This window comes from Rhododendron vialii, chromosome 11a, assembly GCF_030253575.1.
Source record: "Rhododendron vialii isolate Sample 1 chromosome 11a, ASM3025357v1".
Classification (NCBI taxonomy): domain Eukaryota; kingdom Viridiplantae; phylum Streptophyta; class Magnoliopsida; order Ericales; family Ericaceae; genus Rhododendron; species Rhododendron vialii.
In genome coordinates, this window is record NC_080567.1 from 23,306,874 (window position 1) to 23,378,962 (window position 72,089).

The 72,089-nt window shown below is 37.9% G+C and overlaps 3 protein-coding genes and 1 pseudogene across 6 annotated transcripts; 1 reads left to right on the forward strand and 3 right to left on the reverse strand.

Moving 5' to 3' along the window:
- Nucleotides 1–6,781: 6,781 nt before the first annotated feature.
- On the reverse strand, nt 6,782–13,114 carry LOC131307325 (ethylene response sensor 1-like). Of its 2 annotated transcripts, XM_058333774.1 has the most exons (7): nt 13,008–13,114; nt 12,512–12,602; nt 9,343–10,272; nt 8,197–8,565; nt 7,822–8,088; nt 7,358–7,485; nt 6,782–7,195 (listed from the first exon to the last, which is right to left on the reverse strand). In XM_058333774.1, exons 3-7 carry the CDS (start codon nt 10,246–10,248, stop codon nt 6,976–6,978), a joined length of 1,890 nt encoding a protein of 629 aa, XP_058189757.1. In that variant the 5' UTR covers nt 10,249–10,272; nt 12,512–12,602; nt 13,008–13,114; the 3' UTR covers nt 6,782–6,975. The 2 variants fall into 2 exon arrangements, with proteins under 2 accessions (XP_058189757.1, XP_058189756.1); XM_058333773.1 differs by lacking the exons at nt 12,512–12,602; nt 13,008–13,114 and adding an exon at nt 11,976–12,118.
- A 5,415-nt stretch (nt 13,115–18,529) lies between these two features.
- LOC131309091 (small nucleolar RNA snoR100) lies at nt 18,530–18,625 on the reverse strand (annotated as a pseudogene).
- An 11,641-nt stretch (nt 18,626–30,266) lies between these two features.
- On the reverse strand, nt 30,267–34,822 carry LOC131307326 (BTB/POZ domain-containing protein At4g08455). Its single transcript, XM_058333775.1, has 2 exons — nt 34,372–34,822; nt 30,267–30,928 (listed from the first exon to the last, which is right to left on the reverse strand). Exons 1-2 carry the CDS (start codon nt 34,723–34,725, stop codon nt 30,461–30,463), a joined length of 822 nt encoding a protein of 273 aa, XP_058189758.1. The 5' UTR covers nt 34,726–34,822; the 3' UTR covers nt 30,267–30,460.
- A 10,287-nt stretch (nt 34,823–45,109) lies between these two features.
- On the forward strand, nt 45,110–53,671 carry LOC131307327 (PHD finger protein EHD3). Of its 3 annotated transcripts, none has more exons than XM_058333778.1 (6): nt 45,110–45,297; nt 45,421–46,397; nt 48,734–48,979; nt 49,103–49,432; nt 50,777–50,866; nt 52,310–53,671. In XM_058333778.1, the coding sequence occupies exons 2-6, from the start codon at nt 45,600–45,602 to the stop codon at nt 53,183–53,185; spliced, it is 2,340 nt and encodes a 779-aa protein (XP_058189761.1). In that variant the 5' UTR covers nt 45,110–45,297; nt 45,421–45,599; the 3' UTR covers nt 53,186–53,671. The 3 variants fall into 3 exon arrangements, with proteins under 3 accessions (XP_058189761.1, XP_058189759.1, XP_058189760.1); XM_058333776.1 differs by having other exon boundaries at nt 45,132–45,297; nt 45,356–46,397; nt 49,091–49,432; XM_058333777.1 differs by having other exon boundaries at nt 45,132–45,297; nt 49,091–49,432.
- Nucleotides 53,672–72,089: the final 18,418 nt, after the last annotated feature.

Here is a 72,089-nt window from a genome sequence, read left to right on the forward strand (position 1 = left end):
GGGAGATTTGTAATTATGGTGTTTTTAAAATAAATTGGAAACTCCTACTACATAAATGAAAATAAAAAAGAAAATCAATTTTCTCTAGCTAGGACACTATCGCCCCATTTCAGAACGATAAATAAGTACTTATTTTTTAAGAAGGCAATTTCAAGCTCAAAAATCATGTGCTTACGCAAATAATTTTTCTATCACTATGGATCTTGTTTGATAGATCTCATTGAGATCTTTAATACGGTGCAAAAAAAATTGAAAAATTATTTTTTATTTACGTTATTTTTGAGTTTGAAAATGTGAAATAAGTACTTATTTTTTAAGAAGGTGTTCTGGAACGGGGCCTATAGACGATTGCCTTGAAAAAATCTACAGTTCCTTTCTTGCCAAAACAGAAAAGCTACGTGCACAGCAGCTGTGCACAGACCCCGTTTTCTCCCGCCTCGGGTCTCGCAAAAATGATCGGAGCCGCTCATTTTGTTTAAAATATGTCGTTTAAGGTCTCTGTAAAAAATGAGCTTCGTTTGATATCGTTAGAGGCGTTAACAAAACACCCAAAATCACTTCAGAATTTAGGCCTAATTTCTGAAGTGATTTTGGGTGTTTTGTTAACGCCTCTAATGATATCGAACGAAGCTCATTTTTTACAGAGACCTTAAACGACATATTTTGAACAAAATGAGCGGCTCCAATCATCTTTGCGCGACCCGAGGCGGGAGAAAACGAGATCTGTGCACAGCTGCTGTGTAGCAGCTGCTGTGCACGTAGCACTGCTCTTGCCAACAATAGTAGACAGCAGCCTAATCAAAGTCTTTCAAATTCTACAGTTCATTTCAAGCTGACACATATAAGTTAGCTTTTTAGATTATTCGCTTAAAAAAATCAAAATAAGTTATAAAAGTGTTTGTTATAGCTTTTTATAATTTGAACAAAAAAGTATAACCCGTTTTCTTGAATAAGCTTTCAAATAGCTTTTTATAAATGAAATGTCAAGATTGTCCTTAAAAATTGAATAAGAATGTAGTATTCACTTTAGGATTCTTTTGTCCATTCATGTTAAAATAAGCAAAAAAAAAAAAAGCTTCAAATTTGAGCTTAAAAATATATAGTTTTTGGGGTCAAATAAGTTAGAAAGGCCAAATAAATTATTATTCATAATTGATAGTATCAAACACCCTTCATTAGCTTTTTTTTAAGCATATAAGTTAAATAAGTTGGATTATAAGTGCTAGCAAACAGAGCCAATGTGTGGCTTTGTGATAAATTTGAAATGCAATATATAGGGCATTTTACCATCCTTGAAAAAGTAGCATAAGGAATTGGGATTCGTTTGGCCAAAGGTATGCCATTCTCTTGATATTGTCACCTCACAACAATGCAGTAATCTTCAGTTAAAGAGAGGCATGCCAAATGAGATTAAATTCTTTCCGGATGAGGTGGAAACCTCATGGTTTCCGTCATCCATTGTGGGTCCTACTGAGCATTCACTGCAGTAATCTGAACCGTTCATCTTGTTGGGCCCGAAAAGTTATTTGTCTATGACATCAAGAACTACATCAAAATTGAAATTTTGGTTTATAAAATCGACGATCATGGAAAGTTTAACTTAAAATACTAGTGAAGGAATCAGGCCGTCTGTTTTATAAACCAAAATTCAGTTTTTGATATAGCTATTGATGTCTGATCAAACTGATTTTTTGCGTAGACATATTAATTTGCAGGCCTTACAAGATAAACGGTTCGGATTATTACAAGAAATGCTCGGTAGGGCCCACAATGGACCGTGATGGTTTCCACCTCATCCGGACATAAAACATTCTCATACCAAATTGATTTTCTAATTTCTAATAATCGTTGCATGTTTTCCATACAATTACCTAAAATCGAGTCTTGAGTTTTATTTTTTTGTGTTAAAAAAAACCGTAGACTTTTAGTTCAACCGTCTCGTGGTCTTTAAGTGAAAGTCATTCAGATAGTACTCATATGATCCAAATCATTTATTTGTTCAATTGCTAGTTTTTCATTGTTCGTGCAAAAAATCAAGTTGTTCTAGTCCCAATAAATTGACTTCTATTAATAAAAAATTTGTTCTTCTTCGGAACGGAGATGGCACGTCTACCCCCATATACCTCCGCCCCCGACTGTGAAAAACTAATCCAAATAAAAGATCACCTAAAACAAAATGAATTAGGGTTGCGTTTAGTCGGACCGGGTCCTGATTATACATGTAGGGGGAAAAGAGTTTTTGCGTTGGGACACTGTGGAAAAAGCGGTGGAAAAAGCGGGTCCTGATCACCTAAAACAAAACTCTTATAGGAAAATTGAAAACGGTGGAAAAAGCGGTAAAAATTGAGCGATGAGCATATATTTTCTGTTAGATTTTTCTAGGTGACTGGTGCAGAGTTGAGAGTTCCGCAACACACACGGTTTCTAACAATTGTATGGGCAAGGTTGCATTGACGGTTAAAAGTAGTCGAACCAGTTGGTGGCCATGCAAGCTCAAAAGGAATTTCGCTGTTTACTTTAGACTAATTTTAAAAGACTTCTGACTTTTAGACTTGAAGAACGAATAGGCCTATGAATCATGTTTAGGGGCACGGAACTTTGGAGTTTTCTCTCTCCATAGAGATCTCAAGTTTGACTCCTTTTGTCTTTCAGCTCTTAGAGTTTGCTCTCTCCATGAAGATTTCAGGTTCGACTCCTTTTGTCTTCAGCTCTTAAAGTTACTGTACATCCACGAATAAAGGTATGAAACGACTCTCAAGGGGTAGGTAGGGATTAGTGTAAAATACGCACTACTAATCCGAGGCATCATACATTACCAAAAACACAAAAGCAAATTAACGGGTGTGTTCCTTGAGTAGTATTGGTGTGGGGTCATCAATATGGTTCAGATTCACGTTCAACCTTGTCCTAAGGGCAGTGAATATCTTCTCTAGAGTTTGGACCTACCGACCCAGGGCACCTTGGTGGGCCCAACACCCTCCAGTACCATATATGATATATTCATGTGTTATGTAATGAGCCTGGCCAAATAGTACTAGTAAATTTTATTAGTTCTAAAAAATGTTATGCTATTGTTTACGCCTCAATTTGGCCATCCAATCAAAGAATGCCACATAGAATTATCAATCGGGTATGGGTTTGCTTAACGGGTTAATAACATGAATCTTTAAACGATGGCGTCTGAGAAAGGATAAGCGGTTATTGATAGTTAAGTGACACTGTTTGAAATAAGAAGCAGGTGAAGATTTGAAAACAGACGGGATAGAGAAATGTGGCAAGTTTCAAGTGTAAGAAATATTTTAGGGTCCACCTAGTCACATGTGTGATTATAGTTAGTTGCCCACTTACATTATATGTAGTGGTGGTTTCAAAAGCTTTTGGTTTTCTACTATCTCCATAAGTGTGTTTCCATGATGGAGGAAAACTTATACGACATACATATTCACTTGCTTTTTTACTTTCCAAATTTCACAAAGAAAATGAAATAATATAAGTATTTTATGTTACTACAATTTTCTCATCTATTTTATATTCCAAGCAAGGTTTGCGTCCGTAATTAGGTTTATCTCAAAATGGTTAAGTATCATATCATATCATTGCCTTGCTTGATTAATCTTACGTTGCTCCATTATTTATGTTCATTTCACCAGAAATTTAAGATTAGAAAATACGGTAGTATCTTGATTGCTTTTTTGGTTTTTTACGAAAAAAAGGTAAATTCTTCAAAGGAAGAATAAGAAAGAAGATTGTATACAGAATGAAAACTCGAATTTATGAGAATAAATAAAATAAATTTTCTAACCTCAAAAGGTTGATTTTGTAAATACTAGCTATCTTTAAATTTTTAATTTTTAGAAGTAATTCGATTTATACAATCTCAAATTTGATGATGGAAATTAGTTTTTCTCTATCTTTTGGAAGGTAATGTTATTTAAAATTTTATTATTTGAGGCATGCTCTTTATATATAAGTTTTATATAATTTAATCCGCTAAAAGACAAAAAAAAATAAAAAATTCATTAATGGGGTGAGAATCATTTCATAATTTTCATTTGGGAAAACCCACTTGGTCCAGTTAGGTAATACTCCTATATCCGCCAAATATCAAAACAATAAAACTATTGGGGTACACTATTTGCTGTACAACAAATGTACACCGTGTTCTGTGAGATCCATTTTTGAATTCCATACAAATGATCGGAATCACTCTATTTGTTTAAAATACTGTTTTTTAAGGATATTTGTAAAAAATCAGATTGATCAATTCTACGTCCAATTTGCTGATAGAAAATTGAGCAAAGATTCAATCAAGCTCTTACCAATATCAAATTGAGCTGATTTTTTTTACAGAGACACTTAAAATAATGTTTTGAAAAATTGACTGGCTCTAATCATTTGCGTGATACCGTGACGTCCTCACGAAATGCGTATGGTGTGTACATGTGTTAGGGGTGAGCAAAATACCCGATAACCCGCGGGTCCAACCCGACCTGAAGGGTTTCGGGCGGCTCCGAACAAATACTTCAGTCAAGTACGGGCGGCCCGCCGGCCTTTTACCCGACCCGACCCCGTCCAATGGGTGGGCTAGCCCAGCCCGTAGTTTTCAATGGGCGGGCATTTTTGCTTGACCCGCTCGCGAGACCTGCCCGAAATACCCGCCTGAAACCCTGCCCATTAGCCCGAAATCCCACAAAACCCCTTTTTTTTTTCTATCCGCTTGCCTTGTTTGGATCAAGATTTGAAAATTTTTTCTCAACTCAAAAAACATTCATTACCCCTACTTTCAATCAATACTCTTCACTCATTATCCATATTTCCAATCATTATTCTCATTTCACTCTCTATCTATCTCAACTCATTACCCCTACTTCCAATCATTACTCTCATAAAAAAATTCTCAAAAACTCATCCAAACACAGCAGGTTTCTGTCCGTTGTCAACTTGTAACGGCTCTTTTGTAGAGATCAAAGGCCCAAGTTTAACGGACACACAGATCAACTTAGGCTGCGGACACACAGGATCAAATCAATTCTCAAACCCTAGATATAAATACTGCTGAATAGTCTGTGTTCATCACTTTCTCTCCTCTTCCTCCCATTCTCTCACAGTCCGATCCAAAACCCTACGCGAACAACCGGATCCCAACCCTACCCCTATCGAGCTCTATGAGATGAGAGCGACGTCCTTTGGTCCTCCTCCTCCTCCTCGTCTGCCGCAAGCCCGCTCTGAACCGCACGATTCAAGTCTCTCAAGCACTCAACTCTCAAGCACCGAAATTTTCCATTGTTCTCTCCTGATCTGTAACTGATTTTCTTTCTTTCAATTTGTATTTGCATTTTCGTACTTATTAGTTGTTATTTAGTCTTTTTTATTTAGTATAGCTGATCATCAATTTCCTATAAACGTAGAGGAAGAAAATGAGATAAATGAACTTGAATCTATAGGATCACCAACATCTCCCAGTTTTTCTACTCTACCCGGTTCATCTTCTGCAAATCCTAAAGAATCTAAAGATAAATCTGTTGTGTGAAAATTTTTTAAACATGAAAAAGTTGTTGATGGAGTTACCTTTGACAAAGCCAAACAGTAGGTAGTTCAAACGATGGAACTAGTCATTTGAAAAGACACCATCAATCTTGTCTTAAAAGACGTGGAAATCAAGTAAACATTAGAACTCAAATGCAATTAGGTAAAGACACCGAAGGAACAAGGGCATGTTTTAATTTGACCAGTCAGTTGCTCGTCAGGAAATTACCGTTGGATTGTCAGATTGCCCGAATTTCTGAAAATTTGCCTGAGATGGTCTGTTAAATGAACTTGACAAAGATGCATCCAAAATCTTTCCTTTTCTGTTGCTGCTGTAGGGGCTTAGCGCATGTTTTCATAACATAAAATGATTACTTTCCGCTGATTGTTTAGTTTCTTTCTTCCCGGTGATGGTAAAGAGAGTTCGAAAATACATCTGCCTCCATTTATGTACATGGTGTACGATTCCATCCCAAGTGCATTGGATTCTTGTTTTTAATTTTTTTTTTTGCTACTTTCAACTTTCTGCAAGGCGTTTACTTCAATCTTCATTGATTGTCAAACGAAATGTAGGTATCTGACCATATATGCAGCTTTCGTTTTTCCTCGTCTTAAAGAAAAATGAGCATAGCACTTTTCGTGTGTTTGGTAGAAGAGTACTGCAGAACGATGAAAAATTAGAAGAGTACTGCACCCCGAATACATTCTTGTTTGTAGATGCACCCAATGATTTCTCATGCGCACTTTAGATCTTGCTATTGTATGTTAAAAGAATTGGTTTTATGCAGGCAAACCAGAGGATCCTCGATGCAGTTGCAACACACGACTAGAGGTCCCACCGGAACGAGTCATATCTAATTTGGCGAACTGCGGTAGCACAAGTGCTTCATCCATTCCATTCCATTGGCACTTGACGAAGCTGTACGAGGTGGGAAGGTAAAACCGGGCGACACCATTGCAACTGCAGGTTTCGGTGCTGGTCTTACTTGGGGATCCGCAATTGTTAGATGGGGATGGATGACACCTTTCCTTCTCTACTCACTACAGAAGACAAAATTAGAGTCGCTTACGTAAGCTTCAGTTATTTCCGAGGCTGTAAAACACCATCTTCTCCAGCTTTCTTTTGCTTGTTCAGGTTTTGTCACCTATAAACTTTTCGAACCATCAATTCTCCCAGCAGTACTTGATCATACTTCATGTTTTACATTTCTTTAGCAGATGATTACGTTTAAGTGAATACTGAAAGATATCAGAATGAAGTAGAGATGCAAGTGTAGCCCTTTAGGATAGTATACGGTGGGTTTGCCAGCCATATGTCCTACACCAATACATAAAATGTCACTGAAAACTTAGTTCTACCGATCTCGGGGAATGACTTCTTGGCTTCTGATCAGTTCCGCCTTGAAACACGCAAGACAAATGATGCTAGAAAGTCAACCTAGTTTGAGTCTAAAGACTCCTCTGATAACGAGGGAGTTCTTTAGCAAATAGGTTACGTCCAATGACATTTGCGCTCCCTTGATCTGTTCTACCGACAACTGCAACCTCCAGCATTGTTGATTCATTGGGATTGTTGCAGATTCCAAGTTTAGCAAGGAATGAAACTGTTGTACCCTTGTCCAACCCCTCGCTTTCAATCCAAATGTGACCCCCCATTAGATTTATAAACCTGATTCCATCGTTTCAAAAATGTCACGTAAACAGAGTCAGACAATCTAAATAAAGAAGTCACTCAATACTCCATGCTATTTTAAGACATCATGATGACTGCGATCAGTCATTCTGATACATATCATATGATGGAATTACTAATCTAGACTCGAGTAAATACCGTTTGCAAATGGCGAGCCCAAGACCAGCCCCATTATTATTTCGGTTTGATCCACTTTGAGACTGAGCAAATTTAGTAAAACAGAGAGCAATATCTTGTGGGAGAATTCCGCAACCAGAATCCTTAACCTGCAAAAGAAACTATCCAGTGAAGAGTTCTAATTCCCCACCAGTAACTGCTAAAAGATATGGAGTCGACAGAGTGGAGTCGACAGAGTAAAGCCCGCATAATGCAGGAAATATGAAATTCGGTTCTACTTTTGTAGTGTCTTTCTTTCTGTAGTCCATTGCCAAACTTCATACCACATTAAACAAGTTGAAAGGTCAGCCTTGCAATCTCCAAGCAAAATGCCTGAGTTTGCACTATAAATGGTTGCACTTCAAGGAAGACCAATTTATATTGCCATATCATCCCTTGAAAAGATACTTGAAATTTAGCCAGTGAAAGAGAAGAGAGAACTCAACCTGCACTCTTAAGAAGAAGTAGCCATCACTTGACACAGGATAAAACTCAGGAGCTCGCCAGTCTCTCAAAGACTCTGGTTTTGCAATCGAAGCCACAACTGAGACATAACCCTTCTTTGTGAACTTCACAGCATTACCCACAATATTTATGATTGTTTGTATCACTCGTTTCTCATCACCCATAGCATATACAGGTAAATCCGGGGCCAAAATAAGTGTCAAGGATAACTTCTTTACAGATGCAATAGGCTTTATCAAATTGATGGCCTATAAAAACAAAACAAAAGCCAACAATATTTAGCAGTGTCATAGGTATTCAGGTTAACCTGTCAGTTGCTAAATGAAACATAATTCCAAAGTAACTAGGGGAAGTACCTGTCTGAAAACTTCATGAAGATTGAACACCTCAGCATCTAATTTTAGGCTACCATCTTCAAGCCTAGAAAGATCTAACACATCGTTAATAAGGGTTGCAAGCAGGTTGCTACTCTTGAGTATAGTCTCTATCATAACCCTTTGATCTGGAGTTAGTTCTGTTTCCAAAAGAAGTGAAGATAAAGAGATAATTGCATGCATGGGTGTCCTCATTTCATGGTTCATGACAGCGAGGAAATCATTGCGAGCACGGATAGCCAGCTCTGCTTCTTGTCGAGCCAAATCTAGAGCAACATTCTGCTCCATGAGCTGATCACGGGCCCTCATAGACTCTTCTAAAATTGCAGCATGAGAAAGAGCAACGGCAACCTGTATATATGAAAACAGTACATTGAGCACAAGAAAAATCATGTAGTCATTGATGTTTCCGTGTCCATCCAAGGTAACCAAAGAAGTTTTATAACCCAACAGTGACTGGAAAAAATTACTGTCTACAGGAATAAAAACCTGATATATTGAAGGGAATAAATCTAATCCAACAACTGACTAACAAGACTTTGTGCTTGTATGACAAAAACTATTTCTAGTTCATCCACAGGGTGAATTCCAGTAACTTTCTCTAAGGTAGTAACAAATGCACAAGAACTGAGGGTGAGGTGAAACAGTAAGTAAATGCATAGACATACGTGTAATCTATGGTTTATGAAGGAATAGAGTAACTTCAACAAATAAAACTCAATATTGAGCAGGCAGAGAATAAAGGAAACGCAAAACAGGGTCTAAAAACTAAGAAAGCATGATGCACTGTTCATTTCCCACCTAATCATGCGTACAGTTTTAGGAAAGACCGAATGAATCTTTTAGCGGAGTGTCACGGGAAACTGAACAGCTGAAGTAAAAGCAAGTAACGAGGGCGAGAAACACGTGATTGAATTTGTCCAATATTGCACAGGCATTGAAAAGTGAACCACAGACAAGGGGAAAGCCAATTATGCTTTCATTTCAAGCAAAACACTATTACAGGCTTAAGGCTATAGTAGGTTGAGGTTGAATGCTAGCCGCTTAAAATACAGGATACAATAATAGTTTTCAAAATCAGAAGGCAATCAAAAGGCAACAAATGGCAAGGATAAAGGTAATAAGAACCTGGTCGGCAACAACTTCCACAAGTTCCAACTCATGGTCGCGCCATTTTCTGATTCCGTCCATAGGGAGAATCAAAACCATCACAGCATAGCTTTTTGCAGAGAGGTCAGGCCAATCATTAATTTGGAAATTCGAAAGATGCAAAAGAGGCACCCGAACGGCAACCACTTCCGGTGGTACAAATCTTCCCACAGGAGGTCTAATCCTTGCCAATGGACACGAATGTGGAATACGTATTGCTTGAGCACTATTAAAAACTTCATTGACTATGGGAATATTGATTGGTACAGAAGATCCAACAGGTATTATATTGCTTAGTGCATGAGATAGTTGAAGATTTAACCCTGTTCGTGATGGCATCCACAATGCACATTCTTCCAGGTCTAAAGTCCTACCCAACTCCACAAGAGTAGTTTTTAGTATAGTGTGTCTGTCGAGTGTGCTTCTAATTTCATGGGTAAGCATTCTCACATGCCTTCCAGTTTCTTCTTGAGACATAATAAGGCCCATCTCCCTGTCCAGCTCTTCAGCCTTGTTCTTCAAAAATAGTTCCCGTGTTTTCACACTCAGAAGATCAGGAATAATATGCACAAGCATTAGAGCTGTTGCACATGACACAACAGCTGTAGCAAGTTTTGCTATAGTCATCACAACAGCAACAGTTTTCGAGTGCATAGAGAATGTCCACAGATTTATGAAGTGGGTCGCTCCACAAAGAACAATAAAAGCACCAAACTGCATCAGGACCCATCTATATGGGAAGAACGCTGATTTTTGAACAAAATAAATGAGCTCCAAGGGAATTGAGAAGTACGCAACGGCAATAAAGAAGTCTGATATATACTGATATTTCACCAGAAGCTCATCAGCAGGCCATTGAGTCTCAATGCAATCACATGACTCCATTTCCAGTAGTAGGCCAGCAAAGATCTGAGAAACATGAGAATGATTAATTAGTTCCAGCATCCCAGCCTAATTCACAAATTAGATGTGAAAACCCTTGCTAAAAGAGGTGGCTTCATGGTTGAAAGAATTGCTACCAAAAGAGGTTTATTTAAACAAGATTGAACCCCACAAGACCCCCATTCCAGACCATGAGAATGTGGGTTGGAAGAACACAATTCGAAAATCAGGCAAAATTATCCAAGCCAAAAAAGCGGTGGACAACTTCTTTTATGTCAAGGGGGTAGATACACACACACACACACACACACACAAATAAAGGGCTGTTGATTGAGCTGAAATCATTGGCTTAGATGATATGGTCATGGTTTTGCAGAGAAGGCAACCACCATTGGAAAAATCCCTTCTCTCTCTACTTGTAAGTCTCAATCATTTGAATTCAATTTCTAATAAGTGCTTAAAACAGCACATTCAACAGAAAATCAAACCCACAGAAATGCTTAAAACAATACATGCAACCCAAAATCAATCCAAGATCGACAACACGAGTCCATAAACCACAAAGAAATAATCGAAACATCCAAACACCACACACGGCTGTAGAAAGCGAAAACAAGAGAATAACATGCAAGAAGAAGCAGGAACAGAACTGATACACAAAAGCATCCATGGAAGCACAAACTAAGAACACAAATCCAACCCAAAGACAGCATATAAAGAAACCAGGAAATGAAAACCCATGACAAGAATCACAAGATATAAACTGCAGACACCAAGAAAGACCAGCGAACAACCTTTTTGATTTGGTGTTCTGATGTGTCCAGGTGTTATAATTTTCTTTTTCAATTTTATTTCTTTTTCACTTCCAATGTGGGAGCTTGAAGTTCGGCATTATCATCCACGTTTAACAATAAATCCAAACCACCCCCACCATCGCCGAACATCCACCACCAAATAACCACCGCTACACCACCTCAACAGCCACAAACCACAATTCAAACCCCAAGAACCCTCCAATTTCGAATCTCAGAACCCTATGGAGCACGGGTACGGAAAACGGAAAAACCCCAAAAAAGTAGGGTACGGGTACGGCGGGGGTACGGCGAATATTTATATAATTTTCTTCTATTTGGTACCCCCTTCACCCCTTTTAATTAATTTAGTCACATGATCCCATAGGGGAGCATTCTCATCGTGATCAACAGGTTTACTAGTAGCACTACCAGTTGAACTTGAACCCATACAGCTCATTGAACTCATCTCCCTATGAATTATGAAATAATCAGTGTATCAAAAAAAATCAGTACAAAAAAAAAAAAAAAAAAAAATCAGTACCCCTTTTCCCATGATTTGTTTACCATTTGAGCCTTATTTTCCTATTATGTTGGATAATAGATTCAAGCAATTTAAAGGAAGGGATTCAGAATAACCAAAATATTTACTCATTGCTGTGAAAAAAAAGGTGAAATGTGACTGCAAACTCTGATTCAACATTTCAAATCCTAAAAAATCCTAAAATTGCAAAATTGTTCTCATTGAATAATACTGGCAAATCCAATCGTTTATATTTCTGATGATAACTCGGGATCTGGTCCAAACAGAGCCTTACACTTGAAAAGCAACAAAAGGAATTGAGCGAAAGAGAGAGGAGAGTCCGAGAGACAGATGAAGAGAGAGAAGAGACAGAGAGAAAGAGACGAAGAGAGAGACAGAGAGAGAAGAGAACTTACGGTTTTCCGATTTGAAGCCCTAGATCTCCTGATCTCCAAGATCGGTCATCGCTGCCTCTTCTTTTTTTTTTTTTTTGGGGATCGCTGAGTAAACGTGTATATAGTCAAAAGACACACAAATTACACAATAAACCCATATTTTATAATTATTTACAAACAATTCCTGAAATTTTGGAAAAAAATCATTTTGGGCTAAAAACGTACCCCTACATACCCAAAATTATCAAATGTATCTGATCCAATTTTGCCGTACCCGGTACGTTTTTGTCATACCCATACCCGATACGCGTACAACGACATTTCTGGAATACCCGTACTTCATAATCAAAACCCCAATATCAGAAATCCCTAAATTCGAAATTAAAGCCCTAACCTGAATCCCCTAATCCAAAGCAAGGGAATCTAAAACCATTACCTCTGTAACAGTCCATCATGCCATAAAAAAACTCTAAATGGTGAAGGGAGCTAAATTGTGGGTATAGGGGGGAAAAATCAAAACAGAAAGAAAATGAAAAACTTCGCAATATGAATCAAACCCACCATTAATCGAGTCCAGTACACTAGCGACGTATGGATATGGAGACCGCGACACACCCCCTTTGAACAGCAAATCAGAAACAGAGAACCCTGCAATTGTTTCAAAAAATATGTTTAATCGGAACGTAGATCTACATAAATACATTACAGAGTTCAGCAATCCATATGTACCAAATTAAAAAAAAACACAAATAAAAATTAGATTTTTACATGAATTAACTCGGCGTGTAACCAAAATTAAGGGTTTGGGTCAAAATTAGGGCTTCTTACTCGCACAATCAATTATTCTAAGAAAGACCCAGAAACATATGAGATCTGTTGCTACAAGTAGAGGCTCAAAGATCGATCTTCATTTTATTCGCAACTTCGAGATACAGAGCTCAACAATCCATATATATCAAATAAAAAATTAACACATAAAAATTAGATCTTTACATGAATTAACTCAATACGTAACTAGAAAAAGGGGTTTTGGTCAAAATTAAGGCTTCTTACTTGCACAATCAGGGATTCTGAGAAAGACCCAGAAACATATGAGATCTATTGCTACAAACAGAGGCTCAAAGATCGACCTTCATCTCTTTCGCAGCTTCGAGAGATCTACAGAGAGAGAGAGAGAGAGAGAGAGAGAGAGAGCAGAGAAGAGACGTGATCTGGTCTCGAATGGCCTTTCATGCGAAACGTCGTGGAAGAAAGATCGATGGACCGAGAGAGATATTAATGCTACACGACTGAAGAGTGAGAAGTGAGAATAGAACTTGGCATGCGAGAATAGAACCCAGCCAAATTGTAAATTGCCCGAAATCATGGGGCAAAATTGTCCAAAATCGAGAACTTGACATGCCCTGGGCAATTGGTACTAAAATTGGTGAAATTAAAGGGTAAATTGGTCCCAAATTAAAAAATGAACACCAAAATCCTCATTATTACTTCTCGGTTGGAAATTTCACAAAGAAAATAAAATAATATAGGTATTTTATGTTACTATAATTTTCTTGTATTGTATCATATCCTATCATTGCCTTGCTTGATTGATTTTACGTTGCTCCATTATTTATGTACATTTCACCAAAAATTTAAGATTAGATAATACGGTAAATTGCTTTTTGGATTTTTACAAAAAATAGGTAAATTCTTCAAAGGAAGAACAAAAAAGAAGATTGTATACACAAAGAAAACTCGAATTTATGAGAGAATAAATAAAATAAAATTTCTAACCTCAAAAGGTTGATTTTGTAAATACTAGCTATCTTTAAATTTCTAATTTTTAGAAGTAATTCGATTTATACAATCTCAATTTGATGATGGAACTTATTTTTTCTCTATCTTTTGGAAGATAATGTTATTTAAAATTTTATTATTTGAAGCATGCTCTTTATATAAAAGTTTTATATAATTTTATACACTAAAAGACAAAAAAAAATCATCAATGGGGTGTGAATCATTTCCGATAATTTTCATTTGGGAAAACCCACTTGTTCTAATTAGGTAATACTCCTATATCCGCCAAATACCCAAACAATAGAACTATTAGGGTACACTATTTGTTGTACAACAAATGTACACCGTGTTCTGTGAGATCCATTTTCGGATTCCATACAAATTATCGGAATCGCTCTATTTGTTTAAAATACTTTTTTTAAGGATCTTTGTAAAACAATCAGCTTGATCAATTCTACGTCGAATTTGCTCATAGAAAATTGAGCAAAGATTCGATCAAACTCTTACCAACATCAAATTGAGCTGATTTTTTTACAGAGACCCTTAAAATAATGTTTTGAAAAATTGACCGGCTCCAATCATTTGCGAGATACCGCGATGTGGATCTCACGAAATGCGTATGGTGTGTACGTGTAATAGGGGTGAGCAAAATACCCGATAACCCGCGGCTCCGACCCAACCCGAAGGGTTTCAGGCGGCTCCAAACAAGTACTTCGGTCGGGTATAGGTAAGGGTCATCATTTAGCCCGAAGGCCCGCAACCCGCCCGTCCCGCTGGCCTTTTACCCGACCCGAGCTCATAATTTTCAATAGGCGGGCTTGGGCCAAGATATTTTTGCTTGACGCGCCCGCGAGGCCCGATACCCGCCTGACATCCCGCCCATTACCCCGAAATCCCACAAACCCTTTTTTTTCCATTCGTTTGCCTTGTTTCGATCAAGATTTGGAAATTTTTTCTCAATTCAAAAAACACTTATTACCCCTACTTCCAATCATTACTCTCCACTCATTACCCCTATTTTGAATCATTATTGTCATTTCTCTCTCTATCTATCTCCACTCATTACCCATACTTCCAATTATTACTCTCATTAAAAAAATTTCAAAAATTCATCCAAACACAGCAGGTTTCTGCCCATTGTCAACTTATAACGGTTCTTTTGTAGAGATCAAAGGCTCATGTTTAATGGACTCATAGATCAACTTAAGCTGCAGACACGCAGAATCAAATCAATTCTCAAACCCTAGATATAAATACTGCTGAATAGTCTGTGTTCATCACTTTCTCTCCTTTTCCTCTCATTCTCTCACAATCAAATCCAAAACCCTACGCGAACAGCCCGATCTCAACCCCACCCCTTTCGAGCTCGACGAGACGAGAGCGACATCCTCTAGCCCTCCTCCTCTACCTCGTCCGCCGCAAGCCCGCTCTGAACTGCCTTATTCAAGTCTTTCAAGCACTCAACTCTCAAGCACCGAAATTTCCACTGTTCTCTCCGGATCTGTAACGGATTTTCTTTTTTTCAATTTGTATTTGTATTTTCGTACTTATTAGTTATTATTTAGTATGGCTGATCATCAATTTCCTATAAACGTAGAGGAAGAAAATGAGATAAATGAATTTGAATCTATAGGATCACCAACATCTCCCAATTTTTCTACTCTACCTGGTTCATCTTATGCAAATCCTAAAGAATCTAAAGATAAATCTGTTGTGTGGAAGTTTTTTAAACGTGAAAAAGTTGATAGTGTTACCTTTGACAAAACCAGACATTATTTATGTGGTGATTGCTTACTGGTAGTTCAAACGATGGAACTAGTCATTTGAAAAAACACCATCAATCTTGTCTTAGAAGACGTGGAAATCAAGTAGACATTAGAACACAAATGCAATTAGATAAAGACACTGAAGGAACGATGGCATGTTTTAATTTTGACCAGTCAGTTGCTCGTCGGGAAGTTGTAGATACATGGTTAGAGCGGAATTACCTTCTACTTTTGTTGAAAATAATAATTTTACCTGAATGGTACAAAGAGGTTTAAATCCCCAATATGCTAGCTTTTCTGCATCAACTGCTAAAAGAGATGTTATAAAATATTTTAATCAATATAGTGATAATTTGTTATCTTATTAAAAAACTGATGATGACCCTTAGGTACGGGTTGATTTTTTGCATCAACTGCATCAATTGCCCGATGATGACCCTTGGGTACGGCTAATTTTCATTAAAAAATTGATTTCGGTTCAAGTTATTCTGCATTCTGCACGTCGGGTCCGATCCGACTCGACCATTTTATATACATATATTATGCCCTAGGTATAAAAAAGGAAATACCATGCCCCATTCTCCAGATCTGGAGTACACCTATACTCCAGCCGCACAATCCCTCATGTCCAGTTCCACCTCCGGCCATTTGCCCTGAGCCTCCATTCCATTCCAAACGAAAGGCACACCATTGTGGCATCGCCTCCACCGTGAGCCTCCCTCTCCATCATCTCTCTCTCTCAATTTTTTCTGGGTTTTGCACTTTTTGCGATTTTTCATGTTGTGTTTGGTCGAGATTGAGTTTTGATTTGTTCTGAGTCTTTTGCTTCTGAATTCTGAGTTTCGTTTGGCCTAGCCTGACGGCCCTGACCCAACCCGACCAAAATACTCAGTTTTTCGAACGATTTTTACAAGACCTCGGTTCAGTGGCGAGTCCTCAAAAGCTCTACCCGATGTAGTCGGGTCGGTTGACGGGTTCGGTGCAAAACCGCCCCGCCCCGTGCCCACCCTTAGTAATGTGCATATAAATTGAATTGGGTCGCTACGCCTCCCTTCTTTGATGTCATTTGGCTTTGATTTGGGGGCACAGTTCTACAACAAAATAGATATAGGGGGCCACTGTTTTAGTGATATTTTGAGAGTAGCCATTTTGTGTATATTGCCAAAGGTTAGGTTTGTCTCCATTCCCTTCCCCGCCCTTACCCCAATGATGGAAGACTACAAGGGTCTTGTTATTGATGTTGTTATTGTTGTGAAAAAGGCTTCGGCCGGTAGGCAAGAGGAATAAAAAGGCAATGTAAGTCCATTGTTGTTAGATCACTTTTGAAACTGACACAATTAAGAAATGGAATCGATAATATTATAGGATGCATCATGCAATGGCTTTCCATCCCTAAGTAGAATATGGATAGGTCTTCCAAGATTGAAAACATACACGTTAGGTAGCATATCCATCACTATACAAATAATCCACGGATACCAAAGGGAAATGCGCCAAGGGCTAATGAAATGTGAAGAGGGAATAATATTAAAATGAGACGGATAAAATAGAAGTAAGCCAGCAACACTATAATACCCTATCCAATACATCATCAAACTTCAATTTCTTTCCAACTTGCGAAATATACTTTTAGAACATAAGTAACAGAGAATCCGATCATCGGCCTCAAATAACAAGATTTACTCACACATTTTGAGACTTGCTGTTAAAAAATGGGTATTTGGTGTACCCATAGCACAGAGAAATATCAAATTTGCAGGTATGGTCCACTTTCCTTCACCCGACAGACGGTGCATGCATCTTCCCTCCCTTCCTCTACTTTTCCCGCTCTCTCTCTCTCTCTTTCCTCTTTCTCTCTCCAAAACAATCCTCAAGGTCGTGGACAGTCAAAACAGCTCTCAAGAACGAACTCACACAGAATCCATAAATGCATAGACCAAGTTGTTCAGATCATCCTATTCCTCCCATCGCCTTTTTTTACTAATGGTACTACCTCAACTCTTTCAACTTTCTTACTTTACTTTTATTGTTTTCTTTTATCTATTTGTTTACTTTCCCCAACGACGACTTCAAAGTTAGGGGAAAGTAAACAAATAGATAAAAAAAAAAAAAACAATAAAAGGAAAGTAAGAAAGTTGGAAGAGTTGAGGTAGTATGCTTAGTAAGAAAAGACGATGGGAGGAATAGAATGATTTGAACAACTTGGTCTATGCATTTGTGGATTCTGTTAGAGTTCATTCTTGAGAGCTGTTTTGATTGTCCACGACCTTGAGAATTGTTTTGGAGAGAGAGAGAGAGAGAGAGCGCGGGAAAAGTAGAGGAAGAGAGGGAAGATGCATGCACCGTCTGTCGGGTGAAGGAAAATGGACCATACGTTCTAATTGGATATTTCTCTGTGCTATAGGTACACCAAATACCCATTTTTTAACTGTAAGCCTCAAAATGTGTGTGTAAATCTTGTTATTTGAAGCCGATGATCGGATTCTCTGTTACTTATGTCCTAAAAGTATTTCGTGTTCTAAAAGTATTTCGCAAGTTGGAAAGAAATGGAAGTTTGATGTATTGGATGGGGTATTATTGTATTGCTGGCTTACTTCTGTTTTATCCATCTCGTTCCGATATTATTCCTTATTCACATTTCATTAGCCCTTGGCGCATTTCCCTTTGGGATCCTTGGACTATTTGTATAGTGATGGATATGCTACCTAATGTGTATGTTTTTAATATTGGAAGACCTATCCATATTCTACTTAGGGATGGAAAGCCATTGCGAGACGCATCCTATAATATTATAGATTCCATTTTTTATTTGTGTAAGTTTCGAAAGTGATCCAACAACAATGGACTTACATTGCCTTTTTATTCCTTTCGCCTACCGGCCGGAGCCTTTTCACAACAATAACAGGACCCATGTAGTCCTCAATCATTGGGGGTATGGGCGGAGAAGGATTGGAGACAGACCTAGCCTTTGGCAATATGCACAAAGTGGCTGCTCTCAGAATACCACTGAAACAGTGGCCCCCTATATCTATTTTGTTATAGAACTGTGCCCCCAAATCAAAGCCAAATGGCATCAGAAAAGACAGGTCTAGAAACCCAATTCAATTTATGTGCATATTACTATGGGTGGGCACAGGGTGGGGCGGGTTTACACCAAACCCGTCAACCAACCTGACTACATCGGGTAGAGTTTTTGAGAACCCGCCACCAAACCGATGTCCTGTGAAAACCATCCGGAAAATCGAGTATTTTGGTCGGGTTGGGTCGAGGCCGTCGGGCTGGGCCAAACGAATCTCAGAAGACAGAAGACTAAGAACAAATTAAAACTCAATCTTGGCCAAACACAACAGAAAAAATCCCAAAAAGTGCAAAACCCAAAAAAAATTGAGAGAGAGATGATGGAAGGGGAGGCTCACGGTGGAGGCGATGCCACAACGGTGTGCCTTTCGTTTGGAACGGAATGGAGGCTCACCGTGGATGGCCGGAGTCGGAGGCTCAAATCTAAAGAGAGAGAGATAGGTCGTGGACGCGACGGTGGTGTGACTGAGGCTCACAGGGGAATTGGACGTGAGGGATTTTGCGGCTGAAGTATGGGTTTACTCCAGATCTGAAAAATGGTTGGGTTGGGTTGGACCTAACGGGTCAGAATGCAGAATAACCCGAACCGAAATCAATTTTTTAATGAAAATCAACCCGCACCTAAAGGTTATCATCAGGCAATTGATACAGTTGATGCAAAAAATCAACCCATACTTAAGGGTCATCATCAGTTTTTTAATAAGATAACAAATTATCACGATATTGAATAAAATGTTTTATAACATCTCTTTTAGCAATTGATGCAGAAAAGCCAGCATATGGGGGATTTAAACCTCTTTGTACCATTCCGGTAAAATCATGATTTTCAACAAAAGTAAAAGGAAATTCCGCTTTAACCATGTAATCTACAACTTCCCGATGAGCAACTGACTGATCAAAATTAAAACATGCCATCGTTCCTTCAGTATCTTTACCTAATTGCATTTGAGTTCTAATGTAATACCCGCTTCGGATATTTCAGTATTTCAATTACTTTTAATTGAACTATGTGTTTTAGGGGTTTAAATCGTAAACAATAGAACTTGCGAGGGTCCTGTGTGTGATTTGTGATTGGAGTATAATTTAGGACGTGGTTCCGCTTGCATGTGATAAATTTCCTTGTGCCCTTATATAGCAAAATATCCTGGGGATATTTATCTTTCTTCATACGTATCTTGTTTCTACGTAGAGAGAGAGAGAGAGAGGCGGCACAGAAGAGAGAGAGAGAGAGAGAGAGAGAGAGAGAGAGAGAGAGACGGTAGAAGAGAAGGAAGATGAGGCCAGAGACTCTGGTTTGTTCTTTACAAAATTATTCAAGGTACCTAGAAAGCTTTTAAAATTCTGGTATTTTTATTGAAGGTTCATTAGTGTGTCTATTGTATTATATTAAATTTTCAGAATTTTTTGAGAAGTGTAGAAAAAGATAAAAATCATAAATCTAACTATAGTTAGGATCCTATTTTTTAGTAGACAGCTTACAGAGTTGCGTCTTTTATCAATTTTTTTATAGTTAAGAGATCCTCCTGATTATGGATTTTTATGAGTCTGAAAAATTGATAAGTTGGTGATGTTTTGGCGTTGGAATTACTAAAAAGTATTAAGTATTCAATTTTTAATGAATTTTTGAACACAGACTATTCTGCTGGAAATTGTGTTTCGCTGCACAGAATTTCTGAGTTTGGAGGTGATTTTGACTAGGTTTCTTTATTGTGAAAAATTTGTGAAAAATCAGGGATGAATGTTGGTGTGTGGTAATGGTGTGTACTAAATTTAGGGTTTATTAGATGCATATTCTAAATTTGACGGATTTTACAAGTTGGTGTATCCCTGCTGAGTTTTGTATTTGCTACACTGACACATTTTGGGAAAATGATCATATCTTTTAGCTCGGGTATCGGATTAGTGCACGGGTTGTTGATTCTGAAACTAGACTCGTATGTCTTTTGAAATATGTGAAGGTTGTAGCTTAGTTTGTACTAGGTTAAATCAGTTTTTGATTTGAAGTTGATAGACGTGCAGAATCTGTGATTTTGGACAGATTTTTGTGTAACTTTGGACGAGCTTAACTTTGTCGTTTGGACTCCGTTTTTAACAAATTTTATATCAAAATTCATATATCGGAGGTGTATTTTCTAATGGTGGTGGTTTTATGATCTGATTTTAAACTTATAAGAAGTTATAGACAGAATACGACAGGCTGGTTGTAGATTTCAGACCAAATGTAGAGGTGATGTGGTGTTGGAGTGTTACGCTTGTTTAGGGACACTTATAAAACTTTAAGATGGACATGCTTGTATGCATTAAGCATCGTTAATCTATTGTTAGTGTTATAGATTATTTTAAGGAGTTGGTGGTAACGTTTAAGCGTTCAATAAACTGATATGGTTAGCTTGTGACTAGGTAACAAGCTAGTCAATTGGGGAGGTTCCGAAATCGTAAGTTTGGCGTACCTCGGTCGATACAAAGGTGAGTGTGTTTGATATGATTTTTCTCCATATAATACTATTGTGGTGGTGGATGTATATCTTGCTAATCGTTGTTAACTTTTAATATGGTTATCCTTATTGAGATATTGTTGTAGTAGTGAGTATATATTATGCCACTATTGTTTAGCTTTGATGTTGTGAATGTATGCGTATGAGGCATACCATGTCGTAAGCCATATCGTTCAATGGACGACGGTTGGGAGCATGGTGTGTGGGACACGATATTTGGTTGTGCTATGCATGTTTGATGAAAATACATGCTGATGGGTGTTGATTAAACCGTCGAAAGTTAACGTGTGGCATACCATGTAGTATGCCATGCCGGCTAATTGTCGGTGGATGGGAGCATGGTATGTGGGACTGATAAGCACCCAATAATGCATATTCTTGGTGCTTAAGTGCTCTAGTATGTTGTGTTTGTACATATATGTTGTCGTTTTTATGCGATATTGCACGTAAGGTAGGTTTTTGTGTATTTCAGGTAATTCGTATAAATAAGGCGCGTTTGAACACCATGGACATGCCTCGAGGGAGTCCGATCTTCCAAGACCAAGTGGCGAAGTGCCACCGTTCTCTAATGAGCAAGATACGAAGCATCGGGTAAAGTTCGGAAGCGTCGAGTGCCAAGTTTTGAAGCTAGAGGCCATTTCTGCAGTTAACAAGGTTGTATCCATACAATCGTTTTGGTTGTATCAATACAGTGGCCTTATCTTTTGGACAGCTTCCAGCGTATCCATACACCGTTTTGGTTGTATCCATACAGCTCCTCTACGGAGAATTCCCAACACAGGCTTAACATCTCAGTATCCATACAACCGTTTTGGTTGTATGGATACAGATTGCTTACTGACAAATTTTCACAGTTTTTCAACCTTCCATATTTGGAAACTTGCTATTTGTAGTAACCTTTTAAGATATTTTAAGAGAGGAAGTTAGTTTTTGTATAAATATCCCTCTCCTCTCTCCTAGGAAATGGTAGTTAGCTTAGGGTAGTCTTTTTTCATTGTTGTTGCTCAAGTTTTCAAACTTATTTTCCTTAGAACTCAAGTAAGTATTTGGTTTCGTTTAATTTGTCGTATATTAATGTTGTAGCTACGGACTAGATTCTTCTTCAAATTAAGTTTATTTTCGGTTCTATCGGTTAAACATGTTTTCCAATTCTAGCATGCTTTCTAGTCTTTTCCTTATGTGTGATTAGTCGATTAGGCTTGGCACCGGGGTGATTAATGCTTCATGACTTAAAAATTAATCTTGCTTTTCTCAATCTTAGAACTTGAGGTTTGGTTTGTAAATGTGTGTGGTTCACCTTTTATGTAACAAAACTAGTCGATATTAACCTCCGGTGATCATATGCTCGCTCATATGATTCCGTGAGCTATGTCTCGACTCGTGTTTGCTAGAAGAACCCAAGAACTTGCTCGCTTTCCAAATCTTGCTTCTAGTTCTTGACCTTGATATTTAGTTTGAATGCAAGTCTTGGCGTTGTTAATCTCCGGTGATCATGTGCTAGCTCACATGGTTCCGAGAGCGATGTCACGCCTTGTGTTAAGCTTGTTGTTCAAATTCTATATCAAGTCTAACCATTTTCATAGCTAAATCTTCCGGTTGATAGCCTATGCAGTGCGATTCAATCGTGTTTTCGTTGAGAATTGTTAGATGGCTTAAGTTACGGACGTTAGAAACTCCATTGCCTTGCCGCCTTTAATTCTTAGTCCGAACTCATTTTATAGTCTTTTTCATAAGGGTATTTCTCACATTTCAAAGGAAAACTAAAAGTTGGCCGTCTAAACGCCGCAAACCCTTACATCTAATCCAAACAAGCTATAATCGAACTCCCTGTGGATCGACTCGGACTTCCTCACTATACTATGCAAATCTTTAGTTGTAGTCCGGTTAATAAAAAATTGAATTTGACGGCCGTTTAGTAAACTTCAACGACTACCGAATTGGGTTTAATCAGGGACACCTTATCTTGGGTTCATGGGATATGGCAGACGTGCCACTGCATGTGATGTGATTACATTCATATTATTGTGCATTGATCATTATTGCTCAGTTGGGTGGATATGTTGGTTATAACTGTTATATACATTCAAGTATTTCAGTTACATTGGTGGTGTGTATTCATGTTGATATTCCTTCAGGTATTGTGGTATTATGTTGAGCATTTCTATATCTCACACACTTTGGCTTTCCTTTTTGGTTTGCCATGTAGTAGGTTGCTTAGAGTTGGTCCACTACCGGTCGTCGTGTTGACGCGTTTTGCTAGGGTCAGGTGGAATTTTGGTTACGTTGTTGTGGAGTGCCTTAGTTGGTACATAACTTAATTTGTAAGGAGTTGCAGCTAAGGATAGTTAAAGTTTGTAAATTGTATATGTCGTAATTAAGTTTGGTCGATGGCTAGTGTTCTATTTGAGGTTAGCCTTGGACGTTGTGTATAGTCGAGTTTGTTGTAGGTGGTTGATGAAGAAGTTGGTTTATTCAAGTTGTAAGTAAGTCGTCGGTGGATATGTTGAAGTATAGAATTTTTAAAGTACTATAATGCAGATGTTGTTTTTTGGTTGTGCGATATTATGATTGGTTGGTCAATACGTTGACTCATTTTTTTATGTTATGTTAAGGTGTTAAGTCTTCCGCTGGGTGTTTATTTCTGTCAGGTTATGAGGTATGGTTTGGTCTTTTGTGTGGAATGTCACGTGGTCGCGTCGACTCGGGCCCACTTTGGGTGCCGTTTGCGGGGCGGGATGTGACGTGACATCTAATGTCTACTTGATTTCCACGTCTTTTTAAACAAGATTAATGGTGTATTTTCAAATGACTAGTTCCATCGTTTGAACTACCAGCAAGCAAATCACTACATAAATAATGTATGGCTTTGTCAAAGGTAACACCATCAACAACTTTTTCACGTTCAAAAACTTTCACACAACAAATTTATTTTTAGATTCTTTAGGATTTGCAGAAGATGAACTGGGTAGAGTAGAAAAACTGGGAGATGTCGGTGATCCTATAGATTCAAGTTCATTTATCTCATTTTCTTCCTCTATGTTTATATGAAATTGATGATCAACCATACTAAATAAAAAAAACTAAATAACAATTAATAAGTACGAAAATGCAAATACAAATTAAAAAAAAGAAAATCCGTTACAAATCCGGAGAGAACAGTAGAAATTTCGATGCTTGAGAGTTGAGTGCTTGAGAGACTTGAATCTGGCGGTTCAGAGCGGGCTTGTGGTGGATGAGGAGGAGGAGAAGGACCAGAGGACATCGCTCTCGTCTCGTCGAGCTCGAAAAGGGTGGGGTTGGGATCGGGTTGTTCGCGTATGGTTTTGGATCGGACTGTGAGAAACTGGGAGGAAGAGGAGATGAAGTGATGAACACAGACTATTCAGCAATATTTATATCTAACGGCTGTGTGGATAGGGGAGAAGCTCCCGGATTTGTGAGGCCCCCTGATTACCAATTCTCCTCCTCGCCATATCCGGTGTTTGGAAGAGAAAATGGACACCTGATTTGAAAGGGGGATTTGTTACTGTTGGGATTACAAATTAGGAGGAAGATGGATTTGCCAAGAACTGGGTTTCCCCTATCGTTGCTATATCCGAGTTCCCATTTGATTGTTCTGCCCTCCCCTTTTCTCTTCCATCACCAACGGTTAAAGCCTCTCTCTCGCCAATCACATATTGATGTATGCGTATAATATATAGATACACCTACATGGCACACATACTTGCACGCAGAGAGAGGTTGAGAGAGATACAGAAGAGGATAGATAGTAGAGAGAGAGAGAGACATACCGAACTGATCGTAGCAAGAGGCTTTAATGGCTGGAAAGAGGCAGCAGCAGACAGAGAAGACGATCGAGGGCTGCACAGGCGGCGTGGGTGAATGGTGGGCGTGGGGAAAGTGGGGTTTTTGGAAAGAGGAAATGGGAATGGGAAGAGGTAGTGGTGGCCTAGTGGGTGGGGTTTTTTTTAACTTTTTCAAAAAATAATAATTTTTTTAATACAAAACATGTTTAGTATTTGCATTCTACTAAAATGAAAGTATTTTCCTAAAATTGATGATAAATATCAATTTTTTGTAACTAATATGAAATAATCGAATTTTGAGCATTAAAAAATCAAAGTGGGGGCAATTCAGTCATTCAATATGTAATCCCATCATATCCATCTTCCATAGCCTTCTTCTTAAAAAATCATCCAAACACCTTGTTACAAATCCTCCCTTCTTGTGAGGTGGTGTCACCATTCTTAACATATCATCCATCATTACATATCCACCCTTAAATTAACTCTCATTGCAAATCCACCAAAAATCAAATCCTTCATTCAAACGTGCCATTAGGGTTTGAGAATTGATTTGATCATGTGTGTCTGCAACCTAAGTTGATCTGTGTGTTCGTTAAACATGGGCCTTTGATCTCTACAAAAGAGTCGTTTTAAGTTGACAACAGGTAGAAACTTGCTGTGTTTGGATGAGTTTTTTAAGCAATTTTTTATGAGAGTATGATTGGAAGTAGGGGTAATGAGTGGAGATAGATAGAGAGAGAAATGAGAATAATGAGTGGAAATAGGGATAATGAGTGAAGAGTAATGATTGGAAGTAGGGATAATGAGTGTTTTTTGAGTTGAGAAAAAATTTTCAAATCTTGATTCAAACAAGGCAAACGAACAGAAAAAGAAGAAGAAGAAGAGGGTTTTGTGGGATTTCGAGCTAATGGACAGGCTGTCAGGCGGGTATTTTGGGTGGGCCTCGCGGGCGAGTCAAGCAAAAATATCTTGGCCCAAGCCCGCCTATTGAAAATTACGAGCTCGGGTCGGGTAAAAGGCCAGCGGGACGGGCGGGTCGCGAGCCTTCGGGCTAAATGATGACCCTTACTCGTACCCGACTGAAGTACTTGTTCAGAGCCGCCTGAAATCCTTCGGGTCGGGCAGACCCGTGGGTTTTCGGGTATTTTGCTCACTCCTAACACATGTACACACCATACACATTTCGTGAGATCCGCGTCACGGTATCACGCAAATGATTGTAGCCATTCAATTTTTCAAAACATTATTTTAAGGGTCTCCGTAAAAAAATCAGCTCAATTTGATATTGATAAGAGCTTGATCGAATCTTTACTCAATTTTCTATCAACAAATTGGACGTAGAATTGATCAAGCTAATTTTTTACAAAGATCATTAAGAAAGTATTTTAAACAAATAGAACGATTCCGATCATTTGTATGAAATCCAAAAATGCATCTCACAGAACATGATGTACATTTGCTGTACAACAAGTAGTGTACCCAATGGGAAAATTAAGTAGGAGGACATAATATAAGGGTTTATGCTATAATAAAGACATAAATATTTTTCCATGAAGTCTAAAGGACATTCTACACAGGATTTACATAAAACCACTCCTACGGTTGACCGGCGTTGACTAAGGTTTACCGGCTTTGAAAGTGCCTAAAACCTTAGGGTATCTTATATATGAAAGTGCCTAAAACCCTATGGTATCCTATGAAAGTGCCTAAACTGCTAAAATCCTTTAACAGAAAAGTGCACCCTAAAACCCTATGAAAATGCCTAAAACCCTAAGATATCCTATGAAAGTGCTTAAAATCCCAGGGTACCCTTGAAAGTGCAATAAGATCGAAAAACACGAAAAAGACATATTTTGTGTTAGTCAAACAATGTCATTGTCTCATTTAAGACAATTTAAATGAAAAAAGATATTTTTTGTGTTAGCCAAACAAAATCCTTGTCACAATAATGGCAATTTTGTCTTTTAACGGACGCTAGACTCTAAAATATTTTTATTAATAGACTCTACATAGCACAATAACTTAGGCTGGACTAAAGCTCCTATGATGTTGTTTCATTTGGACTTTAGACTAATATGCTAAAGTGAATTTTTTTTTTGTTTTAGGATTTGGCGGATATAAGAGTATTACCTAACTGGACCAAGTGGGTTTTCCCAATTGAAAATTATGAAATGATTCACACCCTATTGATGATTGTTTTTTTTTTTTTTTTGTCTTTTAGTGGGTGAAATTATATAAAACTTATATATAAAGAGTATGCCTCAAATAATAAAATTTTAAATAACATTACCTTCCAAAAGAAAGAGAAAAAATAAGTTCCATCATCAAATTGAGATTGTATATATCGAATTACTTCTAAAAATTAGAAATTTAAAGATGGCTAGTGTTTACAAAATCAACAATTTGAGGTTAGAAATTTTATTTTATTTATTCTCTCATAAATTCGAGTTTTCATTGTGTATACAATCTTCTTTCTTATTCTTCCTTTGAAGAATTTACTTTTTTTCTAAAAAGCAATCAAGATACTATTGTATTTTCTAATCTTCAATTTCTGGTGAAATGTACATAAATTATGGAGCAACGTAAGATCAATCAAGCAAGCAAGGCAATGATATAATATGATATGGTATGATACTTAACCATTTTGAGATAAACATAATTACGGTGGCAAACCTTGCTTCGAATATAAAATAGATGAGAAAATTGTAGTAACATAAAATACCTATATTATTTTATTTTCTTTGTGAAATTTAGAAAGTAAAAAAGCAAGTGAATATGTATGTCGTAGAGTTAGCCCTCCAAATAATATGCAGATAATTCCATTTCCTTTTCCTTCGGTTGTCCGGACACGAAATCTTATTTGTTCAATTAATTTTTACCTTTTCTACTTGTTCCTTTTTTTCTTTTTCCTTTCCTTCTTGAATGTTAACCATTTGCGTTTCTTGATCGAACAATAAATAATCAATCAAAACCAATTCTCTCATAAATTCAAGTTTTTATTCTGTATATATCCTACTTTTTATCCCCTAACTCTCAAGAATTACCTTCCAATGGTATACCAAACAGTAACTGAAAAATTAAAGCCATGCCTTAACCTTGAATTTTGTGAGGAAAAAACAAAAAAAGGAGAAACGAAGAGAATATTTTTGGCAAATATATTAGCATCTAAGTGCAACTGGTGTATATTGAGAGAGTTCTCAAAGGTGTTAACCAAAAAAAACACAAAAAAAGAGAGTTCTCAAAGGCCAGTGGACTTGTGATATGACCTACGTTTGGCCCATGAAGATTCCTTTGATCTTTCTATGGGCCTGGCCTGGAACTCGGGCTACTAGCAAGTCATCCTAGAATATCAGATTCTACCGATCTTTTTAGCCCATGAATCTTTGCTTGTTGCTTCGCAGAGCTTAACAACTTCGCACAATTTGGGATCGGGAATTTGATAGAGGGAGAGAGAGAGAGAACGGCAATGGCAACGGCAGTAGAAGAAAAAGAAGAAGAGAACGGCTACGACACACTCCCTCTCTCCGATCCCTGTTGAATGTCACCACCTAGTTAGTCCTCCCTCTCTCCGATCTATTGTTCTTTTTCTTCATGTTCTATTGTTCTTTTTCTTCCTGTTCTTGTTTCGCTGTTCATCGTCAAAAACCCAAGTAGGTTGGGGGTTGGGGGAGGGGGATAAGGAGGGGTAAAATCGTCCAATTTCCCGGGGATTGGGGGATAACTTAATAACACCTCAAAACCCATCCGAAAATAATCCCCCGGAAGCCCTCTTCGCCGGTCTAAGAGAAGGGGGGATAACTAAAACCCTTCCAAATTTTTGGTTCCCAAACCAAGGATAAAACCTGGCCCACGGTATTAGGGCATCCGCATTAGCCTCTCTACATTTTGGAACAAATAACCTTTTAAAAATCCACTTTATTACTTTAGCTACTCACTTTTAAAATATCTACTGCATCAGACCCTTTATATTAAAACTATCCTATTAAAAATATTGCTTCTTTATTATTACAAAAAAAGAAGAAGAGAGGCAGCGAACAAATAAAAGAACGGAAGGTAGGGACAACATCATAACAAAATAGTAAAATATATGTAACTTGTAAACAGTGGCTCGTGTAAAGCTGTGAGCAACTGTAGCAAAAATGAAAATTTGTAAAGTAACGATGATGTAAGCGAGTTTGATGTTGCTGAGTTTTCAGTATTTTTCTCATTAAAGTAGCGCACAGGGGTTTTTGCCTCCCCTGATGTGGATGCTCTTAGAGGGGGTGAAAAATGATAGTGATGGTCAGCTGGGTCACAAGTCTACACAAGGTTTCAAAAGGAAAATTAGTCGTTCGAACAGTGATGCCTCGTTTTGTATGTCTTAAAGGCTCAACAACAATTCCAGAAATATATTTCTGGAATTTTCTTTGATTTTTGGTCAAGAAGTTACAAAATAGACCATGATAAAAGAGAAGTCAACTAAAGTGAAATGATGATCAAATGACAGTCAAAATTTGTCGACCCCAAGTCCATGGTCATCCAATGTAAAACCGACGGTGTCATTTTGCCTAGTCATCCAAAGGATACTGGTTGAGTGAAGGGAACGAAGGTCATGCTGGAATTTCACACTTTCGCAATGAATGAGAAGCCAAATGCAGAATTTGTTCGGGACGCTTAACCATCTACCAAAAAATGTCTCGGGGGTTTTTCCCAGAAACGTCGAAGATAGTGCAAATAATGCCTTAGATTGTGAACAAGTGTTCAAGCAGAAGCCAAGAAGTGATGCTCAATCCATCATGCTACATGCAGTTCCAAAAACAAAAAATTCCAACATGCTACATGGGATAAATACTACTCCGTAATAGTATGGGCTGAAAGCGCATGCAAAGCAATTTATTCTGAAATAGTAAATCGATGGTTCGATATTCGACTCTGCATCTTTAAGTAGAGTCTGGCGTCTATTCCCCGAGTCTGGGACCTGTAAAGCAACACAACTCCAATTCCAGGCTACAACCCAGTCACCAAAACTGAGACAACAGATCTACAGTTCTCTATCAAAACTCATCTGCCAACTTGTGTGTGATGCGTTCCGAACAATGATGAAGATGTTTTGTCAACATATTATGTACCACATCTGGATCTACAATCCCTAGTTTAGAGAGTCAAAGGTCACCATAACATATTTTTGTGAAAGTTTACTTCTCTTCAATAAGAGACACCCTAAAATGAATCAAGAACGTGGTTTTATGATGTAAACGAAACCTCTTCATGGAAGTGTAGGACTACTTGAGTCCGAATGACAACCTGCCATTCATTCCCAATACTGAATAGAAAATCTTTACGAAAATTTGCAACGGCAAGGCCAAAATGCCTTGTGAGTTGTTGGGAAAAAAGAATGCATTGAACGCCTTTTCTAAATTTAAACTCCTTTATAAGAGGCCATCAAAACCTGAAAATTCATTTACATCCAATTTCAACCAGACTTTGAACACCAGACAGACGACAATCATTTCCAATGATAATCTAGAAACCCAAAGTAGATGATAATTGCTGTATCAGCTTTCAATGCCCAAAAAAAAAAAAAAACCACAATTGAGCTCTTGTCAAGGCTTCGACGACGAATCCTTGTGTGCAGCAGTATTTACCTGTTTGGAGAGATAAGCTTCAAAGATTTCAACAACAAGCCGAGGATCCTTGTCCACGAGCTCCGCGTATTCCTCTCGCTTACGTAGCTTATCCATGTTGTCCATGATTAACGACAAAGCTGAATCAGCCAAGTTTTTCGCATTGTGTTGGTGAGCAAAGGCAAAACTGAGTAGTGCATTTTCCCAATTCAACTTTGACACCATGAACTTCTCACAATAGGTCTTGAGGTGTTTCACTTGGTATTTTTCACCCAAGACTAAAAGATCACAGGCCATTTGCTCATCAAGGCACGCTTCGGCGGTGTACAAGAAGTTGACAAAGGCGCGAAGAGCATCGTATGATACATCACTTATCCTGACTGTACCGCTCCGGCTTTCCTCCATCTCATTTTCAAGCATGGCTCTGAAAACTGGGGAACGGCTTGCCTGAGGATAGAGAAACAAAGGAACAAAAAATAAAGGTTTGCATTCAAGTGTTCTAAATGGAAGAAGGGTGCCTAGCACCTAGAGGCCGACTAGCTCCCTAAGCAGCAGACTAGTCAGCGCCTACTGCCTAGGCCAATTTCTAGGCGTTAGACCCCAGCCTAAGCGCCGACTAGTCGGCCGCCCAGTGGCAACTCCAGGAATATATGAATGAGGGGTCATAAAAAGGAAACATTTATATTAAAAAAAACAATTTACAACTTATTTTCTAAGATAATCTAAAAAAGCAACGTTTATATTAATGGAACAATTTATTTTCCATTTTCAACAAACCACACATCGAAGGTCAATTAAACTTTTCAATTAATAGCTAAAAGATACTGAAAACATATACTAATACTAATCTACTTGTCAGTGTTCACAAAAAGAAAATACATAGCTTCCATGTACTATTGCATACGAAGAGATTTCATATAACAAAATCATTGCATAATAGCTTCATTGTCAATGAAATGAAAAACTTTCTTTTCAATATACATGGCTATGCAATCATCCCACTGCCGATCTCTCATTCGTTTACACAACTTGGTCTTTACATTTTATGGTCGAAAAAGCTATCTTTATTATGGCTGTCGCTACAGGCAAAAGTAATGCTAACTTCACTGGTTAGTAAACAAGCCGATAGATAGAAACATGCAATCACAGTCTTTCATCAATAACCTATATATACATCTACATATACATACATGGGGCCAGTTCTAGAGACAATACATTTGACAAAACATTTTTCGGACTCTTATGTTTGTTATATATTTGTTATACGGTAGTTGAACTCTTACAATATCATATCAAAGATAAAATACACCTAATATTTTGTACAAATTAAGCTTCAAAACATTCAAAACAAACCAATAAAGTTTGAAATACAAGTTTGGAGGAAATATTGGGATCAGACAGATAGGGAAACAAAGACGAGAGTTGAGTGGATAGACAGTCAGAAGATTCGACTGAGGGGAAATTTGCAAGATTTTAGCGGTGGATTTCAACTTTTATGGGGAAAATAATCTAGTGTGATGGTACCAAGGTGGGTTAAGACTACATTTTAATGGGTTCATTTGTTGACTTATGAAAAAAATCAGTATAATTACAGGTGATTTTTTCTTTCCCATGGGGTCGGGCGATCCCACTGTCTTCAGCGTAGCGTCGCCTCTGCGGCCGCCTAGACCGATTTTTAGAACAGAGTCGTATTCACAATCACAATACAACAGCAAGAAGGCCTGCTTGAGGTTCAAATAAGACAGGCCACAACTTCGAAGTTCCACCGATTTTCTATAACAAAATGTTGCACATCTCTACGGCCTACCCATTCTCTGGCTTCTAGTTTGTTATTTAGCATTTGAGGTGTGGCTTCAGAAAAAGCAAGATAAGTGTCTTTTCACTGAAATGCTATGATTTCCAGAAATACAGGAAGAGCTGAGATCATTGAATCAACAACAGAAAATGGAGTTGAAGAAGAGGGTGTCAGCGATGTCAACTCTTAACAAAATCAACTAGCCACCCTAAACTGTGCAAGGCTTTCAAGAGGATTAAGAACACGAAGAAACCAGTGTTTCAAATTATGCTATACACAAGCTTTACTCTGCAGTAAACACCCATCCATTTCAAAAGTACCAAAGGTCTACAATGCTATAATCGTCTAAGGCAGAATAACCTGATCGTACCATCTATATTCTAAAAGTGCAGACTGATGATTCTCTGGGGGAATACCCGTACTCACTCATCTGCGAATAAGTGTTTCATAGTTTTCTATGTTAACTGCATCTTATTGGAAAGTCAGAAAATCAAATTACAATAGTGTTCCTTGAATCCGAGACTTGCGCCAATGTTTGTGTGCATCGCCCAAAACCTCTTCTTTTTGGCTATTTTTTTTTTTTTTTTTTGGGTTGACAAGAAACCCCTCAAGAGTCAAGATACTGCCACTTTGGACTCATCCCTCAAGGATAAAAGGTAATTTAGGGTACTGCCAAGGAGAGTTGAACACAAAACCGGAGGCCACATTGAACTGGTGAGCTACCCTAGTAGGTTCAATATCTCCCAAAACCATCTCTGCCATTATATCATAAACGGAAGCATCGAACAACAAGATTTTGACACATGTTCCCCCACAATATTGAACATAATTCACCACCACAAAGATGCAAACACTTTGCAATCCACCAAATGCAGTTTGGAGTGACAAATGGGTAATCACTAGAATGACCTTATGTACCGGGGCCGGACTGGAACTGGGTTGGCCACCTAATCATTCATAACCAGATCAATCAAAAGTAAGCATTGTCTCTCAATTATGCTATCCCCATAAAACTAGCAATTTCGGGTTGACCGCATCATCTATGCATCTCAACTACAGTTAAATCAAGTTCTTGCTGTTAGCTAGGGACTCTTTAGCATAGTTGTCAGAATCGTACGATTCACGATTCGTATCGTACGATTCGATACGATTCGGTGGGTAATCGATACGAATAGGCTACCGAATCGGAAATAGCTGAGAATTGTAAGTGAATCGGTGATTTACGATTCGTATCGTACGATTCGATACGATTCGGTGGGTAATCGATACGAATAAGTTGCCGAATCGGAAATAGCTGAGAATCGTAAGTGAATCAGTGAATCATTCGATTCACTTAAAATTTTCGAAATTCATTTTTTACTCTTGTTTTGCTTCTTTTGTTGTTTAAAAAGGGTTCAAATATGTTTTTTAAGGTCTAGTATTGTTAAATGTCATTTATTGTCTATGTTATATGGATAGATAATAAGAAAAATATATTTATTATGAGAGTGAATCGAAAATGAGGAAGATAAATGGAATATAACAACCCTATAGACCTTTTAAAGGTTTGTTTTGTACTTATAACTCTTTCGTACAAAAAGAACCATAAGTAGGCTTTACGAATCATCATCTCTTGGTAGTTGCAATAGAAGCAACTTACCTAATATTCCACGTTATTATTAAATCATCATTTAGAAGAAAGTATTTATTGATTTAGGCCTAAATCTTTCATTTGTAGTATATATTGTTGATACTTTAATCAATAACCATAGGTTTCTATGCATTATAGAAGTCATGACCGAATCAGAGCGATTCACGATTCGATTCCATTCACGATTCGAAAAATGACCATTTCGATTCTCGATTCGATTCACGATTTGACAACTATGCTCTTTAGCCAGTTGTGAATGTAAATGCAGAAGTTAGATAATCATTATTTGCAAAACACATCGATCGATTAATTAATTTTGAAGCTTTTTTGAATCTGATTTTTAAAAATTGCCTTTTTTATTATTACAATTATACAAAATCCAAACTTCTCACAAACAAGTAGAAACCCATGAGTCCATATACCATTCCAACAAGAAAAGGGCAGTCTGGGGAAAATGGTACTCACGAGAACGGCCTTATGGGCCGGAACAGGAACTGGGTTGTCGTCGTCGGACGCCACCAGAACGACGTCGGTGAAGCACGGCGGTGTGGGCCTCTGGTGCTGGTGCGGGGTCCAGGAGGAGAATCTGAGGAAGGCGACCTTGGCCTTGAGATCTTCGATCTCTCGCTTGAGCTCCTCCTCCGTCTCGCTGGCCTCCTCGTAACACTCCCGGCACGTGCCGGCGTCGCGCGACGCGTACTCCTCCCTGCACGACACGCACTTCATCGTTCTTGTTGGGTTTCCGCCGCCGTTCTCTTCCGCGTCGGAGTCCGATCCGAATTCGTCCGACGGTCGCCGGCGGTGGCCTCCTCCTCGCATTTCTTCGGATTGGTTCTGTTTGGTGTGAGAGAAGAATTTGGTAAAGAGAGGGCTCGGGGTCCTTAAACAGTGAATAAAGAACTGAACGTGTAGAGAAATGAAAGAAAAATTTTAAAAAATCTCTTCTATTGTTTGGTTGGGAGAAAAAGAGAGAGAAACTGTCAAAAAAAAAAAAAATTAGCATTGTATTTCCATTTTGGCAATCTAATTTTTTATGATGGAACTCTAAAATTTATCTTTTAGTGTAAAAATTATACATAGTAAACACATTAAAAGATAAATTTTGGAGTGTCATAATAAATAATTGAAGTGGCAAAATTATTTTCCTTACTTTTTTGGCATTATCATTTCATGGGTAGTGATATTGCCAAAATTGTTTTTGTTAGTGATAAAATTTCGATGCACAAAATTCTTGTCCTATGTGCAAGTTACAAGTCTCATATGCACTAAAATTTTGACACTAACAAAATATTTTTGACATTATCGTTGTTTTTTTTTTTTTTCTTATATTTTCCCTCACTTTTTTCAATTCCAAACAGATCTCATAAAAGAAGTACACTCCTAAAAATACCAGCAGGAAAAATGGCCCACATGTCCCAACTCCCAACAACTTCTTTTTTTTTTTTTTTTACGATTTAGTGATCAAATTTCACTTTTTGATTCAATTTTTTGAAAAACAATTTTGATCAAAATATAAATTTTACAGAAGAATCAATGAAAGGTAATTTTTTGGAAACTCCCATTTCTTCGGTACGGTGGTACCCCTAGCATTTTTCATTTTTTTCTCTTGCAAAAAAATGTTGGGAAGTTGAGGTATGAATGTTGTACCGGTGTGAAATTGAAATGAAAAGCAAACAAATCAAATGTAGCAACGGCAATAGACACGGAACTTAAAAAATGTACTACATGTGAATGCATAGGTAATAGATAGCGATTAACATAGAGTAATGCAACCAACACAAGCCGTGTCAAAAATCGTTGGACGTGGGTCCACATGCATCAAACGACTCTCGACACAATTGAAGCCAGAGTTGTGTTTTGAAATTGTGTTTGTAGCATTACCGTAACAAGAATACATGTGTTAAGATAGATAGAAACAAAATAACATAACTGACTTAAATTTACCCAAAAACAAAACATACTGATTTGAACAAGGGGTTTGTCTGCCATTGCCAAAGAGTTCTGTCGGAAAGTGCCGACTGGCTCTCCATTGCTAATCCAAGGAAGCACTAACTATGTTTGCAAATCCAAGGAACTAGGAAGTACTTATATTGTGATTTTATTAATTAATTGGAGCTGAATTAAACAAAGATGGATTACTGAAGAATTCAATGCAGTTCAGCAAAATATGCAAAAATTAAGCCAACAATTAATCATATTCTTCTAAATAGGAGTAGATAAATACTCCACTATTGACCACATGTTAAAGGCGTGACATATTTTACTACTCCTAGAAAACAATGCTGAATTAGACTAATGAGTATAGAAAGATTGGTTAATATATAGTTTGTAGAAAACAAAACCATGGAGTTGATCAGAGCAATGAACAAACACATTTATACCCTCTGATACGTGAGTTGCGTAATCCACGTGCATGAGTGGAAGCAGAAGCACTATCGGAAAAAACATGTGTGAATTACACGTCTCAACTGGGCGAGTTTGGCCTAACTTTTCAGAGACTTTTTGGCACCGTCTTTTGGTTACTTTCTCTTAATCTTCACAAAATTAGGTCAAATTTTTACACCATATTTTTCGTCTTGATGAGTGAAATTAGAAAAATATATTAAAAAAAAACCCAAATTGGAAAAAAATTTATACAAGACGACAAAAATAACCCACAAGTTGAAAAAGTCAAAATTTTGGTCCTTTTCGTCGTCTTGTATAGTTTTTTTTGAAACTTTGGTCTATATTTTGATATTTTTTTTATTCCTCTCGTTAAGACAAAAAATATGGTGTAAAAAAAACTAACCTAAATCTTATAAAGATTAAGAGAAAGCGGCCAAAAAGACCGTGCCAAAAAGTCCTTGAAAAGTTATACAAAAAATTCACAAGAGCAAGAATTTGAAAGCGCAAACGCAGTGCAAAAATTGAGAAAGAAAGCGCAGCTGAGTAATGCATTTTAAAAAATTATGTGACTAAACCTCATACGTACATGCATGTGTGCTTACAAATCTCCTCACTGACCCCCAAAACTACTCTTCTTAACTGGAAGGGTAGAATCGACCACGTATCTTTGAATTTTTACTCCATTAGTAACTGTTTTCTTCAACAACAAAAAAGAGGGAGTACTAATTTCTAAATAAACAAATCTGGTAAACTGCTTTCAAGTGTAATGTAAGTGTTTTAGCCAAAACACCCAAAAATCAATTACCGTTCTCTGCTGTTATATTTTTCCAAAGTTCTCTCTCTCTCTCTCTAGGGTTCGAAAATTATCTCCACGAATTCCCTTTAGATCAGTGGATATGCAATTGACCCTTGAATTCGGCGTTGGGGCGATTTGGGGCGATTTGAGCGTTGGGGCGCCTTGTCGCACTTGACTTCTCTGCGATCTTCACTGTGATCTTCTCTGCGGGTATTCTCTTCCTCTTTCTCCTCGTCTGTCTGCTTTCCTTTCTTGTCTAGCGTTTTTTGGATTTTGGTTTTGGTATTCTGGTATTTGCGGTATGGCTGTCCTTCTCTTGTCTGAGAGCAATTTGGTTGTTAATTTGAATGGTCTGACTGCGAGTGCCTTGCATCCAGAGTTCCCACCTCTTAGTTTGGGGACGAAGATTTCGACTAAACCTTTGGCTTCACCTTTGGCTCCTGCTAGGGTTTCGACTATGGTCCAACCTAGGGCTTCATCGTTAGGTCTGGTAGCACCGACTGGTATCATTGATCTGTTAGAACAGGTGACTGTCGAGACCCTTGATCACTTGAGTCCAAGTGAAACTGATTCCCCTTTGATGCGACAGCTTAAGGAATTGAGTTCCGAGAACAATCGTTTGAAACAACTCTTGGCCAATCCTAATCAATCTGTTGGTACCGAGGCTGCCTCTTCTTGGAAGAATGTTGTGATTAGTAATCCTACCGAGTCTGGAGTTCCTAGTACTGATAGAATGAAGCTTGAATTCTTTCCCCCTACTATTGAAAATAATAGGATTGTTGTTTCCCCTTCTGAACAAATTGAACAACTGGGCCATTCTAAGTGGGAAAACTGTATTGTTGGGCACTTCCTGGACAAGAAGTTGGGTTTCATAGCTGTGCGGAATATTGCAATGAATATCTGGGCTAAGTATGGCCTTCGTGAAGTGTTCTCTAACGAACAGGGGTTCTTCTTTTTCATGTTTGAAGGGGATCAGTTTAGGCAAATTTTGGAGTTGGGGCCTTGGCATTTTAGGGGGAAACTTCTGATTTTGAAGATGTGGTATCCCCATCTCAAGCTAGAAAAGGAACAAATGTCTCAGATCCCTATTTGGGTTCATTTTTATAATGTACCATTGGAATTTTGGACTGGGCCTGGTCTTAGTTATATTGCTAGCTCTGTGGGTTGTCCTTTGTATGCTGACAAGTTGACTGAAGCTGGGAAGCGTCTGAGCTTTGCAAAAGTTTGCGTGGAGGTGGACTGTTTCTCCACCCTTCCTGATTCGTTTGATTTGAGGTATGCTAATGGGGATGTGGTAGTGATAAAATTCAGTACCCCTGGAGGCCTCAAGCTTGTACTAATTGCAAGGTGTTTGGGCATGGGTCTGCTACATGTCCAAGGAGGGTGGGGGATAATAAAATTGAGACTGGGGATACTAGAGGGCCCAATAGGAAAACTGAGGTGTCTAATAACCAATGTTGGCAAGTGGTGGGCACTCTACGCAAAGATATTAGGGTTGGGAATGGGGTTCTTGGCTCTTTGGATACTTGTCCAAATGCTCCTGCATCAACTAGTGACCCGAATGGGGCTTTTTATGGGCCAAATGGGCTCATTGTACATACAGAGGTGGGACAGCAAGTTTGTGATGCTGAACTTCCAGCTCCTGCAGTAGCGGTGGTTGGTCTTACTCCTCAGAAGGTCTCCTCTGATGCTTCACACATCTCTCCTAAGTCGGGGGCTGGTGTGCCAAATCGATTTGAGGTTCTGAATGATGCTTCTGTTGATGACATTATTGCGCAGGTTTCGGAAAGAAGGTTTGAGCTTGTGGGTAAGATTTTGCCTGAGGAACTGCCCAAGGACTTGTTTGATGAGCCTCCTGTCAATGGTGATAATATAGGTGTTGTTGTTGCTTCTGTGATGGCTAAATCAATGCAGGTTTCCACCTCCCCTACTGATGCTAAAAAGGGGGCTGAAAAGGGTGGTGGAAAAGGTCCCTCTTCCAAGAGGCAGAGAAACAAAACTAAGCGTTAAAATTCAAGATTGGATGTTGGAATATTAGGGGGCTGAATAATCCTCTAAAACAAAAAGAAGTTAAGTCTCTCATTTGTTCTCAAAGGCTGAGTCTTTGTGGGGTGTTGGAAGCTAAGGTTAGGAAGGAGAATCTTGATGGGGTAAGGGCAAGATGTTTTCCTAATTCCTGGTTGATGGTTGATAATTCAGGAGCTCAAGGCATTGCAAGAATTGTTGTCGGTTGGGATCCCAGTATGTTGGATGTGTCCTTGGTATACAGTTCTGCTCAAATTCTTTGTGTTCAAGTAAAGTGTCTTACTTCTCATAAGCTGTTCTTTGCTTCTGTAGTCTATGGTGCCAACTCTGTGATTGATCGAAGGTCTCTTTGGTCTTCAATGAGGTTGTTGCACTCTTCTCTTGGGGATTCACCTTGGATCCAGTTGGGGGACTTTAATGTTGTTGCTAGGAGCTCTGAGAGAATGGGATCTTTTGATGCTTCTGCTGCCTCTGATTTTAGTCAATGTTTATTTGACATCGATATGGAGGATTTGCTTACCAGAGGGGCTTGGTTTACTTGGACTAACAAACAAGGTGGTGGAGGGGCAAATATGAGTAGAATTGACAGGGTTGTGGTTAATGCTGCTTGGATGGATGCTTTCCCTAACTCTGAGGCCTTAGCTCATTCTCCAGGTATTTCTGACCACTGCTCCCTTATAGTGGCAGTTTGTAAAGAAGATAGTTGCAAGAAACCTTTTCGATTTTTTAATTTTTGGATGAGGCATCACAGTTTTAAGGATTTGGTGTCTGACTCTTGGATCAAGCCTGTTTCTGGATCTGCTATGTTGAGATTGTCTTTAAAACTTAAAAGGTTGAAACCTATTCTCCGGGATCTAAATGCCAACTGTTTTTCAAACATTTCTGGAAGAGTGGTGGAGGCTAGACAGCATATGGAGTCCCTCCAAGTTCTATGCACACAATATATTGGGGATGAGAATCTTAGGAATCAAGAGAAAAAGGCTGTTAGGGTGTTCATGGAGTTGAGTGCTGCTGAGGAGTCTTTTAAAAAGCAGAAATCAAGGGTCAATTGGTTAAGCCTTGGGGACCAAAACACGAAATTTTTTCATCATAAAGTCAGTAGCAACAGGATGAGGAACAAGATCTTGAGCTTGGTCAATGTTGATGGTGTGAGACTGGAGAAGCCAGTAGATATTCAGAAAGAGATCTTGCAATTCTATAAGGGATTATTGGGCACTAGATTTATGCAAAAACATGATGCTAAAGCTTGCCTTCAGCAAGTGGTAACAAAGAAGGTACCTGGCCCTTTGCATTTGGAATTAATCAAACCAGTTTCTGTTGAAGAGATTAAAGGGGCCCTTCGATCCATTAAGGGAGATAAGGCCCCTGGCCCTGATGGTTATAACTCTAGTTTCTTCCAACAGAACTGGGAGATTGTGGGCCAAAATCTAGTGGATGCTGTTCTGTCATTCTTTGATAAAGGTTTTTTACTCAGAGAATGGAACTCTACGGCTCTAACCTTGGTTCCTAAGATCCCTAATCCCTCTTTTGTTAAAGACTACAGGCCTATTGCGTGTTGCAATGTGATATATAAAGTGATTACTAAAATTTTAGCTAATCGGATGCAAGGTACTTTAGAACATGTTGTTAGCTCTGCTCAATCAGCTTTTGTTAAAGGCAGGAGTATCGTTGACAATGTGTTGCTAATGCATGAGTTGATTAGAAACTATCACAGGGATGAAGGCCCACCACGATGTGCTATTAAGGTTGATCTCATGAAAGCGTATGATTCAGTTGATTGGGACTTTCTCCTAGATACCATGGCTGCTATGGAGTTCCCTGAAACCTTTATTGGTTGGGTCAGAGCTTGTATTACTACCCCCATGTTTTCTGTCATGATAAATGGTGGTTTGGTTGGTTACTTTCCTGGTGCTCGAGGTCTTAGACAAGGAGATTCCATTTCTCCTTACTTATTTTTACTGGTTATGGAAGCTTTTTCCTCTCTCTTGATCTATAATATTGCTCATGGGGAATTCAAGTTTCATCCTAAATGTCAGGCATTGGAAATCTCTCATGTTATTTTTGCGGATGATCTTTTTATCCTTAGTGGAGCTCAGGAGGGATCCTTGCAGATTATTTTGAAAACTTTAAAGGAGTTCCATGGTTTCTCAGGTATGCAGCCTAACCTTCTCAAGAGCTCTATGTATTTTGCTGGTGTGTCGAGCCCTATGAAGTTGTCTTTTACTGTTCTGATGGGTATTTCGGAAGGCAAGCTCCCTGTCAAGTATCTAGGAGTGCCTCTGATCAGTACTAGACTCACTTCCACTGATTGTTCTGTGCTTAAGGATAAGATCTTGGCTAGAATTCATTGTTGGACTCAGAAGTTTTTATCATATGGTGGAAGGGCTCAGCTCATCCAATCAGTCCTCTTTAGCATTCAATCTTATTGGAGTTCAATTTTTACTCTACCACTGTGCATTCTTAAAGAAATAGAAGGTGTTTTGAGTGCCTTCCTTTGGTCAGGTACCGATCTGAAACACTCTGGAGCTAAGGTAAGCTGGGTAAATCTTTGTATTCCAAAAAATGAAGGGGGGCTTGGTTTTAGATCATTGAAGGAATGGAATAAAGCTGTAAATATGAAGCATTTGTGGGCCCTTAGTAAAAAAGCAGATAACCTGTGGGTTAAATGGGTTCATGTATATATTCTCAAAGGACAGAGTTTATGGAGTATTCAGTGTCCTAGTGAGGCTTCCTGGGTTATGAGGAAACTGCTGAAGCTGCGCTCTACCTGTCAAGGCTGGATTAGACACATCATTGGCAATGGACAGGATACATTCCTTTGGACAGACAATTGGCATCCTTTAGGTGCCTTATATCAGAGGTTTGGGGAGGCTGTGGTGACAAATAGAGGTCTTGCCTTACGTGCTAAGGTGTCTTCTATTGTTGGTCAAGGAGGATGGAACTGGCCAAGGCAAAGGAACAGAGCTGTGTTGAACATTATACGGAATACTCCTGATACCTTTTTGCCTACCGTCTCTGAGTGTGATAAGGTTGCCTGGACCTTAACTGCTGATGGTTTTTTCTCTGTAAAATCTGCTTGGGAGGCATGTAGACATCGGTCTCCTATCCAACCTTGGCATCCCTTGGTATGGTTTAGTCAAGGTGTGCCACGGTGGAGCTTTATCGAGTGGCTTGCTATCCTGGGCAGGCTATCCACTAGGGACAGATTGGTCAGTTGGGGTGTAACTGCGAGTTCCCAGTGTGTGTTGTGTTTGAATGGTATGGAGTCTCATAATCATTTATTTTTTGAGTGTGACTTCTCTGCTGCTACTTGGGGGCAAATTATGATACGTAATGGCATTTGTAAGGCTGTTGTGCCTCTATCTCAAGAGCTTGAATGGGCTGGGCAGAATCGTGCGGGTAAGGGTTTCCGGAATTACATTTATAAGCTGTCTTTGGCTGCTTCAGTTTATTTTCTTTGGGGTGAACGGAATTCCAGGATCTTTCAAGGTAGTTCCAAAGGTATCCCTGAGGTTGTTCGTGCCATTTTTGATGCCATTCGAGCCAGGTTAAGTTCTTGGACTACTGTGAAGTTTACAGCCCAAAATAGGGGGTTGTGTGATGATTGGCTTCTAGATTCTCGAATTTTTGGGATCAATACGTGTAGATAGGAATCTGTATTTTTTCGTTTTTTGAAACTACTGTATAGGTTTGCTAGGGGTATGCCCCTATGAGGTTTTGTAGCTTCTTGCGGTTTTTGGTGTTATAAAATTTTTTACTTACCAAAAAAAAAAAAAAAAAAAAAAGTGTAATGTAAGTGCACACTTTGATGACCTTCAAACCAAAGGATGACTCAGCTTTGTTCGTTTCTCTTTTAAATTTATTTCAGTTTTATTTTTAATCGTTATCATATTTCTCTCTTTAATTATTATTCTATTTTTCCAATTATTACTTTCATTTCTATCTCTATCTCTATCTCTATCTCTATCTACTTATTATCATTAATAACATATTTCTCTCTCCACCCACTACCTAAACTAAAATATTCAAAACTAGCAAACGAACAAATTAGCCCACAAGTGCAGCTTCCTCAAGGCACCAATGTCAAAAGACTCAAAACCAACTAGTGCAGCTTTCTCAAGTTTCTGAAAACCAAAGGAGGTTTAACCCTGTCTACGATCCTTTGCCTGGTATTCTTTTTTGCATGCTTGTGTTAGACTTGATTATTTTTAAACTAATGTCGCCTACTTTTCGTGTAAACAGAAACTGATATATACAAAGGACCTAACCTACAGATCCAGGAACGAGAAACATAATCGAAATACAAAAGGGAATAACAATGCTACGGTTACCACATTTAGAATACCATATGAGTTGTCATTCTTGCATATATTTAGGTAAAAACACAACAGGTGGGGTATATTAATTCTACCAGTACATAGAAGATAACTCCCATGATGTCCAAAATAAGGTCGCAAAATGTGGTCATTATCAATGACGGAGCCAAAAGCTTCCTTATGGGGGCCAGGGCCTCCCTGTGGTTCTTAATTGTTATAATTACCTAAGTTTTTTTTTTTGTGTTAGTATTAAAACTATACACGGTGGCCTCCCATTGAATAAAAAATGGTAGACCAAAAAGGGCATTTTAAACTATGAATGTTGTTGGAACCGGGCTTTAAATGGAGGATGAATTCCTCACAAATGCTTTCGTTATAATTATTGAAAAGGAAATTGTTGCAAAAATTATTTTCAGCTCAATTATAGATGACTTGAGGTATCGTTTAATTCAATTTTGATACATGCTTGAGGTATAATGTATTGACAAAAATTTATTTTTTAACCTTTTAGTTGTTTTTGGGTTTGTTAAGAGCCCCTAGATATTGTGTTTTGTATATTATTTAGTCATTTAAATGTTTTATATTCTTGAACCTTTGAAATTTGAAAATCTTATTATTCGTGTTGTGGCCGGCCAGCCCATTCGTAAATAAGATTCTGGTTTCGTCTTTGGTCATTATAATGTAATTGCAAAAGGAAAACTCAAAATCCAAACCACGGATAAGTTTACGAGATGACCTTATCTTCGACCTCGACGTAGGTCACCTAAGGTTCCATGCACATAACTATGTAATACTGTAAACAATATTTCTTCTCAGAATGTCAAATTTATGGACCTTAACAAGCCCGATGGGTGGGTAAGACTGAGTTTTGCTCCCTCTCAAGTCTAGTCTTAATTCAAACCTTATGAGATGGTTTGGACTAAATTACTTATTCTTAAAGACAATGAGTATTCGGTAATTTTAGATAACAATATATTGTAGTATTTTTTTTTATGATTTACATTGGTCTTGACGAGATGAATCAAAAAATAACACATCATATACCCAAGTTAAAAAACGTTCAGATGAGACGACAATAAGAAATTAAAATACAAACAATTGTTTTCAACATTTTCGTCTTTAGTGAACATATATTTTTTATTTTGGTTATAATTTTGAATTTATCTCGTAAAGGTAAACGTTTAATCTATTTAATCCAAAAAATATTAAACCAAAGTTTAATACTCCAAAACCTTAGTATACAAAATACATAAGCGGGGCCTGCTGTGAGCAAAACACAGTAGCGTGCAGAACTGCAGAAGCACGCAATCTTACCGTCCAAAAGTGTAAGGATTGAAAGATTTTTTTTAAAATCTGAACCATTAATTACCGGCACACACGGTAAGATAGAATGCAACTGCATGCAGCATGCTGGTGTATTTGCTCCGGCAGCCCCCCCTCCATAAAACGAACCAAAATAGGAGTATTATCACAACTCGTGCAGAGTCATCAGTCCAGACTCACGAGGACAACTCGAAATACTGACGCCGTGGCCACTTGGGGTAACCGACAACTGTCCGTCCCCAAAACAAGCACCAACAGAGTCACCCACCGCTAATTCCCGGTTACCCGGTCTACAGTCCCCCACAGCCCCCCCCCCACCCACAATTAAATTAAATTAAATTAAATTAAGAACGCAGTAAAAATCAATTCATTGGAGGAGTATTTGTTATTCAATTCTCTCACCCGAAAATAAAAAGCACCGCAAAAAAAGACCCTCTAGATTCAAAATTTTGAAGATAGTCGGATTAGCCCTCTTCAGTCTCACACTCTCAGAAGAATTGCGTCCTAGGGCTCCAATTTCTCCGTCGTCTCGTCTTCCCAACTCAAGTAAGCCCCATCCCCCCCTATCTCTCTATCTAGTTTTATATAACTCATTTACATATAGATAGAGGTATGCATGCACAAAAGGAGTAATCCTTTTCTTCAATTCGGTGGTTTTTTTGGGAATAGAAATTGGGATTCGTGAAGAAATCGTGGGTCTTGAGTCGATTTGGTGAAACGGGTATTTCTGTATTTGCGGAAGGATTGAGGTTTGGATGGTTTGAGTTGGGTTTCGTTTTGGAAACCCTAATTTCCTGCGCAGGAGATTGGGGATTTTTTGTGGTTTATGTTAATTGGGAAGTAAAGGAATGGTTGATGGGGAGAGAGAGAGTAATGGTGGCGGTGCGGAGTGCGCTGGAGCAGTCGTGGATATGAGCGGTGATGGAGTTGATGGGTCGGGAATGGCAGTGGAAAATGAACCAATTGAAGTTGAAAAGGCTGTCGGTGGTTCGGTTAATGGTTCAACCATTGAAGTTGCAGTGAATGGGTTGGCAATTGACACGGAAAATGACCCAATTGAAGTTGAAAAGGGGGCCGGTGGTTCGGTTAATGGGTCAGCCATCGGAGTTGAGAATGGGACTGTTGATGCAGTGAATGGGTTGGTAATTGATGCGGAAAATGGCCCAATTGAAGTTGAAAAGGGGGCTTGTGGTTCGGTTAATGGGTCAGCCATTGGAGTTGAGGATGGGGCTCTTGATGCAGTGAATGGGTTGGCAATTGACGTGGAAAATGACCCAATTGAAGTTGAACATGGGGCTGATAAAGCAGCGAATGGGTTAGCAACTGAAGCTGAAAACGGGGCTGTTGATGCGGTGAATGGGTTGGCAATGGATGTGGAAAATGACCGCATTGAAGTTGAGAGAGGGGCTGATAAAGCAGCAAACGGATTTGCAACTGAAGCTGAAAACAGGGCTGCTGATATAGGAAATGGTTTTAAAACTGAAGTTAAAACTTGGGCTGTTGGTGATGGGAATTCCGCAGGATCATCCTGTGAGGGTTTGCGGACGTACAAGAGGCGGAGGCTTAACAAGATGGCTAGTTTGGAGATTAAATTGCCTGAGGATGGGAATGTTTCTGCAGATTCAGTCAGCCGACTGCCTGATAAGGTTCGTTAGCTTTTTCGAAAAAAATTCAACCCACACTCTTTTGTGGGATGACTTTCTATTTTCGGTTGCCTTGGACTTTGTAATTCTTTATGCCCTGATTTCTTGTTGGGATCTCGACCCTCAAGTAGTTCTGTTTTATTGTTGTGTCAAATTGAAAATTATAAGATGTAGGATTTGTTTTGAGTTGAGTTGAGTAGGAAATTGAAATGCTTAAACCAAAAATTAAAATCATCCTGATATTCCATGACCCTTTTTTCTTTTGGTTTGATGGGAAGTTATATACTATTACATAGTTGAACTGATGTAATACATCTAGCCATCTAGGTGTGCAATAACCATCTAGCCGTAACCCTGGTATTTTCTGATTCAGTTGTTCAAGATGGAACTTCTTGGATGTACAGGTGATATACGTTCTTGCTCCTGGTACCTAGCACTTTTTCCTCCTGTTTACATTGAAATGACAGAAAAGCCGTGATAGTGATTTTATGTCAGAAACTTCTTTTAGTTAGAGGAGTGGCGAAAAACATATCTTTTGCTAAGACTAAGTGCAATTGAGAGAACTGAGACCTAATTAAGCATTAGTTTCATCATTTGGTTTTTTTAATTAAAAGTCTATTCATTCTTGGTACAGCTGTTCATCTACTCTGCATATATGTAGTGTGTGATTCGTAACATTCTTGTGTACACTTTCAATAGTTTCATAAACAGTTGAAGAAGATAAGTTTGGTGATTCAGTTTGGTCTGTTAAATTGTGCAGACTTTCACTAAGTTTCCAAGATTCACAAAACAGGAAAAAGACGTTTTCACCTTTTTGAGACACCAAAACAGGCAAGGGGCTTGACATGCATTTGAGTTGGAGAGATAATAACAGCAGAAACCCATATTCAATACTTGGTGGCACCCAAAATTTGATTTGTTGACAGCAATCATATCCCCGTTCTTCACTTGCCAATCTCTCTATCTTCTCTCTTCGATCCCTCTGCGAAAGCCTCTCATCTGCAGAAATCCAAAGCTGCTCTCTCTCTCTCTCTCTCTCTCTCTCCTTGGTGGGCAGCTTGCCATTCGGTACTCGAAAGCCCTCGAGTTTTTGTTATCATAATCTGATTTTCTAATTCCCTCTCTTGTCAATAGGATCCAATTCATATAATTGAGGGGAAATCTGTTGCCTTTGCAACCCCAATTGAGTCAAGACTTAGATTCTTAACTGAGCTCATCCGCAATTCAGTTAAGATTTAGATTCTTGAAAGAGCTGCTCATCTGAAAACTTGCCAGAGGCCAATACCCTCAAGAGGCTCCGACACACAGACACACTCTCTCTCTCTCTCTCTCTCTCTCTCTCTCTCTCTCTCTCTCTCTCTCTCTCTCTCTCTCTCTATCTATATCTATATTCTCCTGTACAGAATTGGTCTTTACAGGTGTCCTGTAATCCTCTTATTATTTTTACATCGCTTATTAGTTTTACATCGAGTCTTCTTGCTTGTAGGATGTGTATATATAACTCTGATGAAAGATTGAGTTTTGCATTAATATTTACTATGTGAAACTGAGTTTGAATTTGGAAGTTTGATAGAGAAGGATGGTGGTGCTTGTTCCCATGAATGAACTGATAGTACGTGTGTGTATAAAGTTAAAGAGATGGAAAGTAGAGTTCGTGGTGTTTGTGGCTGGGGTTTGCATTGGTGGTTCTGATGGCAATAGCGGGTGGCTGCTGGTGTTTGGTTGACATTGCCAAAATGATAGTAGCAAATATGTTTCACTTTATTTTGTTTTCTCCTGTTTCGGAAAATTATGAACCCCTGTTGTTTTCCTCTTGGCACAAATGGAATTCAACTTTCGGTTTCTGATATAAAAGAAATTTGTGAAACTGGAAACGTTACCACGTAACGGACACACCCTTGAGAGAGGTGAACTGAATGTTTATATTCTTTGAGAGAGGTGAACTGGATATTTATACTCCTTGTTATGTGTGTTTTGTCTGCGTTGTATGTTATATGCAGTTTCTATTCCGGAGAGTGAGATAGTTGAAACAGTATATTATGACAGATATTTCATCCTTTGTGTACCTTACCAAAACCTTGTGGAATGAATATTCGTGCAGGAAAGAGTGTTTAAGTTATAAAATTTGATACTACTAGAGTAACTGCAATATCTTACCATTTTTGTGGTGCCTTTATCTAGGGAACTTGGAATAAAAAATGCGTAATGGGCCACATTACTCTTTGTTTCAGTATTTGTGACAAAAACTCTTGTATTGTTTGTGAGTGTTCTGTTTTTGGAATTCTTCTCGTGACATTTTCTTTTCGTAAGCTATATCTGGGTTAGTTGGCTATCTGCAGTCAATAGAAGAACCATTCCAAGGCGTTCAACATGATAGTTCCCGTGAGCAGTTTAATCATCCTAGGATAGTCTCACACACTGCTATGAGTTCGGATGATTGCCCACTGAATCGTTGGACAAAAGCTGTTCTGGAACAAATGTATCAGTCCCTGCGCGATGATTGCGAGAATGAAGGTGGTTTACAGGGATGCATTCAAAAGGCACTTCTTTCTCATCCAGAAAGTAGTCGCAGAAGTGCAGCTAAGGTATGCGCTGTCACTAGCTTGGTCTAGATTTAAGCTAATGTCTACATCTTATTTCATTTTGTCCTTTCGCTGTTGCTTTTATCGGAAATAAATGATTATTGCCTTACTCAGTCTGGTTTGCAGGCATCTGTTCATTCTGGTGATGACAACCACAAATGTTCGTCGCGAACAGAGTGTATTGCTAATGGTACCCATGATGCCTCCAGAGGGAATGTGAATCTAATGTCCAATGGATCACTTAGTGAACCAAGCCATACCAATGCTGATGCGTGTCGACGTGCTTTCTTTGATATTGCTGTATCAGAAAAGTTTGCTGAACTATGTGGCCTACTCTTCAAAAATTTTCAAGGGATAAAAGTTGATAGCTTTTTGGACATTAGTCTTATAAACTCAAGGATGAAACAGGGAGCTTATGAAAGTTCGCCTGCGCTTTTTCATTCAGATATGCAACAGGTATTTTTTGTCATCCAAATTTGCGTTATGTGCATGTTTTTCTGTGTGCTTGTGGTCAATTAAGCTCGATTAGGTGTTGAGCGTATGCTCTGTTACTATAGTGCAATGCTTAACAAGTGGGGATTGTACATGCAAGTCTCCTATACTATTGTACTAGACATTCTACCAGTTTTTTCCTTTTCGTTTTGGTTCAAGATACATTTGACTATGCAAGAGCAATTTTGATAGTTTAATGATGCCTTAATGTGAATTCTCATTTTTTGAGAGATTTGGTTCTTGATCTTTTTATTTTCATTTTCGAAGACTTCTAATTTTGGAGAGTAGATACTTTTTTTTCTTTTTCTTTTTTGAACAGCGAGAGTAGATACTCTTTCTTGGATTTATTATTGTATCAAATGTAATTAATTATGTCCTATAAATCTTTCTGCACTAAGCTGTAGTCCACTATTTACTTCCTCTTCCATGTATGGGTTTTTTTGTATTGGCTTCTCATGCATCCTCGACAACTTTATTTGTGTGGGTGTTTTTTTATTTTGGGGTGTGCGTGTGTGGGGTGGGGGGTTGCGGACTGACATACATGTAATGCTATGAAGGTTAGCTCGTCTTCTTTCCCTTTGTTTTTTATATGAAAGTATAATTCTTCTGTTTATATTACATTTTCGTAGTTGATTTTCCTATAGGACACTATAGTATGAATCTTTCGTTAGTTTTTGTGGCACAGTGATGGTTCTTTGAGTACCTACGGGTGTGGAATCAGGAAGGTTGTACTAAGTAACCAGCTTTTTGATAGTCTGTTGTCCAAATTGGCTTATTTTATTGTGATTATAAAAAGTTGATGAGTATAAGCTGCAATCTTCGCCAATATCTGTACTCTGTATGAATTTCAACGTTCAAAGTCTGAGCTTTGCAGACTAGAGAGGCTTGTGAAGAGTTGCAATTTCCGTTCTTCCTATGGAGGCTTGGCTATTGTCTTTTCTTCCATTGCTGTTGTGTGAACCTTTCTTTGTTTTCTTTCTCCTTATTGGAAGGCTGTGTAAAGCATGCACTGCATGTGATCTGCGTGAGAAGGGATGTACCAATAGCTGGGATTGTTTGGGCCAATTTTCATGTGTCATATCATTGTAACTCACTGGAGCAATAATATGCTTGTCTTGATGCGATGGCAAGAAACAATCAAATTTCATGTGTCACATCACATAATTTATAGGAGCATGAAGGCTGGGCTGGATGTCAAATTTTGCTTGCCAATTTCAACTACTAGCATGATATGTTTTGGTTCCTTTACGGTGAGCCAAACATTTCTTGTGGCTAACTGTCTCAAACCTGGGATTTTTTTTTTTGCAGCTATGGACAAAGCTTCAAAACGTTGGTGCTGAAATGGTTGCCCTTGGAAAGAGCCTTTCGGATAAGTCAAGGGCTTCTTGTCAGGAACAGGTAATAATGAATTACTTGCTGATGGTGCTGTTAATTTGTGCAACTATTTGGGCTCTTGGTTTTAAATCGCGGTATTGGTCGGCGTAACAGTTGCGGTCGCATGTAGCGGATATCGGGAGTATCGGTCAACGTGTAACGGGAATTGGACACCGCACTCGTGAATTATTTTTTGAAGCACTAGCAAATGCTGAAAAATCCAGTGATACACATGCGCTAAGCTTATTTATGACTAAATTGAATATTTTTAAGCAATATTGACTTTCGAAGTAGTTCTGTAATTAAGATTTGAATGAAATGTTGCGTTTAAGAATGAAATTGAAGGTTTTTTCTCATTCTCTCTGACCAGTTTAAAATAATGAGAGTTTGGTTCTCAAAATACTATTTTAGCTCGTGAAGGCAGAAGAATCTCGCAAAGTTACGAAGTTACGAAAATTCAAGGCCAATACACGTGAACTTTCGTAACGCCGTTATTTTCACCCGTAATGGTATTGGACCATTGAAAACCTGTTACGTAACGGCCATTACGTAACCCTTGCTCTTAATGAAATTTATGCTATATGGGTAGCTTTGGCTTTTTCAAAGAAGGAACTTTTTTTTGCCTCTGCAGTTAGCTTTTGAATTAAGCATAGATTGCTCATGTGAATATTTATCGGAACCGTCTGTATTTCTTTTATTTCTTCCTCTGGTGGGATCTTCGTGTATAGTGCTTCTGAAGCTGGTTAGGATAAAGTAAATTAGTTTTCCAAAGTTTTTATGTACAATTAGTTGGTGGCTCATGGATATAAGATTTATTCAATGTTGATGTGTATATTTAGTATCAAACTTAATAGTTGATTCAGGGAAAGTTCCTTTGAACTCCCAGAGGCCCAGTGCTCCCTTGTTCCCTCTCTCTCTCTCTCTCTCTCTCTCTCTCTCTCTCCCCTCCAACTGTAACAATCTTAGTGTTGGATCAGAGCAAATGATCTTGGGTCCTCTAAGGGAGTTTATTGGAACTTGGACAATATTCTGAAGAAAAATGTCATTTCCCTTAGGTTTTGGTGACTAAGATCTTTATTCTATTCGGGGTTTTGCTTTCTGCCGGAGTTGGAACTTGGTTTAATTTGAGCGAGGTCTATAGATCAATTTTCTAATTTAATATCCATTGTTTTTGACCTCCTTAGTCCTTAGGCTGTTCACTGGCTTCAGCTATTCACTAGTAGTGCTAATGGTCATTTTACCTGTCAACCTGTTTTAGCTCTGCTGAAGAATTGGACGTCGTGTTTGGGGTCTTTGTTAATTATAATGCTTATGCTGTTTGAAATTTTTATATATTTGATGTTCTGCCCGTGGGAGCTGTGGAAAACCCGAAATCATTTGGGGGAGAATTGAATTGTTTTAGACTTGCTTTTGGATCTGGTAACTAGGCTCTGAACAAATACTTTTCAATGTTTTTGTTGCTGGCAGTTCCCAATGGTAGAATCAGACTCTCAGACTAAACCAGAACAAACAGAGACTTGTGGTGTTTATAAAGCCTGTGCTTGCCGTCGCTGCGGAGAAATATCAAATGGAAGGGACTCTTTGGTTTGTGATTCATGTGAAGAGCTGTACCATGTTTCCTGCATCGAGCCCGCTGTAGAGGAAATTCCCCCAAAGAGTTGGTACTGTGCTAAGTGCACCGCTAACGGCATCGGATCGCCCCATGGTGATTGTGTAGTGTGTGAGAAACTGAATGCCTCTAGAAATCAAGGCGACGAAATTGAAGAGAACTCAAATGGTTTATCCAAACATGGGGTCCCACAAGTGAAAGAAGGAAAAACTTACCATGAGTGCAATGTTTGTCGGAATGAGGTTGATAATGGCGATCGGTTCATGGTTTGTGGCCATTCCCAATGCTTTCACAAGTACTACCATGTGAAATGCTTGACAAAAAAGCAAATGAATACGTATGGGCCCTGTTGGTATTGTCCTTCTTGTTTGTGTAGAGCCTGCCTCACTGATTGCGACGATGAAAAGATTGTAATGTGTGACGGGTGTGATCATGCCTATCATATTTACTGTATGCGGCCGCCACGGAATTCGATTCCTCGAGGGAAATGGTTTTGCAGAAAGTGTGATGTGGGGATTCAGCGGATACGCAAGGCAAAAAGGGAGTATGAGAATATTCAAAGCAGACTGAAAAAGAGAGAGGGAGACAAAGAAGGTGCATTTGAGAACCTTCTAATAGATCGGAAAGAGAGTGAAGGATTGATAAATAACTCTGGTGGAGTCGACATGCTTTTAACTGCAGCTAAAACTTTGAAGTTTGAGGAGAAAATGGCGGGTGTTAAGATGAAGAGTTAGAAGGAGCTAGGCATTTTTTGCGAAGTGAGGACTTCGGGGAAATATGGATCCTCTATGCATTTTTCCTAGTGTAGAAGTACGTTTTTTCTGTAACATTTGGAGGACTAATTTTTTGCTAGGATTGTAAACTCTGATCGGCTCGGCTGACTTTATGGATACGATACCTGGGACAAATTGTGCGACTATCTGGAGAAGTGTGCTCCGACCCTGAAGTTAGGATTTTTTTAGTGATGTCAGAAAAACTTGATTCTAGTGAACCCAACAGCTACCGTTGAATATGCTTTTGGGTTTTGTACCTTTTCGTACATGTGTAATCTTTGCTAGGGATATCAGAATCTAGATGCAAATTGTTGTAAAATGAAGTTTTCGTTTTTCATTTGTTTTCATAGTTTGTTGTTCAGTTAGCTGACCCCAATTGATTGGGTACATACTCACAAGTACATTTTGGGAAGTTGATGTCCAATAACTAGGATTATTTTTGATGAATTTGCTGGAAATCTTTTCTGGGATGACCTTGTAGTAGCTTGCCTGCCATTGTTATAGGTTTAGCTTTTTGTGGCTCTTTTTCAGAATATGCTTACATAGGGATCGAAGGTGCAGAATTTTGCGAGGCGACAAATATGCCCCCAAGTCAGGAACATCCGAAGTTGAAATTCACATTTCATGAAATTCGAAGGAGGGTTAATTTTGTCATTACAGGTGTTTATTGCTTGCTTGGAGGTTGCGAGGGATGGGTTCTCACATTCTTATTTGTATGTCTCATTTAAGCAAGGGAAAGTTGCATAAAAGAGAAGTTGTCTGGTGCTCTACTTAGGACAGACATAACGCAGAGGGCTTGCATAATTGTGGTCAAAGACGGGTTTATGTTCCCCTTGCTATGGTGGTATTGTGGTGGTCGAGGGCGGAGACAGAGTATGTGGGGGTTCATTCTGATGATTGCGTTGGCTGATAGTTCTGAAACCAGTCCGTTGATGTTTTCACAACAGGGGCGATGGTGGCAGCGATGGATTACCGAGTGTGCGTTCTTTGGATCATTGTATGAGTTTGAAATGCAAAATCTCATATTACATAAAGCGTTAGGTTTGAAGGTCATTTTCAGCTTCCACCAATGACCTAAATTTCGGATTTTGGGTTGGATGGAGTTTCTAAAACAGTATGTTATTGACAGTCTAGTGGACTCTCAATAAGGCAAGAATAATACCAAAAAAAAAAAACAGTTCTAGGCTTCAATTCAGCACCAAATTCTGGGAACAGTTTCTGCTCATTTAAAAACGTACAAATGTGAAAGTCGATCTTTTAGGACAGTTGCCAGAGTTGTTTCACAAAGGAGTCCCGAAAAAAGAGAGAAGAAGTTACCAGTAAGATATTGTTGCATTGTGAGAACTTTATTGAACTTTCTGTGACTGTTTTAGGACACAATCCACAAAATTAACAAGCAGTTGCTGGTGAACTTCCTCGTACGATTAACAATCAATAATAAAAGTTTCAAGGGATTCCACTCTCTCCCAGATGTGACTAATTCAGTTGATTGAGAATCTACGTGATTTTGAAGAGAATCTGCGTGACAGCTCGTTAGCAATCGTTCGGACTTCACACCTGCTAATAGAATGACATAAAATGCAGACAAAATACATCCACCGTCATCGCCCGGGAAATGGATAAATGTAGACTCAAGCTTAACACTTGTTATGATCCTAATTCGCAATTGAAATCGAAATCGAAAAACATTTTCAGACCTTACCAAATAAAGTAGCAAACTTTTAGTTCATTCACCAACGAGGCAACGACTTAGAGCACAAAACAGAAATCGCACACAAAAGTTTATGATTAACGAAGATATGCCGCAGCTGTGGCGCCACTTTAATCGGATTCTCAAATTGCTGTTGGAGCAGAACAACCATATGATTTTGATATCCATCAATTGGGTTAGATTTTTCCTTTTTCGTTTTTACCATGACGATGCTTGAATTGGATCATGAATTGATGAAAGAAAAAAAATGGGAAAAACAACAGACAGACAAGATAAATAAAGAGCAGACGCTAAATCTTTCTCATTTCCCTTTTTAACAGTTTAACTTATTTGATTTTACAAATTCCCCTGGAAAAAGCAAATTCAGGGTCTTTTATTAGTTAGTATTATTCTTTTGAAGATGAAAAACATAAGCTAAGGAACCACTAGCATTTACTGGGGAAATTTAGGCTGCATGGGTTTCCTTCCCGTTCTGGTTAGTGGAACAGAAACATGACACGATGGCCTTCCACATCATCTTCTTAACCGTCTTCCTCCCGGGTGGAGCCGAGCTCGCGGCAGCGGACTTGGTTCTAGCAGCTCCGGCGAATGGTTTCGCCGCTGCGGCCTCAGTCGCTCCTCCTCCGCCTTCGGTTTCTCCTCCGACCACTGTCTCCCCTGGCTTCTTCCCCATCTCTTTTCGCCGGTTCTTGAGTACGAACTTCTTGTTTTGATCCCCGTCGAGTACAAACTTCCCTTACAAGCAAATGCTGAACTGGCGGCTTTATATAACACAAGTTGGGGTGATGGCAGAGTAGTACTAAACTAATGTCCGCAACCTGTGAGAAATCGTTCGGATTCACCCACGAACGTCATTGTCATGCGAAAGGAAGTTTTCGGCCGTTTTCCTCCCTGTTTCCACGGGTTCATCGGCATGGGAACAGTGGCACCAATTCGTTCAGTTTTTTGCGCTTTTTTGTATGTGTGTGTCCACACAGTAGGATGTTAGAGCATCTCCAGCCTTCACCCGTATTTTTCCTCAAATTTGAGTCAAATTTTAGGTAAAAATTCATTTTGGGTAGACATATCTTCAACCATCAAACTCAAATTTTACATATCTCCCTCTTTCTCTCTCTCTAACTAACCGTTGGAGAAATGGATCAAGGCAAAAGTTGTCTCAGATTTGGGCAAAAAAATGGGTAAAACCCAAAATGGGAAAGGGTTTGAGTCAAAGATTGGAGAGAGATTTTTGTGATTTTTGCTCCATTTTTAAATTTGAGTCTCAAAATGGGTCAAGGCTGAAAATGCTCTTAGTATTTTAGTAAGTTAAATTACTACGGCAGGCCGATGTTGCTCCATCAACTCGAACCCGAAACCTCAGCTCAGACGTAACGGTGAACTTCCTCGTACGATCAACCTGAAACCTCACCTCAGAAATAATGGTGGAATTTCCAGATGGGCCCAAAGGAAATTTCAAGGGATACACTCTCTCCAGCCGTGACTTGTTCAAGTTGATTTAGAGAATCTACGGGATTTTGAAGAGAATCTACGGGAACTGCTACGCAAAAGGCTTTGGGTAAATTTTGCTGACGCCCCTGAGGTTTGAATTATGTATAGATTTCCCCCTCTAGGTATGACACTATCGGTTAATTGACCAGTAAGTGCATTTACAAGTTCATCCTTGAAATTTATGGAATATCGAATTTAGCCTTCAACAACCTTATACTTGTCTCACCAATCCAGTATATAAAATTACGTATATCAACTTTTGCCCACATTTTTGGCTATATCTGTGCTTTTAGCTCTTATTGCTCCAACTCTTCTAGTTTCGGTGAAGAATTTGGATCGAGAATTCTGTAACAAAGTAGATTACGTGGATATTAGGACAAAACAAAATATCGGAGTTACATTTGAAAGTAATTGTTAAAAACATCCAATTTTATCACATTTACTTCTGAGTTGGATTCCCTCCAACATAATTAGAAGGTTAAGCTGTCACATTTATACACAAAAAAAAAAAAAAAATCATTTGGGGTTAAAAAAAAAACTTCAAAAAAACTTTGAATGCATGTGGACAAAAAATAAATGTTTATTTATTATAGTTTATAGATCGTGGTAAACAATGGTAGCTTAAAAAGATAATCAAATGAATACTAGATTTTTAATTAATGATAATGATAAAATTGATGTTGAGAAGCATGAAAGAGAATGACGAAGGAGTACATATGTTAATATTATTAATTTTGTTTTGAATAACAACAAAAGAGTATATTTGCTATTACATAAGGGGAATTGATTTTCACACTTCCTTTTTTTATATTCACATTTCCTTTTTTTGTCTTTTAGTAAAAAAAATACATACACTTCCAGTACTAAAAAAATAAAAAAGGAGTGTGGATATCAAAAAAGGAAGTGTGAAAATCAATATTCTGTATAAATTTTAGGGTTGAATTTGCTAGTTAACTGAACGGTCAACTAACCGATGGGATAATTAAAATGCTAATGCAAATCTCAGGGAGAGGAGAGTCAGTTTTCATATGTGGAGGGGAGTCTGTATATAATGCAAACCTCAGGGGGTGTCAGTTAAATTTACCCTATTCTTTTTTTTGGTTACTTCGGAATGATAAATTTAGGGCGCCGCTATTCGCAGCCCTCTATTTACTCCCGTAGCCCACTAAATTTCGGTAAATGATTGTTGAAAATCATAAATAACATTTCGGTAAATTGCTGTTGAAAACAAGATTATATTTCGGTAACTACATGTCGAAAATATGTTCAACTTTCGGTAAACAACTGCCGAACATGCATTTTCGGTAAACATCTGTTGAAAAAAATATTATATTTCGATAATTGGACGCTGAAAATATATCTCAATTTCGGTAACTAACTGTCGAGTATAATTGAAAACTTTTAACGGGCTATGGGAGTAAATAGAGGGCTGCGAATAGCAGCACTCTAAATTTACCCTATTCAATCCTGTACAATATCATGTATAATGCAAACCTCAGTGTATCTTTCACTCATTTCATTTCCATTTACTTTTTTCCCTTTCTTAACTTTCTTCCCCTTCCTTTTTCCATTTGCTAATCCAAGTGCAACGTAAAAGAGGAAAGAAGAGAACAAAACAGGCCAAAACGTTTGTTCAACTTTAGAACAGGGCAAACCCCTTTTTTGGACTTGAAACAAGCCAACAACAAAAAGAGCCAAAATAGAAATAGAAAGGGAAAAAGTAGAGAAAAACAAACAGAGCAAAAAACAAAAACAAAAAAAAAACAAAAGCAGAAAAATCAGTTAATCTATCAAGGAAGTGACAGCTCTAACTACGTTGCTGTTGGCCGCCCTTGTGGCAGCAGTGATGGTTGCGGTCTAGCTCGGCGATTTGGGCAGCAGAATTTAGGTGTGTAAGTCTTTTGTTACTGGTAGGTTTTTTTTTGGGGTTTGTTGTTTCTCATCCCTTGTGGTGTCGTCGTTTTTCCTTGTCTGATGAACTCAGTGTGAGTTTTGTGAGACGTGTGGTAACTCTGTGGCTTAGTACGTGACTAAGAGTTCTGTGTGAGAGGGTACTTTCTATTAGTGGAATGCTCTTTCCTCTTATTGTAATGGTATTTTCTCTGCAACGAAAATCTTCTACATTTTGAAAAAAAACAAAAAAAACTGCCTTAGCAATCTTACTCAACTGGACTTCTCACTTAACGAATACGTCCACCGTCATCGTCTGAAAAATGGGTAAACGTAGACTCCAACTTTTCACTCAATACGATCAAATTTACAGAAAATGGGACTTTTAGTTATTTCATTAACCGATGAAAATGCGACTTTAATAGGATTCTCAAACTGCTGTAGGAACAAACCATATGGTTTTGATTAGTGGTAGACAATCTCTGAGACAAAGATATCCATTGGGTTCGATTTTTTCCCCCTTTTTATACCATGAATTATGCTTGAATTGGATCATGAATTGATGAAAGAAAAGGGAAATGGGAAAACAATAGACAAGATCAAGATAAATCAACACCAGAAGCTAAATCTCTCTCATTTCCCTTCTACTTATTTAATGTTACAAATTCCTCTAGAAAATAAAAATTCAAGCTCTAAATACGTAAGGTAACCGAGGCCATCGACACCATATACTCTCTACTAAAATAGATTTCCTGGTATTACTTGCATTTATCAGGGGCCAATTTAGGCCAAAAAGATTTTGCTTTTGCTTTTGTTGTTGTTGTTATTGTTCTTCTTCTTGTGAATGGAACAAAAACAAAACACAATGGCCTGAACCATGGAATCCCACATCATCTTCTTAACCAACTTCCTCTTGGGTGGAACCAAGCTCGTGAAGGCAGACCTGGTTTGAGCCGCTCTGGCTATTGGGTTCGCCGCCTTCCCCTCAGTCGCTTCTCTTCCTCCTCTGGCTCCGACTAGTTTCGCCCTCATCTCTTTTCGCCGGTTCTTCAGTAACTTGAGTTCCAAATGGACTACGTTGAAGTCAAGTACAAACTTCTATTGAGGCAAACGTTGAACTGGGTGCTTTATATAAGCAAAGTTGGGGGTGATGGTAGAATATTATATGTCCCACGTACTTCATGTTGTCATGTGAAGGAAAGACTCTGAAAAAGGATGTTGTCGGCCTTTTCCCTCCCTGTTTCCCCAAGTTCAAGGTTTGACAAGTACTAAATATTAGAGTGTCTAGGAACACACCTCTTAAATATAATTATGAATATAACGTATTGTGTCCGGAACCGATAGATGTATGTTGATTCATGTGCAACTAACGGTTCCGGACACAGTTATGTTCGGAGTTGTGTTTGTAACATTGCTCTCATGGTAATATTTTATGTCGAGTCAGGATTCCAACTCAAGATAGAGGGGCTGAATTATGAGGCATAAAATGATTATGGAAAATGAAAATTCAATCATTCAAAATTATAGACAGAGTTTGTCCCTTTCTATGGTAATGGTCAATGACAAGACGAGTATGTTGGAGTTGATTCTAATTGCATTGGCTGATAGTTTCCATGCTCTATGATAGTAGTTCGGTGCTGAGTCTTGTCATAAGTGAGATGGCCCTGAGTTAGAATTCAAAAATTGTTACTTCTACCAGTATCCCAGAATCCAAAATCGGGGTGAGATGAATTTTTCAAAACCTATTCTGAAAGAAATTGAGGATCTAAAAATCTGACTCGGGATTTCAAACTGACATCAAGTTCGTTGTTGAAACAGTACCATAAAGGAAAGTGCAGTTGCTGGTGAACTTCCAGTATGAACTCAATCTTCAAGTTTTACCATAATCTGAACGAGTTGATACAGAGAGTGGACCCAAAGGAAAATTTTCAAGGGATTCCACTGTCTCCAGATATGATAGGGCATTGTTTAACCATTGAGAAGCCATTGACCATTAGATAAGGGGAAAAGCCATTTTCCATTTTGAATGGAATATGGTGATAATGGGTAGCACATATAACATATGAGAGAGTCTTTGGTCTTCGGACCCACCATCATTGACAATCACATAAGATTCTGATGGTCCGTACCATGTTATCTTTTTCCAAGATTTTGAGTTTTTCTTGTCTTCCACTTCTAGATCTTTCCCATCTGCATGGATCTCTGTCATCCCCAACTAAGTCCTTGTTTTTTGTTTTGCTAATATTGGATACATCAGTGAGAGTTAGTGGGAGAATTAGTTAGTTGGGAAGTCCTATGGTGCACATTCCTTATTAAGGGGTGTATCGTACCCATCATGATTTTAAACCCTCAGATTTAAAAGTAAATGATCTGAACTATCAATTTATTAAATCAATTAATAAAATAAAAAATTGGCTGAGTAGGTAACCGATTGTTCTCTCTTCCCTCACTCTCTCTAAAAAATGACCACAAATTATATAACATAACCATAACTTTTATAACGATATCAAAAATTGGCATTTGCTTACCATAATGTGTCGTACCAAAAGAAATTAATCCAAATATTCTGTAGCAAGACTAAAATATGTCGTGCCACAATTAACGATAGACTTTAATGCATTCAGACAAGTTAAATGTTTTTTGGTTACATATTTGTCGATATACCATAATTTCTAATTTTGGTGACAATGTTGAAAAAAAAATTTTAGGACTTCACATTCTAACGGTTCTAATCGATCATTTTATAAATATACTCGGTAACAATATTTAGAATTTAAAAAAAACATTTAGAATTTGTACATTCAATATACTTTATATGAAACTAATTTCTTTGTTGTAGCTGAATATACAGAAGACTTGTGACCGTGACTCAATAATAACGATCAAAATCATTGATTTCGTTATAGTTGTTGATTAAATAATTCCCATAATTTTTTTGCTCGATCGGGTTTAGAAAGCCCTTTTATCGGCACCCGAATTCAATCATAAAATGAAATTTTCGTTTGATTAAGGATGCAACGATAAGTGATTAACTTCATTCTTGGTACATATGATTTATTCATATTATGTAAAAGAGCGACGGTTCCAATAAAAAAAAAATGCATTAGATGGGGCTCGGGTGGTGCATTATTAGATTTTAATGTATCTGAATACCTTAAATGTTTTTTGATTATGAAGTTGTTGATATATGATGATCTCTGATTTTGGTGACATTATTGAATATCGTATAACTTGATATTCTAACAGTTTTGATTTCACCAATCGGAATTCTATTTAGTCTTCGAGGGCGGTATGGACATCTTTGGCTTATCCAAAAAAGACCCCTGTTTTGGTCGACAAGATTCCTAGGCGGTTCCTCGATTTAGAAGAATCACACTATTGGGTACCTCATTCTAGAAATATACTCACTAACGACATTTAAAATGTACATTTAATTTATATTTGATATGAAACATAGTCCTCATCTATAGTTGGATGTAGAGACATAGAGTAGCCTTGACACTGTGACACAATAGTAACTATCAAAACCGTTGATTTCGTTATGTTTGTTGAAAGTCATTCACGTAAATTTATGGCTCGATCAGGTTTTGGAAGCTCCATCATTGACACTCAAATTTAATAATAGAATGATATTTTTCATCCGATTAATTGTCTAGTTATAAGCGATCAAATTCATTCTTGGTACGAATAATCTAATAGATATTGTGTAAAAGATAGACGGTTCTGATAAAAAAAACCTTAGGTGGGGTCCGAATGGTGCATTAATATATTTTAATGTTGTGTTGAACTTGAACAACTAAATTTGACGAAGTATGAAACTTCAATGACTAACTATATAATTTATACTAAAAATTAAAAAAAATCTATAAAAATTAGAAATAAATAAAGACAAATGATCAAATTAGAGACATATTACACATCAAACAAGACACACACTACCAAGCCAAATCTTTCTCGTTTAACATTTTAATGAAATATATTTTATTTGACATATTTGACAAGGAGCCTATTATTTGACATATTTGACAAATGCATTTTTTACGACATATTTTCATTTTGTTATGGAATATATCATCACAAAAAAAAAAAAAAACGTCAGGTTGTGGTAAGTTAAAGCCACTTTATGATTTTATTATAGCAATTGTGGTTATATTATTTAATTATGGTATGGTATTTTGCCAATTATAACTATCGTTAACTGAACATTTTGTTTGAATTTTTTTATACGGCACGTTGTGGGTATGAAAACGTCAATTTATGGTGTTGTCATAACAAATTTAGTTCTATTATTGAATTTGTGGTATTTTAGACATGTCTTATTATGAAATATTTTAATCAATTTCCTTTGATACGACACATTGTGGTAAAAAAAGTCAATTTATGGTATTGACATAACAATTGTGGTTTGTTATATAATTTGGGGTATTTAAATATATTTTATTTTGATACGACACGTTATGGTAAGAAAGTGACAATTTTAGGTGTTGTCATAACAATTGTGGTTATTTTATAAAATTTGTGGCATTTTACAAATATTTTTGGCTTGGGTATAATAATTGTTGATTTTGGTACGACATATTTTGATTTTGTTACGGAATATCATACGAGTCAAAGAATTTTTGGTACGACTCATTGTGGTAAGATAACGCCAATTTATGGTGTTGTTATAACATTTGTGGATTGCATTATTTAATTTTTGATATTGTACGCATATATTTGATTAGGCTACAAGTATTATGGATTCCGGTACGAATAATTATGGTTACATAATAACAATATTTTTTAATTATGGGTAACTTGCTAATAACCCGTTCACCAGACAAATTTTAGAGTACAAGTTGTAACTAGAATCATAAATATGCATTAAAAAACCAAAAATCGGCATAATGAAGATCACAAATTGAATCCACTAGAGAAGTGTACGAGAAGGCCCACTCTGAGGGATCATTTGTCAGCCCAGAAACTGTGGAGGTCGAGGGATTTCGGATGGCATTGGATTGTTCTATTTGCTTGACTGGAAAATCCTATGTGGTGGAGGGTGATGCACAAGCAGTGATCAATATGTTGCAAGGCAAGAGTCAGATTAAAGCATGCCTGGAAGTTATTGTTGAGGATACTTTATCATTTCTTTGTCGTTTTTCGTCTTGTTCTTTTCAATTTGTTCCCCGTAACGGTAATAGGGTGGCTAATGCTATAGCCAAATATGCCCTATCTTTAGATTCCCCGTTAACTTGGCAAGGAAATTTTCCGAGTTGGGTTCATAGGGAAGCTACTTTTGATGCTTCATCTTTGCATTAATAAAACTACCATTATCGATTGGAAAAAAAAAAAAGAAGATCACAAATTATCATAATTTAGCTTAATGCCAAAAATGTAGTACATAACAACCTTGTACCTTGCGTATGGTACAAGGCTTTTATGAACAACAATTTTGGCACAAACAAAAGTAGTTTTGGCATTAGCACCACCTTTAATAAATTAGTTCATAGGAGATCCAAAAACTGTTCATAGCCCTAAACTCCAAACGCCTCTAACATGGCTCAAACCTTGGTCCTCCCTAGGAGATAACTGCTGGGTTATGAGCCCTTAATTTGATTCTAGGTCCTTGATTTATCCAACAAAATAAGGTTAAAGCCACTGCACATCTCTCTCGTCGTGAAGAATCATTTTCCATAGTTTTCTTCGGAGAAAATTACTAGATAACTTGTAATAATATTAATGGACATTCTTTGTATTGGACTATGGTTTTCTTTTTGGTAAAGGTATTGGACTATGGTTAGGACAACCTCGAGCATATTTTGGTGATTCAAACGGTAAGTTTTTAAGTTTCATTGGAATAATTTTTCATTCAAAAAATCAGATTGATCATATATATATCGGGATGGTTCAAGGGACACCCAAAAAAACGCCTAAAAAAACACCCCAAATCTCAATCTCATAGTTCCCGATCAAATTTTGATGATCTGAACCGTTCAATGTGTGCAGAATGTGATTTTAAGGGTGCTCGTGAGAAATTAGCAAAAAAAATGACCGGAAAAGGCTTGATTTTGAGCAGTTTTTATTTGAGCCGTTCAATAAAAAACTGTTCGAAACTGTTCAGATCAAGCCCTTCCCGATCATTTTTTTTGCTGATTTCTCGCGAGTACCCTTAAAATCACGTTCTGATCACATTGAGCGACTCGGATCATCTTAGGATGCCGAAGGCGTCCAGGGGTCACGGACCGACCATAGAACCCTGCTCAATAAGTGGAACGCATTAGCTGCCCTCTGGGGACTTGCTTAAGAATAAGAAAGAGGAACCTCATGGAAATACCATGGACTAAGGTTTGATCCTATTCATGGCGATTCCGTAACTATTCCATTCCAAAAATAGAAAGTTCGAACCATTTGGAATTTTTTGAAAATTGGATACAGTTACTAATTCATGATCTGGGATGTACAGAACAGGTAAAATGCCTGGAAAAAGGAAAAAAATTGTGGTCGGGAAGGTTAGAGCAGATATTATTACATTCCAATTCCTTTCCACTCCGTTCCGAAGAGTAACTAGGGCCAATTTAGTCACGTTTTCATGTTCCATTTCATGTTCCAATTATATATATATATATATATATATATATATATATATATATATATATATATATATATATATATATATAGCCAATTAATCATTGTTCATCTTCAATCGATCTGGTTTTTCGAAACGAAGAATTGTTGGAACTCGTCCATCAAACATCGAAAGATATGATTATTGAATATAGTTGTCTTGGAAAAGAATTGGAACGTACACTGAATTAAAATCATCTATATTTCTCGACATAAATGTGTAAAGAAAACATTTGAAATGATGACCGAACAACAAAACATACTAGTAATTTTTTGCACTGACGAAAATGTTCTTGATGACTAGTTCTCAAAACTGAACGGTACCAAAAACCACACATAAGGCCATCCTGTCCCAAAATGAGATTGTTGAAACGATCCTTTCCCTACAATATAAAAATATATATATATATATATATATATATATATATATATATATATATATATATATATATATATGTACCGTGTGATTGTGTGTTTAAAAATTAAAAGTCCTCATGTCTTCGGTACTCGTAAAAGTCTGTATCTTTGTACCAGTGTATTTTTAATTGTTCTCTTGTTTAAAGGCCCTCATGTCTTCAGTACTCGTAAAAGTTTGTATCTTTGTACCCGTCTTTCAGTGTATTTTCAATTATTGTTGCATCAACAAAGAACCTTAAGGGATATGAAGATTCTCGCGTGATCCATGATTCCAATATGATATGACCAACAGTCGTCCCTCATGTAAAGTGGTGATTTTTGCATTATTTCAAAATCTTGGTAAGTTTCTTGAAAAGCTTTGGTCTAATTTTTTGATGTTGTTTTATGTCACTATTCTTTTCTGATCAGACACTTAATGATATCCGATTAAACTGAATTTTTTTTTGTATAGTTGTTCTACTTTATGAGTTCTAGAAAGTGAACGTTTTCCATCATCGAAACGAGACTGGAGCAGACCCCGCTCACCCGGGACAACACCAACCCCCAGTTCGCTTGTGTTCTAGTGTGTTTGAGAGGTGAAAGTCTAGTCGAAAGAGATGGGGTGACGAAAAGGGGAAAGCGAATGGAAATTAGTGTTTCTTTCAAATCAAATTGACCACAGACAAATAGGGAGAAGTGTGCGCGCACTACGGAGACGTTATTGAGTGTTATTCGAGTAATGCTTTACACCAATCACAACACATTACGGGTCATTTTGCTCTCTAATTTACCAACGCAGAAGTCATGGGTCCTGCAGTTTTAACCAATCACAATAGATGTGGAGCACCAAATTGCATTGCTCCAAGAGCAAAGAATAGTTTCTCTGTGCTTCGACCCTGAAGTTTAGAATTCTTTGGGATATCGGAAAACTTGAATCCAGTGAACCCAACAGCAACTGTGGAATATGCTTTGGGTTTGTACAATTTTAGTACATGTGTAATCTTCAGTAGGGATATCAGAATCTAAGGGTCCGATTGAATGCGAATGAGTTTTGAGGGTATTATTTATGGAGAAAGATAAGATAGTAGGGGGTATTATTTATGGATGTTAGGTATTTTGTTGATGCTACCCTATTAAAATGGATTTCAATGGTATGCAAAATCTTTGATTTTGTGTACTGGACTTGATTTTTGATATGCACGGGATTGCAATTTGTTGGGCCATCTTTCTTATTATGTTGTCGGACTTAATTTGATATTGGGCAGGTTGTAAGAGCATTGGGCCTAAGGCCTAATTATTTGAATAGGTTTTATCCGGAGCAAACTAGTCCAAATAGGGCTCGGTAGCCATGGCGGAAGCTTGGGCGGAAGGCCATTAGGCATGCCTAAAGGAAGCCTGGCGGAAGCTTGCCTCGGTTTCCAAAAACAGAGAATACTCTGTTTCATTACTCCATTATGGGTCCAAGCCATCTCATACTTGTTTTTATAAATCTTTATATGGAGATTTCATTCTCATATCTATATTTATTATTTGCTTCACTCAATTTGAAATTTGCAGGCATGATTTGAAAAATCTATTTAAAGAGGATTTGCAGTATTTGCAAATTGTAATACCCCGCATTTAAAAAAAAAGAAAAAAAAAGATGGTGATGTAGTTAATTGGGAGATAAAGATGAGTATTTTATAGTATGTCTTTGGACCCTAGTTGGTGAAACGTGTAACCATGGGAAGAATAGCATCCTAGCTGTAACAATTCTGTAAGCTTAGTCATGCATGGGACGTGGCTTTGGCTGGGTCAGGCATAGTATAGTTTTGTATATAAGTATTACTCTTTTAGTTGGTTGCCTTTTTAAGAGTAATCAGTAAGGTTCTTTGAGAGGAAAACCAAGAGAAGGGTTGATGGGTTATGGAATTCAACGTTGTTGTGGGATCCGAGTGAGGGTGAGTATGAGATACATATTTCTTGTACAATATTAATGTTGGGTTTTTGTTGGTTGTGTTATGTGCGGTGACTGTATGTCGTGGAACTGTTTGGTATGTGGCGGGGTGACTAGGCTAATAAGTTATGCCAAAAGACATGTTGGCTAATGGGCTGTGGTGAGACTAGTGAGGTGGTATGTCACCCGTCATATACCGAGGAGGACCGGATATGTGGTTCCTTTTATGTGGAACGTGTTATATTCATGGTTGGTGTTATACGTGGTGATTGACGTTGTGCAGTTTATTTGATATTGATATTGTACACGTTATTATGTCTCACACACTCCTGGGGTCCTTTGGACTCCAGCTTGCAAGTTGGTTAGCGGGCTCGTCCGAGTTGCTGCGAGAGTGGGTGTTGTTTATTTATTTTAGAGATAGTTATAAATTGTAAAAAAAAAATTGGAATAAAAGACAGATTGTGGTTTTTTTTTAATATTGTGGTGCTTGAGGATCCGGATCGTTACACAAATAGTCATTGAGATATGCTATCTTCTTTTGTTGACGAAAAATCTAAAGCGTGCATATTTTTTGTTTGTCGAATCTTGGGCTATTAATTGTTTCCTTGACATTGCATATGATCTGATAAATGTTGTGTACTCATTTATTTGGCATATCTAGTATATTTACTTTTGTGTACAAGATTGTAAATGTTAAGATGAGACAGAGTATTCCATAAGTCGCCCGTTGAGCCGAAATGAAGAATCATGAGTAAATGAGATGAACGTTGGAGCGGCGATTGGAAGACTTTGGAGTTTTACCCACTGTCTATAAAAGGAGTTTCTCTCCTAAAGAAACGACACAAGTCTGGAAAGCATTAAAAGAATACAAGTCCATTGTCACTGTAGAGCTTCTTCTTCAGACTTCAAAGAGAGTTTCACTGTAATATTTATATACTCTCATTTGTGTGAGCCTACACTTGTAAATCACCCTTCCTCAGAGGGATTGATCTTCACCACACTCATCTTACCTTGTGAGCGAAAGAACCCAATCCACTGTGTTGTCAGTTAGGATTTAAGTCTTTCACTTTCTGTGTGATCTTACTGGTCTGCGTGTACCAGTGTTGTGAGAGTTTGTAAACTGGTCTGCGTGTACTTGAGTTGTGGTCTGCGTGTACCACTGAGTTTCTGGTCTACGTGTACGAGAGGAATTGTTGTAAAGGGGTGTTGGCTCCTGTGAAATCTAATCCAGTTGTAAGTTCTGAGAACATAGTGGATACTGGTGATTGTTCAGGAGAAACAATCACTGAAGAATGGACTAAGCAATTAGCCGAACCACTATAAAAATCCTTGTCTCATATCGTATTTATTTTTAGTACTTTCATTATCCATTTGATTTGCTAATCAATCTTCTTGCGAAAGAAAAATTGTCTTTTACAGGATTCAAGCCTATTCACCCCCCTCTAGGCTGTTTTATCAATGGAGGGTGGCCCCATATTAATATGACTTTTATGAAGTGTGGATTAAAAAGTAGTTTGTTTGATTTGGATGAGTAATAAAATAGTACTTGATTTAGATGAACAGGGGTGATACCGGTCCGGTTTCGACCAGTTTGGGTGTATTTTTCGGTCGAAATCGGTTATCCGGTTTGAGATTTTTAGAAACCGGAACCGGTTGAGATAAATCGGTCCGGTTTCAATCGGCTCAACCGGTTTCGGTCTGATTTATCCAGTTTATCCGGTTTTTATTTATGGGCCATATTTTGGGCCCAACACATAAAAAAAATCACAATTCAACCCACAAAATATCAACCAAAAATCCATAATTCAATCTGTTTTTTTTTTGCCCAACAAAAAAGGATCAATTTTAAGCCCAATACATAAAAAAAAACCCCATAAAAACATAATTAAGCTCATAAAAATAGTTTTTTTATATAATAAATATATTTATTAGACCAATATACACCACAAAATATCAACTAAAAACCCATAATTCAATCCCTCCCCTAAGTTTATATATATATATATTAGTAAGCTTCTAATAAGGGCGCCCTTACCGTATTACAGTAAGGGCTTCCCCTTTTATTCTCTTTCCCGACCAAATTTTGATGATTCGAGTCGCTCAATGTGTTCAGAACGTGATTTTAAGGGTACCATGAAGAAATCAGCAAAAAAAAAAGACCGGAAAAGGCTTGATTTGAGCAGTTTTTATTTGAACCGTTCGATAAAATACAAACAAAAACTACTCGGATCAAGCCCTTTTCGGTCTTTTTTTCTGCTAATTTCTCGCGAGTACCCTTAAAATCACGTTTTGAACACATTGAGCAGCTCGGATCATCGCAAATTGATCAGGAAAGGGACGTCCTTACTGTAATATGGTAAGGGCGCCCTTATTAGAAGTTTTGTGTGTATATATATATATATATATATATATATATATATATATATATATGTGTGTGTGTGTGTGTGTGTGTGTGTGTGTGTGTGTGTGTATATATTATACATATATATAACTGGTCCGGTTTTAACCGGTTTTTAAAACATATAAACCGGATCGAAATTATATTTCCAGTTTAAAAAATTCGGTCCGGTCCGGTTTTTCCGGTTTCGATCGATTTTCCGGTCTCGGCTAACACCCCTATAGATGAGGGATAAAATTGTTTTGTACTCGAGTTACTATGGAGGAATAAGGTAGGAGAAGGGGGATGAGAAGGGCCATCGGCCCTCACTATTTATGCTTTGCTCCCTAGCAGTCCAAGATGAGTTCATCCGGGTGAGTTTTGGTTTGCCAAACCAAGCAAAACATGTCCCATCTCAATCGGGGCCTAAAGGCAAATTGTTGTAAAATGCAGTTTCTGTTTAGTTTTTGTTTTCATATTCTGTTGTTCATTTAGGTGACACCAATTGATTGATTAAATTCGGATGGAGGGGTTTATTTCGGCAAGTTGATGTCCAGTATGCTTTTGATGGGTTTGCTGGAAATGTTTTCTGGATTAGAGGTTTAGCTTTTTGTGGCTCTTTTTTGAGGTTTCCGAAATATGCTAACATGGGATTTTATATATGAAGTGACAAATATGCCCCCAAGTCAGGATGCTATTTTTGGTAGCACCAGTTCATAAGAATAGCCCTGACAACGTAGCAAGGCCGTATATGCCACAATTGCTTCAAACTGGACAGGACTGGCCGGAACGAACTAGACGGGATCCTCCCCTATGTAGAAGACCCGTATAATTAAATATGGTCAAAGATGGTTTACGTTTCCCTTTCTATGGTGCTGATCAAGGACAGATACGAGTATGTCTCGTTCTATGGTAGTGGTGAAGGACGGAAACGAGTATGCTGGAGTTGATTCTGATCGCATTGGTCGATAGCTTCTATGCTCTATGAGAGCAGTCCGGTGGTGTTTTCACAGTACTTGAGATATTGGTGGTGGCTGGGGATGGAACTAGGAAGGGTACAGACAGGCTACTAGAGTACTACCCGAGTGTGAATTCTTTGTGATCGGGCAAATTTCACTGACCTCCCCTGAGGTTTCTGACACGAACAGAAACCTCCCCTGAGGTTTCTGAAATGACACTGCCCTCCCCTCCTTTACCCGACAATACCAATGGACCCCCCTGCCGTTACCTTTCCGTTAGAAAATGGATGAAAAATGTGATGTTGTACTATACTTTTTACAATACTTATACTACTCTCATCAGACTCTTTACCCTTCTCATTTATAAAATATAAAATACAAACATCTCTACACTTTGTGCTCATTTCACTTTGAGATTTTGTCCTTATTTAAAAGGATTCATATTTGTCAATTTTCTGTCAAACTTTTGTGAATTATTGGTTCGTCTTGATACGAGGAATTGAAAAAAGTAAAAAATTAAGACTTTTATCAAATATTTTGGGTAAAAGTAATAAATTTATACTCTTTTGATTCCTCTCGTTGAGACAAACCAATAATCCATAAAAATTTAACGCAAAACTAGTAAATACGAAAAAAATTCAAATATGAACAAAAACCAAAAAGCCTAAAAAACCCCCACAAACAAGCCCGCACGAAAAAAAAATTGTGGGTTTGTTTGTGAGATTTTTAGGCTTTTTAGTTTTTGTTCATATTCTGTTTTTTCATGCAGGCTTGTTTGTGGGATTTTTAGACTTTTTGATTTTTGTTCATATTTAAATTTTTTTCGTATTTGCTAGTTTTGCGTTAAATTTTTATAGATTATTGGTTTGTCTCAACGAAAGGAATCAAAAGAGTATAAATTTATTACTTTTACCCAAAATATTGAATTTCTCAAAATATTTTGTAAAAGTCTTAATTTTTTACTTTTTTCAATTCCTCTTATCAAGACGAACCAATAATTCACAAGAGTTTGACAGAAAATTAACAAATATGAATCCTTTTAAATAAGGACAAAATCTCAAAGTGAAACGGGTACAAAGTGTAGAGATGTTTGTATTTTATATTTTATAAATGAGAGGGGTAAAGAGTCTGATGAGAGTAGTATAGGTATTGTAAAAAGTATAGTACAATGACATGGTTTTATTTGGTTGAGAGTTTAGTTTAGTTTAGTTTTAGTAGTGGGTGGAGAGAGAAATAATCATTTCCATCCATTTTCTAACGTGCAATTAACGGAGAGGGGGGTCCCTTGATATTGTCAGGTAAAGGAGGGGAGGACAGTGTCATTTCAGAAATCTTAGTCTGTTCGTGTCAGAAACCTCAGGGGAGGTCAGTGAAATTTGCCCTTGATTTTTCAACTACTTGCCATGTCGTACTAAACACCATGATATTGTTGCCGGTACTAACACGAAGATTTTTCAACTACTTGTCATGTCGTACTAAACACCATGATTTTTCAGATGCTAGTG

Coding starts and splice junctions, on each gene's coding strand:
- LOC131307326 (XM_058333775.1), bottom strand. CDS start 34,725: ATGCGAGGAGGAGGCCACCGCCGGCGACCGTCGGACGAATTCGGATCG. Junction 30,929..34,371: donor CGGCCCATAAGGCCGTTCTC/GTGAGTACCATT, acceptor CTCTATCCTCAG/GCAAGCCGTTCCCCAGTTTT.
- LOC131307325 (XM_058333774.1), bottom strand. CDS start 10,248: ATGGAGTCATGTGATTGCATTGAGACTCAATGGCCTGCTGATGAGCTT. Junction 8,566..9,342: donor TGGAAGTTGTTGCCGACCAG/GTTCTTATTACC, acceptor TCATATATACAG/GTTGCCGTTGCTCTTTCTCA. Junction 7,486..7,821: donor ACTTCTTCTTAAGAGTGCAG/GTTGAGTTCTCT, acceptor TTTCTTTTGCAG/GTTAAGGATTCTGGTTGCGG.
- LOC131307327 (XM_058333776.1), top strand. CDS start 45,600: ATGGTTGATGGGGAGAGAGAGAGTAATGGTGGCGGTGCGGAGTGCGCT. Junction 48,980..49,090: donor GTCGCAGAAGTGCAGCTAAG/GTATGCGCTGTC, acceptor TGCCTTACTCAG/TCTGGTTTGCAGGCATCTGT. Junction 50,867..52,309: donor GGGCTTCTTGTCAGGAACAG/GTAATAATGAAT, acceptor TGTTGCTGGCAG/TTCCCAATGGTAGAATCAGA.